A 52,932-nucleotide genomic window follows, 5' to 3' on the forward strand; every position below is an offset into this window, starting at 1 on the left:
CCCCCCCTCTTAAATGATACATCGAGAATACGTTACGAAATACAAAAATTGTTTGGAAAACAATATGTTTTGGCCCCTCTATAATAATTCCTGGCGACGCCCATGATCAGAGCAGACTGGTATTTATTTTCAATTGTGGCATTGCTTTCATTTCTCTTCGCAAGTTCCAAACATGAAGATTTTAACTCGCTTTCAATTTAATATGGCTGACTCCTGGATAAAGCCCATAAACCGCAATAGATCAATTGTGCAATTGCACTTGCTAACTGTACATGATTTGATAATACAATTCGTGGTCGGTACTGAAAAAAACCCCTAACTTTCCATGACTTCGTGATTGAAATACACATGATCAAAGCTGATTAACACTGCCCATTAATTTCTACGAACTAACATACTGTCTAAATAGTACATGTAGGTCTATGCTCTCCTTTAATGAGTATAAAAATACTACATAGGATTTAAGAACTCAAAAATAACACACGATCAAAATCACAAATAACCTTACATACATTATTCTGTGTTAGCATATGTAGGCCCTATCTACGCCAAATCAAAATTTCAAATTGAATTGAAATATACAACAGCATTTTTAAGCGTTATTATCATTATCAATTTTAATCGAAAAATTACATTACTAAAAGCAGCCAATTTACAAACGAAATCACACAACGTAATCAATACCAGGAGGCATATCACGTTAGATTCAGGTTAGATTGTCCTTTTTGCTGAAAAAAAAACCACCATGTTCATAATTTGAACTCTTTGATTGATCGTTTTCCCCTTGAGACCTGATCACCTTTTTGTTTATAATCTGATTCTTTTCATTTCGTGTAAAATCCCAGCAAAAAAAAAAGGATTGGTTTCTTAAACAGTTTCCTAGTTTTGAGTAAAATGATTTTTTGATTTTCTTCAGCCAGTCATAATCAACACGCGTTATGTTTTACCACTATCAGAAAAAAAAATGCAACATGACAATTCCAGTAGGCCTTGTTAGTAAAAACCTGCAGAGGCAACTATCTCAACACAAATGCATAATTGTTTGACGACCCAGACATGGCGATCGTTTGGCTTGTTTGAATGTTTGGAAAAGATAGAATGTAATGGATATGAACAAACCGTCGGTCGCACCACAAACCGGCGTATCTCGACTTTTTGCCAAAATGAGTTTTGTCATTAACGTTATTATTTCATCAATGTGCTCATTCTCAGAAGGTTTTATTCCGATATGAGTTCTAATTAACCAAGAACGCTAATTTGACTGTGCGGCAAATCTCAAAAAAAAAATATAAAAAGAAATGCTGCACCACGGAGTGGCGTATTGCGATACGCCGCTTTACACGCAAATTCCCATAGTGCTATGATGTCACCGTTTAGCGTTTCACGAAACCGACGTATCTCCGTATCGGGCATACGGCCACTATTACGCGCGTTGTATGACATACGATAATCACGATCTGTTTCTCGAAGTGGCGACTATCCTGGGAACTAAATTTCTTAAAAACTAAGCATCTCAGATGCACACGGATTGCAAACAATAAACTTTAATCTATAATTTACTAGCAAAAATGAAACAGTTTGAATTCTTGCACAGGGAGTGTATGGGATGAGCCTACAAAACTATTGACCAACTTTAAATCGGTTTTTCTCAAAACACACAAAAATGCAATACGTTGGTTTGTGGTGCAACCGACGAAACTTATGTGTAAATTCAAACATTGTGCTCCCCAAATTAATTTGAAGTAGTTTTTATTAGTGCCACGACACACCACGCTTTTACGTGACAATAATGTTTATGAATAAAAGTTGACATATTTTTGTTTTTAAGTAGAACAACTACTTCATGCCGAAAGGCTGCCAAAGTTTTATCACCGCACTATATTTGTCAGAATTCAAACATTTCCACAACAGTATTAAAAATTCAGCTCTACCTTGCTCAGCAACACAAATACAAGCTTTGATTCATTTCTAAACAAAAATGTAATAACTTTGCAAAACAAAGGGGTACAAACATACCATCAGACGAAAGTGTGTTGACACCAAAGCCATTTTGTCGTTACTTTGGTCTAATTTACCATGTGAGATCTAATATCATCAAGAAGGGTGCGGATTTCCTCTTCAGAAGGGCCTTTAATTGCTTGAACGACATTGTGAAGTGCATCCACCACTTTACTGAGCTGCCTACGCTGGTAGATGACGGCAGGGGCAATGACTTCCTCGAAATTTGGTGGGATCTCCACGACAGACAGATCAGCCACAGGAGATCTCACGCGATGGCGAAGCTCGGGATCTGCTGCCAAGTCGAACAAAAGGTGCGACGAACGTTCGATTCTAAAGGCACTAGGACGGTTGACGTCACTTGTACCAAATGCCTTCATCTCTGACCAGGCGGAATTCAGCTCTGTCAATGCGCGTTGATAATTTTGGGTTGCCTTGTTATCTTCTTTTGAAATGTCCTTGGCGCGTGTTTGTGCATGCCATTCAGCTACAAGCGGAATAAAGGATGCGGCTAAACCCCAGGCTCCCGTGGCTATAAGACCACCAGCTAACAGGGTAGAACCCGCCTTAAGAAGGGACGCTCCAAGTGACGTTCCACCAGAAAGGGGCGCTGTTGCTAATCCACCAACGATAAGACCAGCAGTTATTAGCCCTGCAGCCACCTAACATACCCAAAATAAACATGTCAGAATAGCTGAGGATGAAGTTTGGGTGCCTCCGATACAATACGAAAATAACATATTCATTAGAGAACTGAGTACACGAAAATAATCAGTCCAAATCTGAATGGATTAAGATCAAATACTACACAAAGAACTTGGCTTCTGTCTCATTTATAAGAATTGATGTTAAATGATTACCTTCGCAAGGTTTCTTCCTCTGTCAGCTTCCTTAACCTTGATTGCCAAACTCTCCAGGATTGATATTGTCTTTTCACGAGCACCAACGTACTCTCCTGCTGCCTTTTCAAAAGCATCCCATTTCTGAGAGAACTTTTTCTTTAGGCTTTCTACATAAATAAGAAAACCAAATCGAGTACACATTAGCCTAAAGATTCTGTCTAGTTAATTTTCCTTCTTTTCAAAAGATGTCTCACTCAACATTGATTTTATCATGATTTATGTCAAACGGACCGTTTTCGTGTAATTGAAATTAAATTAAAAGAAAACGTTTTTAGAAACATTTTTAAAGAATACAAGTTTTATGCATCGTCTTAGTAATACGATTCCAATGGTAATTTGTCTCTATGGGATTGCGTACCTTTTTTAAATCTTGCATCTTCAAGGATTTCTAGAGCCCTGCGGTAATCTTCTTCCGAAATCTTAATTTCACCAATCCCCAATTCTCTTCCAAGACGCTCCTGAATTTCTCCGCTGGAGTACTTCTCCCAGAACTTCGTCAGCCCCTCGACGCTTCTGAAACCGAGCAGAAGCTTCATACATCCTTCCACCACATCAGTGAGGATGGCGTCGCAATCGTTGAGTAACTGTACTATGTCCTCTGGCAGGCTGTTTTCTCTTATCTTTTTCTTAATTTTCTCACGAACATGTCTTCCCGAATTGCTCCAGCATTTAATTGGCAGTACTGTTAAATGAAGTACAATTTCAGAAATTTCAATGTTAACTTTGCTAACATGCCTTGAAATAATCCGCAATGTCTTTCCTCTAAGCTATTATGAATTCTAGAACTAGATTGAAAACTTCATTGACATTCAAAACCAGAGAACTATAAAACCAACAAAACTTACTCGTAATATTGGTGTTTTCTGAGTCTTTAACTAAAATGGTTTTGGAGATAAATGTAATCAGCCCTCACTACTGCCTTTTCTCCTTCCTTTTTCTGCTCCTCTGTGAGACCTATTTTTTTTTCAAGAAGATAAAGCATTTTGTCACATTATTGGAACATATACAGAAAAAGCCATAAAATAATCGCTCAGTGTGCTTTTTCCACAGTAACTCGATTGGTTTTGTTACCTCTACAGTAACACGGTTTGTATTGGTACCCTATGAAATAAAAGCTTATTGTTTTTTTTTATGACAGAAGGTCCCTTCAAGTTCACTGCGACTTAATCACTAAATGTAACGAAAGAGAATGGTTTGGCAAGAGGTTTTATGAACATAAAAGCAACTCAATTTAAAACAAAAACATGTTTAGCATAAAAAAGTGAAACTTTCTCTGAGCCTTAAAACCAATACCACGCAATTAGACTGGCATTTTACATTTTGTAAAAACAATGTGCCGAATTATCAACCTGAAATCCATTTAACGAAAAATGATGTAACCACCTTCTCTCTCACTAGCACATCCCACTCAAATGAAAGCTCGAGTAGCTCCCTTTAATTTGATTCCACATTCGATTTGTGATGCTTGTAGTTCTGAAGATTTTGTAAATTTTCCTATTCTCTGCTGTGTCCACTTTCTCATGGAATTACCTCTGTATTCAAATCAAAAGCTATGTAAGCCTAGGCTAAAAATGAACATGAACACTGCAGTAATTGGTTTTCTGTCAGGTGCGATACATAGCGTTGAATGTAGGCCTACATGTTGTGCTGTCTACTGTTTACACAATAGTGAAAGCACAACGAACATAAAATGTTATGCTATCGGAGCGACAATTATCAGTATTCAATCATCAAAAAGGATAATCATTAAGTTCATATACGTACCACTACCGCCAGAGGCCATTATTGGCGACCTCGTAAGTCTTGAACTGTATGAGAAGATTTTAGCTAACGGAAAGAATGATGCAAATTTGCGACGTATTTTGCTGTATGTGTGCCAAGGCTGTCCCCAACTCTCAACTCTCCCTGGAGGCAGTACGACGTGCAATAATGTATTTTTTTTCAGCTCGATACCACGTGACAAATTAGACTGTACCGGGAAAATCCATTCATACAATATTGGTCAAAGTTGATAGAGCAGATGCGAAAAATGCGCGGGTTATTTGATTCAAACTGTGTTTTTAGTGTTCCAAGATCATGGAGATCACAACAAAGTTCATCTAGTTGAATAGGTCAGCGGTTTATTTGCCATAATTTTTTTCCGGGCATTCGTTCGGATATAAAGGGCCACTGACAGACTCCTGTGAATAATTCTACAATATTATTAAAGGGGAATTCCTAGACCAAACAATGACATTGATATATGGAACGACCTCATGACGATTGCGAAACATGTCCTTCTGTATAAAATCTGATATATCTGTGTTTCAAACAGTGAATTAAACCGTTTGCATTATTATACTAACTACTAGCGGCGCCATGGTGGCACAACCTTAGGCGCAGATCCAGGGGGGGGGGGCTGCTTTGACACCAAAATATGAATAATAAAAAAAAATAATATGGCAATTATAGTAATAACAATTACCTATATGTCTTCCTGTCCGCAACACTCGGACACAGTGGCGTAGCCAGCGGGGGTATAAGTAATTGCACACGCTTGTGTGATAGTGAGCATGACTGTGGAATATCAGCCCCCGCCTCTCCCCAGCCCCCCTCCCCTCCCGCCTCTCCCCAGCCCACCTCCACGCTTTTCGATTTTACGGAGACTAGTTGCAAACTTTTCAGCGCTGATTTGCTGATAAAAAGAATCTGACGGGTTTGACCCCCCTGCAAACATCCCCTGATCCTCACCTTAGCCCATATGACTACACGTAACCTAACACAAATGGTGGTAGGCAAACTGTGCTTTTCGCTGCATCTTGTATGCACGCCTTTAAGTTTGCATTCCACTAAACTTGACTTTCTCGAAATTTTAAAACAGCAACTAAATGATTGTCCCGATAATTGCTGGATTGAACCTGTTTGTCATACTAAATCTCCTATGTAGGAATATCAACACGGAACGTAAGTGTTGTGCCGCAATCATCACTGCACAGGGAATTTACCTGTGTCATGCCTAATTGCCTATTGTATATGTAGCATATATCGATCACAATACTAAAGGGGTTATTCACTCTGAGTAATAGAATTACAAGTAGCATGTTGCCTGGCAGTCGCAGTACAATAGCTGTACACAAATAACGAATGCTTGTGAGACTAACTGCTTGATGTGATGGATGAACTGTTCCAGTCCACAAAGCGAAGCCAAGTGGCATGGAACATTTCATTTATAATCGAATTTTTTTTCCATTGCACGAAGGTGAAACATTCGTTATATATTGTATTCAACGTTTAAAAACAACAATCCTCGTCATCTGATTGGTCGGAGCCGTCAAAAGTGTGACCGTGCAATGGAAGTTTTAGTTACCCAGGAATGGAAATTCTAATATTTTTTTGGCCGTGCAGCGTCACTGTACGTGCGTTGGGACGAGTGAAACACGACCAACGTCCCATCAATCAAATGTTGATGATATGTTTAGGTGTTGTATAGATCTCTATAACAGCCAGTATATTCAAGTATCCGAACACAAGGTCAGCACACACGGCGTTTGAGATTTAAGATTTATCATCATATCTCCCTCATGCGTTACAGGTATCTTAGTGGGTATTCAGTGTTAATTTGGTTCAGTTAAAATGTATGAATGAACATTCGGTTTACTCAGGCCTATCACAGCGATACAAAACCGTTCCCCTCTGACTCGCCTGATTTCATGTTGAAGTCAAATAGACCTATCTTTAAGGACATACTCTGTCACTGTCAGTCATTACCAACCGCATACACACAAAGGTTCGCTAATGCATTTCCCAGCAAAACAAAGGCATTGCCGTCTAAGATGGCTGATACGCATAAGGTCTAATGTCGAGAATCTTGTAAATTAAGCAATGTTCAGAGCAAACAAACATATGGCAAATTAAAGTGTGTGGGGAAACGGTGCACTGCAAAAAAAGTAAAGTCCAAGTTCACAGCAGTGATATGACCACTGGTGTCAAATATGTACACCAATGGTCTTATGGTGTTTTAAACGCAAAAAATACAATCTCAATCAATTTTCATGGAGCACAAGCAACACATTCTGAAAAAAAAATATACCTGTTTTACTGAATAGAAAGTTCGTTCGTTTCAAGGGCATAACTACAAACAAAATCACCTGCACACTTTAATCAACTAAAAATGTATGTTAAACATGGAGAGAGGGCGCGCCACATAACTAGTGGTTACCACCACTGACAAAGCTTCAACCGGATGTTTCCTCACTACGGAACAAAAGGAACAACCGCGTTTTTCGAGAAACAACCGAAGAAATACAATATGTATTAAATTAAGATTTCTCCCAGTTATTTGTGATGATGTGTAATATTTATAGAAAATTTATTTTCATGCGAAACCGTCATTGATAAATAAAACCAAGACCAATACAAGTATATACCGCCGGTGTTAAATTTAACCTATAGTTTTTGTAGTGTTGAACCACCTTTACTTCAACCCAAGGATTTGATGTTGTAATACGAATCGAAATTACGATAGTATACTTTGAATAGAATGGCATCCGATAGGTTTATTCACGTCTTACGATGGGAATTGTAAGCGAAAATAATATTCCATTTCTGTCCACCTTTTTAACACCACTTTTTACAATCTAAGAAAGTATTTAAAACTAAAATTTTACACCTTTTTTACAATCCAAGAAAGTATTTTGAAAATATAATTTTACACCTGTTTTTACAATCCAAGAAAGTATTTAAAAAATATAATTGTCGCATCATTCTGTGTAAGTTAGCATTCTATCAGCTAACATTTTATTTGATTTCAAAGGTAAGCTTTCTCATTGATGTCCCCGTTTTTGGCGGACGATTGCGCTACACATCTAAAATAAGCTTATTAGTTGCGTTTTATTCAAGTTAAATTGAGTTGTTGTTTCGAAAGACTTCAATGCCTGCAATTGGTATTACTGAAATTTCCCAATGCTAACTAAGCGTTTACAATAGTGCAATTTCAGGTATTATATCCTAAGACCCAAATATAAGTAAATATCATGCGAACCAGACAAGGTAATCCCCGTATAGCCAGTACTAGCAAGCCAGCCAGCTAGCCAGCTAGCCGGCCAGCCAACCAGTCTCAAGCCGGCCACCTGGGGAGCCTGCCTGCCAGCTAGCAAGTCCGCCTAAAGCCGGCCAGCCAGCCAGCCAGTCAGCCAGCCAACCCAACTCCGACCGGCCAGCCGGCCAGCTAGCCGGAAAGCCAGCCGGGGAGCCAGCCAGTCAGCCGGCCAACCGGCTAGCCGGCCAGCTAGCCAGCTAGCCAGCCGGTCAGCCAGCCAGTCAGCCAACCAGCCCACCTCCAGCCGGCCAACCGGTCAGCCAGCCAGGTAGCCAGCCAGCGATGCATACAAAGAGGACAGTAGGCTGGCCTATATGTATAGCCTATTACATAAAAATCCATGGTCAGATTTGACCCGGAATCTTGGTTATGCTTGGCCTGGTTATTTTTCCAGGGTCCAAATGACACTTCTGCCAAGGCTGCAGGGTCAAAATATTTTGGACAAGTATCCACAAAAGTGTCGTTTTGACCCATCAAAGTGTCATTGTTTGACCATGTAGTGTTAGTACAAATAGAACCCGGATAATTCCGACTCAAACTGACCAGGTATTTTTCAAGTGAGGGACCAGTTCGATTTATAACAATCAGGTGATTTGAACTTTCGATGCATATAGGACCTGGGATTTGTGGTTTCTCAGAGTTTTGTTGAGCAATCTGAGGCGGTTCCAGGCCACTTCCTACTGAATTATTGGATTTTTTTTTAATTATAAGGATTTTGATTTCATTTGTTAAAAATAGTATTTCTTAATTACAAGTTTATATAATACTTCAAAGTGAGAACCATGTGTTTCGTCTGCATAGAGAGCCAGCTAGCAAACCAACCAGCCAACCAGCCAACCAGTCAAACCGCCAGACAGCCAACCGTTCAGACAGCAAGCCAGTCCGGATAAATCCGGTATCTATTTAGCCTAATATTTTTTTCGGGGTCAATATTACACTTTGGCCACGGCCACGGGGTCAAAATGAGCTGGAAAATGATCCACAGAAGTGTCATTTTGACCCAGAAAGTGTCAAATTTTTACCATGTACATGCATTAGTTAAAAAGAACCCGGAGGCATTCACTACGTACACTACACATTGCTACAATATCCTGACATAGATACGTCGTGTCCGATTAGTGAGCTCATACTCCGCCGGTTTAAATAAAGAACCTGCACTCGGCTGTCAGTCCCCGCCCACTGCAGAGGCCCATTCCCACTTGTTTCCCCGCCCACAATTTTCTCCAGGTTAGCCATCATCTGACTTTTGACGCGAAACACACTACCTCGCACGAAATGCTCTGAGGGGCATGCAAGGCTGTCGGCCTTTGCAAGAACGTCTTCTGCAACTGCTGGAATTTTTCCATTTTGTTTTAAGCACGACTTTCTCAACGTACACACATGACACAAAAGCGTCAGATTAAAAGCATAGAAAACACCCCACAAGTTACCATCGAAAAACACACGAGAAACTGTGTAAAGTTTCGCGCAAACTGCGCCCACCTTTGTCTGCAGTACGCCCTCTCGTACGGCATATCTGTAATAAATGTGAACATCGGAAGGTCCTTCACCAAAGAGATCATTGACAGAATCCACCTCTGCGTATATGCTTCTGGCTGCAGGAGCAACCACTTCGAAGACTCCCATTGCCCTGGTGACGTCTCTCCAAGTGTCAATCACCAATCTGGTTGCATCTTTAAGTTCTCTGCGTGATTTTCTCTCGTCGTAGATTATTTCATTGGCGCGCGTTTAGAATTTCTTGCAGTGATACGAGAAAACAAGAATCGCTATTATGACAGCAAAGTCACAAATAGTAGCAAGGATAGCGCTCACACCGACAACAGTGTGAGAGCCTACAAACTGTCCAAATGTGTTGGTTCCAATATAAACCGTGAAGATCACGAGCCATGCTACCACTCCAACTATACTTCCGAAAATCTGTTGGATAAAAGCAACACATTATTATGACATGGTGTGGACAGGTTTATACCACACTTAAAGAGGTTGTGGAATGCTCGAAGACATTTCCGTCATTTTTGGGGTATATGTAGCCTAAGGTGTGATGAAATAAAAACGACTATTGTTTCTGTCATGAAATGAGTACAAAGGGTACTTTTGAGAGCTCTTTTTTCAGGTCCTGTTTCGACCCGAACGTGCAATTTGTGTAAAAGTCGTCGTTGCGGGCAGCAAACAAAACACAGTAAATCGTGACGTAATAAACAGGACTCGTGTATGCTACTCTGCATCGGAAGTCCTGTTTATTACGTCACGATTCACTGTTTTTTATTTGCTGCCCGCAATGACGATTTTTACACAAAGTGCACGTTCGGGTCGAAACAGGTATGACAGAACTTGAAAAACAGCTCTCAAAAGTACCTTTTGTACTCATTTCATGACAGACACAATAGTCGTTTTTATTTCATCACACCTTAGGCTACATATACCCGGAAAATGACTGAAATGTCTTCGAGCATTCCACAACCTCTTTAAAAAGGTGTTAATTTACCATAAAGCTAAATTAAATTAGTAATACAGGAAGCTCCGACTAAACCGACATCTTACAACTCGTCAAATCGCTCAAGTCGGCCGTCTGAATGAAGTTTCGATTGTCCGTAATGCATCTTCATCGGTTTTTTTAATTTCTATATCGGCTTTTACGAGTCGCCATTTCGCTCAAGTCGTCGTGTTACTCCTGGTCCCCTTTCCATACAAAAAGCATTACAAAATTTGCTGTGTAAGCCGGCATTCAACGGATCATTGGCATCGACTTCCTGTGCTGCGGTTTGCAAAGTGTCGAGTGAAAAGTGGTTTCGCACGGCCCGTGATCGCTGCTTGCAACGGTGTCGAAAAGGGGTCTCCTACTGCATACCACTACGCGGCGCTATAGGAAGGATCATTGCTGCATATATCGCACATGCATCGTGAGCGTATTAATACCAGTACCCTCTCTACGCTGCACGCGATCTGTCTATTTTGGGGATCATCTTATGGTTGCATATGACCCCAATGGTAAATGCTCCCACTTCAGACATTGGGGAAACACTTACAACTCTCCAAGGTATTCGAGACACACAGCAAATTAAAGGTCATTTCATCATCTTTCACTTTCTTTTCAATTTTGGGGGGGGGGGGGGTCAACTGATGACCTTTAGGAGAAATTTCCATTCGAAGATGATCACCCCTGAAAACAGTCATGAAGCCCATCGCCATTGAAAAACGATGCCTACGCTCCATTGCAAAATAGTTAAGGGTCTCAATTTCATCCAAAATGAGCACGGTTTCCACCCATATTTTTCACAAACCCTAAAGTTAATGGCCCACAGCATGCTTAAAAACTGAAGATACTGGAGATTTGGAGGGCATGCAAATCGTGATTTGGCCGGTGTGGGCAATTTCGGACCGATTTACTGGTCTGCAAGACTGCAACCTTTATTGAATGGCTCGACTACTGCTGCAGTCAATACGTACGTGGTATATATCGGACCACGCACGCATTTAATTCGTTACTGTGCACGAACCAATGTGTCGTGGTCTCCACTATCAACACCCCAAACGTGATGATACAATTCGAGCATTAATTTGCAGGATTTAAATCAAGCATTAAGGAGATAACCCAGGGTAAATCGAAGCCAATTAGTGCAATAAACCATGTGTGCAAAAGACCATTCTTGTAAGTCGGCAAAAGGACGACTAGCATTTATAGGCATTCGCTTAAGTCGTCACAAATTCTCGGGTCCCGACAGTGCCGATTTAGCCGGAGTTTAGTAACAATTTAATAAAGCTGTATGGAATTTACCTGTCCAAGCGCACCATACGTGACGGCATTCATCACCTCACCATTACCCTATTACCTATAGTTGATTTCACAATCCTAATCACTGACCTCGATACTAACTGGGCTGTCTGCCGGTTGAGTAATACGCCTTAAAGAAACTCATCCGCCATCTTTGTTCCCCAAAACTAACTTTTCGGCATTTTGTTTTTCTTGTGTAACATTTCCCCCATTAATCAATTTTCATTTGGTTTTGACGTCTGATTAAAAAAAATAAAGCGTTCAGAAAATATAATTATTGTTTCTGTACAAGCTTAAATCTTTAGAATACAATCCAACACTACCATTAAAAGAACCATTAAACATAGTACCCTTAAAACAAAGATCGTTTTTACTGCGCGTTCGCGTGCGGCTAGGGTGATACGACATTTCAAAGCAAGCGATCTTCAATTCGTGGAAAAGTTCCACAAGTCCAGTTTAGAAGTCAGTGAGACTTAGGGCACGGTCACACTTCTGCGTATCCTAATTCCTTATGAGTTGCGCATTGACATATTTTCATACGCTGTCGTACGCACAGTACGCACCTCATATGCATCTCTATCGTTTTATGTACGCAGATATACGCATGGTACGGCCCAGTACGCAGGATTTATACGCAGCGCATCGGTCCCGCATCGGTCGAGTGCGTTACGAGTACGCTATGTGTTCGTGACGCACCTCGTCAGCATATGAGCCGCCTGTATTGGACGGATACATAGCGTACTTGCAGCGCAGATGCAACGCACGCTGAACGGCGAGCGGCGGAAATGCGGCGGGAATACACTCAGAAGTGCGTCAAGCATGCGGTCGGCATAATTCGGGTGCGTCCGGAATACGCTCGGCATGCGCACTGCAGATAAGTCAAAGTGATCAAAACATTCGCAGCCCGAAAAATAATGTTGTGCACTGCATACGCAACTCATACGCATCTCATACGCAATGGATGCGCTGAATTCGTTACTTGTACGCTAGATGTGCGCTGCACATAAGTCAAAGTGATCAAAACATTTCGACGTTAATTGAGCGTACGGCTGCATATTGAATTTTTTTGATAAGGAACTCATAAGGAATTAGGATACGCAAAGGTGTGACAGGGGCTTAAATATAACTGGTTTTCCCCTTGCGCCCGGATGATGGCCGTGGCCGCAAACGCGCTTTCCGCTAATCCCCCCACCGGTATGCATGTAGTCGTGCTTCAATGCGGGAACGCGCTGCGTTCGCCCAATAGATGGTAGCGGACTTAGGCCGCTGTGCAGCCATGCGTGTAAGCTGGGCATTGGCTTCCAGTCCGCAAGGGGGAGTTCACGCTGACCCATCTCAAAACTAACAAATCAAAACAAATGATCCAACAAATTCAAGCTAAAAACAAATAATACACAATTTTCACATCACCTTGAGTTTATGTGTCCGTCGATACTTAACGTAAAGGCCATAGGCCAGTACTCTCAGCGTAGTTTCAGTTGACTGTCTCTGGTGGATCACGTTTAGAGCAGCTTCCTCTAATTTTCCCAAATCTCCCGTCAGCTGCAGCAAGCGCCGTTCTACAGAATAACGTAAAATGGGAAATCTTCAAGTAATAAATTCCCGTCCACGTTACCTTAATTAATGGTGACAGTTATGCAACAAAATTTGTTTTTGCTGTGATTTTCAGACATGAATGAAATTGGGTTTAGTATTTTCGTTTCACTGAACTTCTTAAAGTATTGTGTTCATAGAGGCTGAAAAAAAATGCTGTTCTCGTAGTTTGGTTCCCTGACCCTACTTTGGACGAAACGGAGCAATTTATAGGCGTAAGGGAACTTTCAAGTCGAGGAATCAACCAGACTAGCTACAAACACCCGTTCACGGATATGTAATCGATTGTAAACAGCACGCCGACTAACTAGGAATGATTGATCGAAGATTACTTATCAGACTCACCAGCAATAACATTTGTCATTGTGGCCATCCCTTGAGTTAGTTTTCTTTCATGACGAAATCTCGTAGTTTGCTTGTTGGGTCATTGGCTTGGATGCTCGTTTGGACCAGTCCATCGGGTATCAAACTCAAATCTGCTTCAAGAATTTTGCTTCAGCTTTTGGATTGAAACGATATTTATACGCTGAGGTTACTCAGAGGTTTGAACTCAGTGTAACTGTAGAGTTTCGTTCACGCGCACTGCTGCGGTCAGTGTTTCGGTTTGCCAGTTGTAGAGTCTCATCTACGGAAGCGCAACTGGTTTTAACTGGTGTGATAAAAATTTGCTGCAAGGTACTTTACAATTTTACCAAGAGCTAATCTGTGAACTGTGCGATTGAGTATGATGTACAATTGCTGTCTACTGTGACCGTGGGTGTGAAATGCCTGGAATGAACTGAGGTGATGGAGCAGCGTCTACAGAGCGCAACAGCATCAGAGATGATGTCATGCATCCAAAAATAGTCAGCCTAAACTTGAAGCAGTTCTTCATTACTCACTGGGGCAGATATAGCAACGAATAACGCAGGCCCTGTAGTTAAGATTGCCTAGATGACCTCAATGGTATATCTTTAACCAGTCTAAATGTGTTGCTCACTTGCCATGGGGAAAACCTAGATTTATTGCGAAACACGGAAGCATTGTGAACCCACAGTACACGTCAACACAAAGAGTTTATTGTCAATCAGAGCTACACGATATAGCTGAATGCGTTCATCATTATGACCAAAACTCCATAATACACAAAACGGTGTTTGGAGATATAAAGCATCCCGTCATGTTCTAAAATTACCCTATACGCAAATTTCTGACGTCACCTCACTTTTGTTTGCGCTGCGAATTTGGAAAGTTCAAAAACACGTTTCAACTCCTGCGAATTTTGCAGCAAGTGTGTCCTGACGTCAGATCGGATATTCGCATTCATCTTCGCGTCGCGAAACATTCGATGCGAAATTGTCCGGAGTTAAAATACACTTATGCAACCACCATGCCAAGTCAGAATTCACAGTCAGTCTGTCAGTCTGTTAGTCTGTCAGACAGTCAGTCTTGGAGTTAGTCTTGGAGTAAGCAGTCAGCTGGTCGGTCGGTCGTTCGGTCGGAGGGTCGGTGGGTGGGTCTGTCGATGGGTTGTTGGGTGATGGGTGGGTTGGTCGGTCGGTCTGTCAAAAAGTCAGTGAACTGTTGTACAAAGCTGTACTGCCTCGTGACGCATTATCTGTACAGTAGCTAGCACAATAATTTAAGGGGGCCTTCGTCATAGAATTGCTAGCTGTGTCCGGATGCATCTGAAATGGACTCTTTTTGGAGCCTTTTATAATCATCCAGTCATAATCTAGTCTATGTAATAGACCATGGCGAAAGCCAAGACCTGTTATTTTTAAGCACATTCCTTGAATAATTATGCAAGACAACCGCATATTGACCTCTAGATTTTGACCAATCAGCGAGCGCTCTCTACGTTGGGTCTTTGGTCATTCACCAGTTGTCGCGTTATAGACTAGTCCAAGTATTACCCGTTATCCAGGGAGCCAAATCCTGTATAACGTCAGATATGTCTAAACATGCAGATATATGCAAGCCGCGCGCCAGCCAATCGGAGTCGACTTTAGTAAATCGTGACGTAATTTCATTCCTAAATCAGGACAAAATGGTTTGATCAGTCAAATCGAATGCAGTGTTTTGTAATACAACAACAGCCGGGCGCGATATCGCGTAACAATATACAGAGTGCGTAACATGTTTTTTTTTTATACATCGTCCATGACGTGAAACGGGTGAATGACAGAAAACCCGATATACAAAGCGCCCCTGATTGGTCAAAATCTAGGAGGTCAAGAGGCAGGGTCTTGATTAATTAATCAGCGAATCTGTTGACGCATAATCGACAAAAGGATTTAAAAAAAACCTAGATAAAGCGAAAAAAGGCTGCGTCACGTGCTCTGTATTAAGTTACGCGATTTGTGATCAGCTGTTGCTGTATTACAAAAATACTGCATTCGAATTAATCAATCAAATAACTGTTAGTCATGATTTGGGAATGAAATGACTTCACGATTTAGTAAAGTCGACTCCGATTGTCCGAGTCCAAAGATCGCATAATTTTGAATGACATATATCAGACATGAAACGGAGACTGTCTCAGTGGATAAGGGGTGATACTCAGACTTTTCATGATCCGCCGTCGGCACTGTTTTTTTCAGGGAACGCGAACATATAGCTCTGTGTCAGACTAATAGCGCGCGATCCGGACATAGGCTCTATGTAAATACTGCTTATTTAGTGAGTATCTTTTATTCAGTTAGCGGGAAGGTTCGACCATTTTATACATTGTATAAATTGCTACATACGCTGTATAAACGGTTACAGCCATATAGTCCGAAGGTTCAATAGTCCGAAGGTTCGATAGTCCAAAGGGCCCATTAGTCCGAAAACAGAACAAGGTTAATTAATCTGAAGGTCCGATAGTCCGAATATACGATAGGGTTCGAAAGTCCGAATCGACAATAAGGTTCAAAAGTCCGAAAAGAAGATAAGGTTCGATAGTCCGAATATACGGTAGGGTTCGATAGTCCGAATTGACAATAAGGTTCGATAGTCCGAATGGGCAATACGGTTCGTCAGTATGACACTTCGGACTATCGGACCTTACTTTTGATTCGGACTATCGGACCGTTTTGTCGATTCGGACTATCCGACCTTATTGTCGATTCGGACTATCGGACCTTATAGTATTTTCGGACTATCGAACCTTATAGTCAAATCGGAATAATAAACTTCGGACTGTTGAACCTTATTTTCGTTTCGGACTATTGAACCTTCGTACTGTTGAACCTTATTTTCCTTTCGGACTATTGAACCTTCGGACTGATTAACCTTGTTCTAAATTTGGACTTTCGAACCTTCGGATAAATGAACATTCGGACTGATGAACCTTCGGATTAATGAACCTTCGGACTATTGCATCAAATGTTCGGATTAACGAACCTTATTTCATTTTCGGACTAACGAACCCCCTCTTATGAGAATTCTGTGCATTCGGACTATCGAACCTTCGGACTAAAGAACCTATCGGACCTTTGGACTATCGGGCGGCCCCCGTATAAACGTTGTTGACACTATTGTAAGTTGTCTAGACAGGGACTGACGAAAGACTGAAGTCTGCGAGTGAGCATCAAAAAGTTTAATACTGATGTTGAAGCTAAATAATCAGTGTGTTTCATATTGCATGGAAATGGGTTCTTTGCGAATAATGTTTGGAGCAAACAAGGATAGGCGTGCGGACAACCCAGCCAGACGGAAAAGTGGGGTGATAGCATTGCGTTCCCATTATCCCTTTTTCTAAAGATTCTCTTCTGGGGTGATTTTTTTTTTTAATTGTAGCAATAGTAGGATAATGTGTTCTGAAAGGAACATCACCCCACAAATAGGGTATGGTTAGAACGTTAATAATGGTCTATAAACTGCCCCATGTGAAACTAAAAAAAAAAAACATTAACAACAATATATAGTCTTTGTGGCAGTATTCGTTTCTCTGGGTCCACCTGTATGTGGTGGCACTACCAAAATATCCAACGAACAAAATAAAATACATTTCAATTAGTCGGTACAAACTTTATTGCATGTATTATAAGACACATAAAATCAATGTTTGGATACAATGTTTTGAGACGAAAATGTCATGATAAACCTTTTGTATTTTGTATTGTTTTAAATGATTGATATCAGTCTACACATGTTTCGTTACAGTATGCACATACACCTGCATACGACTGCTGGAAACCGTTACAGACTTCAAACACTTCTGGTCGTGGGTGGATGATACAGAGCGACGCGACGGTGGCACAGTCTTAGCCTGGAAAGCTCTAGGCTCCATGAAGTCAGTCTTAGGAGGTCAAATGGAAGCAAAAGCTGAAGGTTTGATTCTTAATTAGTACAGTGGCTGTGAGGTCTGGACGTTTACCAAACATCTTTTGAAAAGGCTAGACTGGTTCTGCACCTAAATGATGAGAGTGTTAAAAATGGTTCACTGGTTAATGCACCTGACTAACCAGGACCTGTTTTGCGCACTACAAAAGATCAGTGACAAGATCAGGGCAAGGAGACTAAGATTTGCGGGCCACTGTCACAGGCATCGTTAGCTTGCTATCAGCAGCCTGGTGCTCTGGACTTCCTCCGTGGCAGACGATCTACAGGAGGATCAAATATCACATATGTGGGCAACGCTTGTCACGATACCGGCTTCCTTAAAGAAGAACTCTTGGCTAATATGGATAACAGGTAACAGTGGAGATCCATCATCCGGCAAATTTGGCCACATTTTAGTCAAATTTTAGTCAAATTGTTGGGGAAACTTCGTAAGTTTTAGTGATATTTTGAGAATTTTTACAAATTTCCAATGTTTTGCCCAAATTCCCAAGATCTTTTGAAAAACAAAAAACCAAAAACAGGCTCGCCACGTTACCAAGATTGTCTTATCACCGGTCTATAAAGCCATGCGACTTTGACATTGCAAAACACCTGACACTACACCTAATTCATAGGGTTAAAGTGCACAATGGAATCGAACTGAAACCTAACAGGTGGACTTCAAGTACCTTTTTTTTGCTGTGAGTCGTACGACCCAGGTTGGTACAGACGTACACTGCAAAAAAAGCACCACTATCAAGATAATTCTTGTTGGTGTGCGTCAACGGTTTAATAATTAAACAAGGCGAACACCACAATATTAGAGTATGTCCTGGTAAGTGTTTGTCAATATTCAAATTTAGTTTCACATATGGCAACCAAAATCAATGTCGAATAATTTATGGCCTTAAGAAAATCATGAATGTAAGGTACTCAATCTAAAAAGAGTCAGAGCAATGTATTCTTGAGTTACGAGCGTTTAAACAAAATTTACAAAATTGTATACTTCTATTGATTTAGTCCATGTGAACAGTTTGTAAAAGAACAGCGGTCTGTGATAATATTTCTTAAGCGGAAAACTTATCGAAAGATTATGGTTGTTTATCTCAACGTCAACGTCGTTTGTTACAGATAAATTTAGTGATGTCCCTGAAATTATTAGGTTAGGCAACCGTTCGACCAGTTTCAGTCCAATTTTCGGGCACCAATTCTTTGTCGAGGGGGGACCCAAGTATCATGATGTTTTTAGTGTTGATATGATTTTTCATGATATAAATTTGAAGCTGATCAATAGCGAGGTTTAGCAAGACTACTTGATGGTATCTGGGGGAAATGAGCACATATCCAAGATATAATCCATTTTTGGATCTTTCACTTTGTCCCCATAATTATCCAGTCACTAAAAATTCGTACTACGAGGCTGCATATCATGTGTGCAAAGCCTTTGGACGATTCGTCACTTCGTGGTGCACCCGAATATGCTTTAGAAAATTTTATTTAAGTAAGAGTAGTTGAGTACTAGTTTGATAATTAAAAAAGTAACACACAACTATATTGTACGACGGCTATTTAAGATGCAGTAAGGCACCCTTTCCCCAAACAAAGTTAGGTGGCAACCCTTCCAAATATCTCCTTTATGACTATAATGGTCTGTCTGCCAAGTTTGATGCTTTCGACCAGTCAGTTACGAAATTGTAAAAAGTTGGATCTAAACCACTAGACTATGACATACGTGTTCTACCAAGGAAATATTGACCAGCAGTGCACTGGTACATTGGAACAAAACTAACTGCCACGTGTACAAATAAGCACCATATGTTCCAGCCGCGGCATGCGTCGGACACAAGCATTATGAGGCGGGGTCGTCAAAGGTTCAACGTAGAGCTTCTACCATATATATATGATATCTAGCAAGTACCATTGCCCTGCCGCATGCTGTTTATGTTTGGCAAGTCTCCAAAAAACCTTGCCTTTGCAAATTGTAGCTGCTATCATGCCCTTATTAGGGAATAATGCTATTGATAGTCAAATTACGCAAAACTGTTGTCAGACAGCGAACGGAATCGCTCCATCAAACGCGAGGAGGAGGGGCCTGTGATGCATTTTTGTTGAGGCTCTGGGTCTTGGCGAAAAAATATCACGCCACTAGTTTACGATTACAGTTTATAAGAGCTCGCAAAGCCAGTAGCGCGTCACATTCGAGATTTACCCCCGACGGAAGCCGCTACCTTTCATGGATGCATGGGCATCGCAAAACCCGCCGGGTGGTTTTAAGTTGCAAAGGACAGGAGAGACATAGAAGTTTGTTTTGGGATCAAGTCAACGCTGGTTGAGACCAGTCACTGAAGGATTCGGGATTCGTTTGGGAAGGGCTGACATCCTGCTAATACAAGTACGTACATAAAACACATGACATTCTTAATGCCGTATAACAAATGTTACTCTTATTACTAGTTTCAAACTTCCACCTACTAAGTGTAAACCCATGTCTACATGTAAACCCATGTCTATCGGTTTAGATCTGAGACTATCGAGACTTCATAGCTACACTTTTGCATATGTAACAAGGCTAATTTTGAACCGCCGAGTTATTCGGAGAATATATCCTTGTATTTAACCAGAACCATTGAAATACATGTACAACTGCAAATTCGAAGATGTTAATTGTGTATTCATAAATACCTCAGACAGTTTAGCCATTCCCATTGGTCGAGAGCCCGTCACGTGGCCGGTATTAAACGGATGATAAAGACATGGCTAGCTGGTCTTAAACACTTTTCCAGTGTCACAATAAAATGTGGACTCCTAAAAATCCAGTGCCTCTTATCGTTTCATTGGTTGAACGTTCACAATCCTCACGTAGGCATGCCCAACACAACCAGCGAGTCAGAATTTTATAGTTCTAAATTCAAAACGCAACGCGCCAGGTGCGTTCTGCGCGACATCGCATAGAACATGATACGCGCGCGTCAATCTCCATAAAAGGGTTGTTTTCATCTTACTCGCCAGCTGAACACTCCATTATTTTGCAGGAGGGATGATTCAAAAAGCATAGAGTGAATTTGTTGAACAAAATCGGGATGTTTTGAACGAATTGTATGATTTTTTTTTTACCGAAAAGGTATTTATGAATGGGAATAAATATGTACTCCGTCGGTATTTATCACTCTGTTTAATACCACTTAGAGTCTGGTGCTGATAATTACCCTCCTTCCGGCTCGGGTAATTATCAGCACCCAGACTCTAAGTGGTATTAAACAGAGTGATAAAAACCTCCGGAGCACACATTCATTCCCTTATTAATATATGGAACAGTCACTATCTATTTATAGAGAAAGTATCAGTATATTCTTAGAATGTATAACACATTGTTTTGGGAAAGGCTGCCTTTTCTAGGATTTGTTTGAAGGCGCGTAGTCAGGGATTTGTTTGCCCGTTTCAAAATGTAATAATCGTCCAGTTTTTGAAATTCATTTTTCGCCGTCCTGATTTGACTTCTATCGGCAACCCAATGTTTCTTTTTGTCAATAATATAATAACAGAGGTTGTCCCAAAATTCATATTTCTAGTTGTAACAGTGAAGAAGAGTGTCGAGTAACCAGGCATGTCATCAGATTTTCTTGTAACGTTTGATTGATGGCGTTTGAATATTGACTGAAACAATATCAAGAGTTTTAGGTCAAAATCGAAGAATACATCGTTCGTACATGTCGACAGAACAATTTAGAATAAGGCAAAATGAATGCATTTTCTATATCCGATTTAAAAAATGTTTGCTCATAAAACTGTTCCCCTTCTTAAGTTTTGAGCCTCACTTTTTATGGTAAACAAAACTGTTTTTGATATAATTTGAGTACGTATTCCTGCGATCGACATTTTAAGTAAGGCAGTTTGGTTGAGGTCTAGTGCCATTACTCCCGATAAAAAAGACCCTTAGGCAATGATGTTTAGACGGCTTGTAAACTGTCGGTGACAAAAGAACTCAAGCGAAGTTAGATAAATTGTGTGGGAAAAGATTTCCACGAAAATGTGTATTTTCGTTATTGTATTGCCCTGTGAAAAAAATCGATTATCTTGAAATATTCAACGTGAAAGTGACACACGCACGATCGAAACCTGCTTAAAGGAGAAACATCACTACATTTTTCCCCCGAAACGAATTTCTTGCTGTTATAACATTTTCAGGGCTTGCTTATGACAATAATATTGGCTGAAAGTATATTCTATTACTAAAATTCCGCATGGTTTCCGAGGAAGCAGTCAGGTTCCCACCGCAAACTAGGCCTACTCTAAGCATACATTAAAATAGTGCAAGCTTATGGTCACCTTTTGTCCTGACTTCCCTACCCTGTCACCCCCTCAACAAACTCGCCCCCTGATCAACACTCGCCCGTCACTATTTTTTTTCCAGTTAAAAGAAAATATTCATGTAGCTTATTTGTTTCATGTCCATGAAATACCATTAGAAAGACAACCGTATCGCGGAACGTTTTTTTAGAAAAAAAAAACGGCTTTGGTACATGGAAACAGTGTGCGTTGCGCCGCTTACGGCGATGAAATTCGTTTTGTGTGTACTGCAGTAATGTGCAAGGAATGTTCGTTAAAATAATTTATATGACAGCAACTCCATAGCAACAATATTCACAGACTGGGGCCAGAGGCTATTATAAAACCGCAAATATACATCGGAAACTATTAATTCAGGACAGTATCGCGACCGTGGTCCCGTTTTCACGGGGTGGGATGGGGATATAGGCGCCTCGTTTTCTAGAGATTTAGTCTTATAAGCAAAAGTTTGGTCATATGAAATATGTTTTAGCCTTCGAATTCCAAACGGGGAACAAGAAGGATTAACAGAACTTGAGTGGGGGACGAGCCCCCCCCCTTCTTACTTACCCCGTTTATGGACAATTGTAGTTAAATAGTTTTGATAAATATATAGCTCTCACGTTATATTTTTGCCGGCAGTTGCTAAAGGTAGCCACTGAATGTCATATAAAATTCGTAAATACCATGTCAATCAAGTTGGAGTTGGAGTCAAATTTAAAGCACTGACCCTGACCTTTTTTAATTTCTAAATTTTAGCTTTGAAGTACCTTTTGTTGTTAATTATAAAATTATCCCCAAGGTGACTTGCTATTTTTCCTTATTTTCATTTTTTTTTATTTGTATTCAAAACAATCTTGGTAGTTTCAAAAAAATATAACTATAAATAAGCGGAACTCACGGTAAAACAAAATGATAGGCCCGATTAGTATGTTGCTTTCTAGTTCAAAATCTCGTGCCAGGTTTTAAAAAGTAAACACTATTTTATTGCGAAATAACGCAATAGTATATGCATCCCAACAATCCAACAATCCTAACAACCCACCACTGACTAATGACCCCTTAAAAACACGTTTAAGCTTTAAGAACAAATGGAGACTTAAAAGTACAGTTCTTTAAAAAAAGTTTCAAAATTCTTTCAGTTCTTTAGCAAGCTTAAACAAACACTTTTCTAATTCACATCAGTATACGGTTTTAGTGATTGTTCATGCAAGACATCCTTTTATCAATTGAAATTGAATGGACCGGTGATGTAATTGTGGGAAGGGGTTAATATTTCGGGGAAAACATATTAAAGTTGGAAAATTATTCTTATGTAATTATCATTCGTTTAAAAGTATTAGTTTCCTTCAGCGTGATGGAATATTGAGCGTATTATTGATGCATCCCCCAACCCAGACAACCATTTCTCATTATATCAGTGCAATTTCCCTTGCATTATAACGCACCATTAAACTCAAGTGATTATTAACATTCTAAAGTTGGTTTTATTCAAGTACATTGGTAAAATTGCTTGAAATTTTTATGCAGTACTTGTAGTTGCGAGAGAATCACTCAGTTCTCTTCTGTCAGCACGCGTTCGTGCTTTGTGGCCATTTGAGTGGGTTGCGTTTAAACAAATAAAATAAATAAACAATCAGAACCCCACACGATTCAATACGGGGGGGCTGGGGTGTGAAAAGATAATAATCCGCTTAAAACGTGTTGCCCCATTCCCCACCTCCCGGACAAAAATGCCAAAGAAATGTATATTAAGTCACAGTTTTCTGACTAGATCAAACATAGGTCTCCTTGTTTTCAGCACCCTGCCCCCTTTCACGACCAAGACAAGAGCAAAATGGATACAAACGCAATGACGGACAAGAACTTCAAGAATATTTCATCAAAATGGGAAAATAAAGGCCAAACTGAAAACCCGGGGTGAAGTTTGTACACGTCGGTATTGCGTTATTTCGCAAAACTATTGCGTTATTTTGCAATACATTTATTACATTATTTTGCAATACTATTGCATTATACTATTGCGTTATTTCGCAAAACTATTGCGTTATTTCGGAAAACTATGGCGTTATTTCGCAAACCTATTGCGTTATTTCGTAATATTCTTTTCCCTTTTAAAACCTGGCACGAACGGGCTTCCGTAGAGTACCGGTTTTAGTAAATTATTTAAATGAATACATTTATTTTAGAAGATAGACAACATGTTCTACACAACTCATAAAAAGTCCATTCCCTGAAGCACTCCAAGTGAAATTGAACAATCACGAAATGACAAGGAGGCACCGTGGGACGTTTTTTCAATGACTTCTTCGAGCCTCGAAGAATTTGAAAATTATTATGACACTATAATACAGCTTTTGCCAGAAAGAGGGCACTCTAGGTGAAAAGAAGGCGTGTGGAATTGGTTTTGGTGTAGACCGATATGTGGGGTGGACTGATTTCGTGTTAGCAGAACACTGAATGTAACTGTTCGCCGGATATGATTGTGTGTCAAGTGGGTAGAGTCTCGGGGTATAAATAATGGGTTCATTTTAAGGGAAAAATTATGAAATAGTTACCAGTGGAGAAACTGTGGGGTACAGGACGGCCAAGCCCGTCACAGCCACCTGCCTCCCACCCCTACCCCAACTCAGAGTTTGGCAACTTTTGGGGAGGCTTTTATTATTAACAAATGTATTCAGAGCAACACCCTCCCAAAACTACAATGCCCCAAAGAGCAACAATTATCCAATGCAGTATGCAGTAATACATAACTCCTAGTTTCACGTCATTACATATGGTTGTTGTCATGAAGTTTATACAATTATTCGTTGATAAAAGTATAAACTAATATAAAATGATCAAGGTGTGATCATGTATCATTGGGCTCTCCCATCAATTGTAATTTCCGGTCTGATGACGTTATCAATTTTCAGCTTGGCAATTTTCCCACTAAAATGTTGGTTATGTGTAACATGAGTAAAACTTATATGATGCTTTTTCAATAAAAGAACAGATCCGCATATAGAGGACGCCCTTTAGGTAATGACATCATTAATCGTCCCCATATTTTGTCGCATGGGCCTACCTCTCAAAGCTTTGTTAAAAAGTCATGGTCACTTATTATTGCACTTCGGGTAACCCCGGAAGAAAGGTCAAGCTGTAAAGTCTACGAATCCGCAAAATGTGTCCCATTGTGTTGAAACAGGTTTTACATTCATGCTTTCTTCAAGTTTCCACTACATTTTTAATGTGATGATGTCATGAGTAAGCCACAAATCTCAGCAGCAGGTTTCATATTTATAGCATAAAACGGTTGAAAGCATTTTTTCTTTTTATTTAGAAGCTATTGTTTGTCTCAAATTCTGACCTTACGTACATATTCATTGATGGTTTATAATTAATTTAAATTAAGTATATTCAGGCCTGACGACGTCATCATTCTTAAACCTCCAAATAGTTATATTTTGTATTTTCAAAATCGATATTTGCAATTGAGTAGAATTAAAAAAGAAAGAAATGGTATTTAAATAAAAAATACGCGCTTTTCTACGGCGCACTTCTAGGTTGTGACGTCATTATGCCATTCTTTGTGGTTTGCATTTCAAAACATGACTCGGCAACTTTTGAATTGAAATCGAGATCCTAGAATATTGGGTTTTTTTTTTACTAAACAATATTGCACAGAGCTAAAACTTCAGGTTAGTTGTTCCTTTATATTTTGAGCACTTTTGTTGCTTCCAACGAAAAAATGCAGAAATAACATTCTCTTCATTTAAACATTCTCTCAACCAGTCTAATTACAGTACAATGCTTCAGTATTCAAGTTATATTCATTCCTTATTGCACTTCCGATGAAACAAGAAGTAAAGCTGAAACGTCTTCGTGCTCAAAAATTACCCAAAAAATGTTTCCCATGGGAATTTCAACGACACAAAAATCGCAAATAATACGGTACAAATTTCTTTGCAAAAGTTACCATTTGAAGTATTTGTTTCAACTTAATCTTAAAATCACTTGGAGTTTGATATCTGTGAGGTCATTACGATGTTGACTTATTACACATCTTCTGACAAGATTTCATATTCATACTTAGTTTCATCTCCATCCTTTTACTTATTCCGGAGACGTGGGCTGTCTTTTGAGTATTTTTTTTTTTTACATTTGACATTCCACTAAGCCCTTAAAAAAACAGGTACGAAGCATTTAAACAATGTATGTTAAGCCATCATGGTAAAAATGGGGGGAAAATGGATATTTCTTAAAGGTTTTGTTTTTGTGAGGGCGCTCTTTAATGGATTGACACGTCTCTGAAAATCTGCTACAAAAATTTAAACAAAACCGCCTTTTTATCAACTTCCTGAGCTGCGGACTCCTGTTACATCTTGTTCTCCCAGTTTGCTCTGCAGTCAAGGTAACTTCTGTGCTGCTTCCTAGTCCGACATGCCGCCCAAAAAGGACAAAAAACGTATTGTTTCTATCGACATGACTGACTCGAATGACGCACCTGAAATGCAATTGAGTGATGGCGACACACCAGCATCTATTTCCGACAGTATACTTCTTGTACTTCGTCAAGAACTGCACGATATGAAAAGTGGTATTCAAGAGAAACTGGACGTAGTCATCACAAACCAGCAGTCTCTCCTGTCGAGAATCACCAAAATGGAAGACAAACATCATGAACTAGAGAAATCCGTCACCTTTACTTCTCAAACGGTAGAGGAGATTCAGGCTGAAAATAAGTCTCTTTCTTCGAACCTCACCAACGTAACTACCAAGATACAACTAGCTGATCGTAAAATTGCCCAACTGGAGGAGGCTACGTTGAGCTTGGAACGGTACTCAAGAAGTTACAATCTTAGATTCGGAGGCATTCCAGAACTTGTTGATGAGTCCCCATCATACCCCTATGAGAAAATAAAGCAGATCCTGGTGGAAAAATGCAATCTCGAACCAGAGATTGAAAATGCACATCGTTCCGGCCGGATTCCGAAGTCATCTTCAGACAAACCTCGTCACATCCTGGCAAAGTTCATTTATCGCCCTGAACGTCAAGCAGTACTCCTTCGAGGAAAAAAGGATCTTGCAGAGTGTGGAATCTTCATGGTCCAGGACCTCCCAGCAGCTGATGCAGCAAAAAAGAGAAGCCTGAAAGATGTCATGAGAAAGGCATTCCAAGAAGGCAAGAAACCGATCTTCCGTAATGGTCAACTCTATATCAATGGCCACAAATACATCGCCAAGTCATAAATTCCCAGCCAGTCTGTACCGTGGCCCATATTTACTTACTTACCTAATTATCAATCCATACGTGTTTTATGTATTGTCTTGTACTTGTCGTCCATACAGATCTGTTTTTCAAATGTACTACAAGCCAGCAACAATTTGATTCGTCTTTTGATCAATAACCTTTAATTTCCCAATTAATGAAGATGATATTGATTTAAATAATCCATTTCATGTATCCCATCCTTCTCTCTATCATTCCATCGAGCAAATCTCTCGGGAAATCAACCAGAGCTTTGTTTCAGTTTTACATATTAATATAAGGAGTTTACAAAAAAACTTTGAAAATCTTAAAGTTCTTTTGAAGTCATTAAATCATAAATTTTCCATTATTGCTCTGTCTGAAACGTGGTTAAAAACTAATCCTCATAGTTATTATATCTTACCTGGCTACGAACTTATTGTAAACAACAGAAAAGGTACTAAAGCTGGAGGTGGAGTTGCTCTTTATGTTTCTTCTGATTTGAATTTTATTGTAAGAGAAGACCTCAAGTTCTCGAATGAATCACTTGAATCGCTTTTTATTGAAGTGGTTGTTCCCAAAGCTAAAAACATTATATCAGGGGTGGTATATAAAGCACCTTCCGTTGATCACGGTGAATTTATGAACACTTTTCAAAATGTTTGTTCACGTGTAGCTCTTCAAAACAAATTGTGTATTATTTCAGGTGATTTTAATATTAATTTATTAAACTATACCAACCCTTGCTCCCAATCTTTCATCAATCTAATAACATCGCATTCTCTTCTCCCGTTAATTAATAAGCCAACTCGCATTACTGATACATCTGCTACACTCATAGATAACATGTTTTCAAATATTTTACCTTCACCCGAATCTGGTATAATTGTAACCGATATTTCAGATCACCTGCCAATCTTTATGTTCATTCAGTCCTCAGACACGTCTGGCCCAAATAGCAGAAATGCATATCCCTCATTTACACGTTACTTCTCCGACAGCAACTTCAATCAATTTAACGATGACTTGTTTGCCACTGATTGGGATGAAGTATTTAATTGTAATAATCCAGAGGTTGCATTTACTTCATTTATGGATTCCTTTAATTATTTGTTTGAAAAAAATTTTCCTTTAATCCAAACAATCAACGAAAGAAATTCAACCGTAGCTCAAGTTCACCTTGGATCACTTCTTCACTAATTAAATCAATTAACAAAAAAACCAAATTGTATCATAAATATTTGTCCAATCCAACGATCCTAAGAAAAACTAAATACACTAGATATAAAAATTATCTAATTAGCCTATTACGTACATCTAAAAAAATGTATTATGCTCGTCAGTTTGAACAGGAAAAGAATAATTTACGTAATACTTGGCAAGTAATTAATTCTGTTCTAAATAACAAAAAATCTTCCAAAACCATTAATAGCATTATGTCAGATGGTAAATCGATCAATGACCCTGCTGAAATTGCCAATTGCTTTAACGATTATTTTATCAACATTGGCCCAAATCTCGCTAGTAATATACAGGACACGCAATCGTCTGTTAGTTTTAAAGATTACTTAACAAATGCTAACGCCAGTTCTTTATTTCTTACACCAACAACTGAATATGAAATAATTGACATTGTTAACAATTTGCAAAATAAAAAAAGCTCGGGACACGACCTTGTTAGCACATTTATATTAAAACGTTGTATTACTGCAATATGTAAACCACTTGCCCATATTATTAATTCTTCTTTTTTAACTGGTATTGTTCCCTCTCAACTAAAAATTGCCAAAGTCATTCCAGTTTTTAAAAAAGGTGATCCTACTTGCGTCAATAACTACAGACCTATTTCTTTACTGTCATGCTTTTCAAAGATTTTTGAAAAATGTACTTATGTCCGCACTATAACATTCCTAGATAAGTTTAACATTTTAACTCATTCACAATTTGGATTTCGCAAAAAACATTCAACCACCCATGCTTTACTTGAATTTATAAATAAAGTGTCTAATGCCATTGATGACTCCAAACACACTCTAGGGATATTCCTTGACCTCTCTAAGGCGTTCGATACCATTGACCACGAAATCTTATTATATAAACTTTCCTTCTATGGCATTCGAGGAACTTCCCTAGAGTGGTTTAGGAGTTATCTCTCAAACCGAACCCAATATGTGTATATTAATGGCTTTAATTCAAACTCTAGTTGTCTTACACACGGAGTACCCCAAGGCTCAATTTTAGGACCTTTGCTTTTTATAATATATATCAATGATTTTACAAAGTCTTCTAACTTGCTCTCCTTTATACTGTTTGCTGATGACTCTAATTTATTCTTTTCCCATAGCAACCTCAATTACCTCACCGACACTGTTAACGCCGAACTTAAATCTGTTTCGAATTGGTTCAGACTCAATAAATTATCTTTAAATATTTCCAAAACTAGCTACATGTTGTTCAGTAACTCCGTCAGTGAACTACCCTGTAATATTATGATTGATGATTCTGTAATTATCAAAACTGATTGTTGTAAATTTTTGGGTTTGTTAATTGACTCAGGGCTTACATGGAAAAATCATGTTGATCATTTATGTAAAATCATTGCAAGGAACGTAGGTGTAATTAACAAACTCAAGCATTTTTTACCATTAAATGTTTTGGAATCTCTTTATAATACCCTAATTGTCTCTCATCTTAACTATGGTTTACTTGCTTGGGGTAGTAGTTCTGCTACAAATCTAAACAGACTACTCCTATTACAAAAAAGAGCCTTGCGTGTAATTAATTTTGCCGACTACTATGAACACACTGATCCCCTTTTTGTAAAACATACAACTTTAAAACTTAATGATATGTATAACGTTCAGCTTGGGTCTTTAATGTATCAATCTTTTCACAATACCTTACCATCTTCCATTAATAGTATTTTTAGCCAGAAAAGTGAAATTCATTCTCATTGGACTCGCTAAGCCTCTAATTTTTATATTCCATTTAGTCGCACCTCTCTTGCTCAAAATACGGTTAAATACAAGGGACCCAAGCTCTGGAATTCGTTCTCTAAACAACTGCAAGCTTCTACCAATCTCTCCACTTTTAAACGACTATTTAAATCAATCTTAATTCAAACTTATCATTAATTCATGCCAGTAGATATAATATGTACATTTAGTTACATGTAGATTGTAGAATATCCATGATTGTATTGCTCTTTGCTGACCTGACTAGTTTAAATGATCTGTATTGTATTGTTTGTTTGTCTGTTGTTTACGTCTCAATGTGTATTGTGTTTAGGTATGTTGCTTTTCTACGTACATGTAATTACTTTAAATACAGCATGCTCATTGAGCCTCGTGTGACTGACCATTCAATATTGTTCAATGTAAGTTAATTCCCTTCTCTTGGATTGGGCTCAATGAGCATGCCTGTCTGGGGCCCATGCTTAAAAGCTCTGCTTCTCAATGGGCCCCTCTGCAGTGTCCTTAAAATATCACTTTTGTTGTATTATTTGTAATTCTTTTCTGTTATGTAATTATTTCATGTCATTTATTGATTTGATACTGTGGAAAAATAAATGAACCTTGAAAAAAGGAACCTTTCAGTTTTCATATGAAGCTTACTTCACTCATAACCTGCACTCGCTTTCACATATTTTTCTACAAACTGTGAGGATTCGGCTCTTTCGCGTTGGTTGGTTGGTCATGGAAGCAGACTTCGATCCCTTGTCTCAACCCCTGTGTTTCGTGGAGGACAGCAAAATGCCGTAGCGTTTGTTTTTAATTGTTTTCCCTATCTATTTTAGAAATTTCTTTATATTAAAATTTTCATTTTCTCAGAAAATCCCTCTGGACATTTAAAGTTTTGAAATTTCCTGAAGATAATGAAATTTCTTTAAAAATTGTTTTCTTAACGCAATGGGAACCAGGCTTTATCGCCGTGCTGGACCGGACCGAACACGGTCAAAAAGACAGAAAGCATTTTTAGATGTCGAAAACATATACAAGTGCCTATTTCGAAACGGCAGATGTTTTATGTTGAACACAAAAAAAAGTTCTATTTGTTAAGAAGTATGTTCGATTTGTAAAAAGTTATTCGGTTTTGTGAAATGCATTCGGGTGGTAAAAGTACACGTTCGATTTTTCAAAATACGTTCTGTTTTAAAATGCATTTATTTGTAATGATGCACTTTCAATTCGTAAAAATACATTTCGTTTACCAAAACACAAGTTCAATCTTGAAAAATACATATTTGATTTTCAAAACTACATCCCGTTGTTCAAAATATATGTTCCAATATATTTGACTGTCATTCTGCTTCGTACCGTTTTGAAATCAGATATGTTGATCAATTTATGATTTCTTGGTTCATGAACTAAAGGGATGCTGACAAGTGTTTCATCTTGTCAGCCATAATTTGATCCGTCATCAGTGTTGAGTAACATATCTAACACTGATGATAGATTCTCATTTTTTTAAAGCCCATTCAGCTTGGAAAGCTTTACTTCCTCTCTCCAATTAAGTTGGTTTGGTTTACACCTTCAGGATTTATTTTGGTTGTTTGTTCGTTTGTTTGCTTTGCTTTTGTGGTTGCGCTTGTTATCATTTTATTTTGATAAGTTCTTTTTGTTTGTTGGTGAAGCGTGACACGCAGAATAAAAGTTGCATAGAGACCCCCTTCCCCCTAACTTTCACACAAACAAATAATTTGAATTGAAGTGGCAATGAATTAATGAAGTCTTGTAACATTTTACCTGCGATAAGTTCCTGCAAACCAGAGGGTGGAGTCTTTTTATTAGCCGAGTGCGAATGTTGACTCTTCTACTCTTGAAAAGGGATGTGCAAAATTATGATAAAACACATCTTAAAAAAATAATATTTCTGGTTTTCAGATCCATACGCATTTAATTCCTGAATGCGTATATTAATAAAGTATCAAACGATAATTAAAATAGGTGGTAGTTACACATAATGACAAAAATTGTTTTCTTTCTCCATGTTTGAAACACGGATCCTTAGCATCATGTTGCACCAATTATGAAATACTAAATTTTGAAAACTAAATAAAAGTAGGTGTACGCAACAATTTTGTGATCCTCCAATAGACGAATTGAGCAATGAGATAATTATTCAAAGGGAGAATTTGTGAGCAGGCGAGTTGGTCCGAGAGCAAGTTGGTGATAATTTGAAGATCCTCCAATTGACGAGTTGGCGATAATTTGATGATCCTCCAATTGACGAATTGAGCAATGAGATAATTATTGAATGGGAGATTTTGTGAGGGGTGAGTTTGTCGGGGAGCAAGTTGGCTAGAGGCGACATTGCTAGGGGGCAAGTTGACGAGGAGATTGAGTTGGTAAGGGTGAGAAGATAGGAGAGGGGGGAGTTAGCAGTTGGAGTGAATGTGCACTATGCAGTGAATAAACCACGTAATGAAAATGTATCTCGTTACTGGTCTTCTTCTTATCGGGTCCACGTCACAAAGCTAAATTCGGTTCAGCCAACGCCGAACACATTTCTCTGCGTCTTCATTGTACAATGCAAGGTCGGCAGCTGTGCAAGGGTGTTGTAGAAGAAGGCATCTCAAAAGGTGCTGAGCCTCCATATTTTCAAGAAATTCAAGTATTTGAAACTTATGGTTACCTACCTTACGGGTTATTAATAACTATTAGGTACAGTTAACATATATGTGAAATGTTTCATTGTTTTGCTAGATTGGTTGAGTATCATCGTCTGACGTCTGACCTCAATCACAAAAATGCAGCGAGACAGACTTGGTCAGCGGGGTGGAGCTAGGATCACGGCTGAGGAGTACAACCACTCACTCAGCAAACTCGTCAGCACGAAGAGGAGGGTTAAGCCAAGTCGTAAAGCGGCATTCATGGCCGCATTTCCAGTCAAAGCCTCGCCAAGACTCCATCCTGATGAAGAGGGAGCATCCGTCCTGCCACTGAAAGAGGCGTCAATAACTGACTCTGGACACAGCACAACTCCGAACACAAACGAAACAACCAGCAATCCTGAAGTGAATAGGTATAACGAGGAAATTTCTCTCGACATCTCAATGGACCAAATTTTCACGAAATATATCAGGCCTGTGGGATTGTAGTTTTCTTATTTTTTTGTCGTACCAACAGTTGTGGTTTTCTGCTTGATATAGAGCATAAACCAAACAAACATTCTTAACTGCAATGTTCATCAATCCATTATTACAAAAAGGTATTCGCATCTTCATTTAAAATATGATTGGTTTACCAGTTCCAAACAGTTTCAATCCGTGTATAAAACCAACTGCAAGTTTAACTGCACCCAAAACAAACAAAAACACATGGGTACTCGGATAATTTTGTTCAGAATTCTTGTGAATTAATCATTATTCCTCCAACCCCATCCAAGTCATGTCGTACATGAATAAACGACCTTTGTAATTGGAGCCCTGGGAGGTGAATATCTAACATTGTTTCCTTTTACACAAATCGTGGAAGGAAACATGGAATACACACTAAAACAAAAGTTTGCTAAAAATACTTATTGTCTGAGTTTGGTTCCAGGAGGTTTTTATTGCATTTTTAACTTGCAGGCCCGTTGGAGTGAGACATAAATTGCAAATTTTTGTCCAAGGTCTCCTCCTACCAAAGACAATATGCCTGCAGCTGGATCCAGAGACATCCGTATCAGCTCTAAAGGCACACATTCAAGCTGAGAGTGGCATCCAGCCCCAAGAACAACGCCTTTACATCGGGAGAAACTTTCAGGTGCTGCTCCTATTATTACACTGACAAGAAATATTAATCCATGTCACATTTTAACTTCATTTTATCTGAGTGTACAACGCCAATTCTAGTTTAATTGCTACGTTTTAAATTGCATTCCTCTAGCTGTAAACTTCAGAACGAAGGCGAGATACAAATGTAATGTATTTTCATAGAGTGTCTTTTTGCACCTAACGTTTTATACTTAATAATTGTAACAGGTTTTTTGTAAAATATAACAAGTATTGGTAAACGTCTTGCAAGAACTTGTAAAAGACCCCTCCTCCCTGCAAAAAAAACTACGATTTGGAAATAATCATGTCAATCAAACGGGTAAGCAGTTTGCCACGTTTTTTTTCTCCAGAAATGTCAAAAAATATCATTAAAATTATAATTCGTTTGCAGCTTTGTGACCTACTCTCCATTCGCGACCATGGGATACAACAAGACCAGAACATCAAACTTCGTGTTGGCGGCTTGTTAGGCGGTGGACCATTAGGTAACTATATTGGGGCACTAAAATCAGTTTAATTAAAAACAATTGTTGTCAAAGTTGTTGCTTCATCTCATCCAGAACATTTTCATACAGTGCCTTTTCCCCCGAATATTTTATACTAAGTAATAAAACATGAGTTGGTAACATAAAAACAGTTAAATTGAGTGTTTAATTAACCCAAATTAGTTTTTTTTTTAAATGGAGGGGGAAATGTCTCCCCAATTTCAGCATCATCTTTTTGCAAAATTCATGTTGCAATATGCTGGGACAATTTTTAAAATGCCGACCTTGGAGTGTTAAATAGTGTACTTAAATTTATCTGCCCCCAAGAAAGGATTATGAGCATTAATATAATGAGTACCAGACTCATTTTACATGTGTATTTGCTGAAAGTCTCATTAATGTTTTGATCAGTCAATACGACGAGCTTCTGAACTTGTTTAACTTCGCCGCTGAGTTTATTGTGGTTAACATTCGTTTTGATGCTCTAGAGCCGCCCTGAGATGATTGATGCAAACTGTGTTATATGACTATGCATTACAGAGAAATACTTCTCCACGTTATCACGCAAGCTTGGAAAAGACTGGAAGCTGGTAGCCAGACAATTGGATTTCGAGGAAGGAGAAATCTACGCCTTCCAAGAAAACGACAGGGGAAACTTACACGAACAAATCTTCCAGATGTTAGATGCTTGGTGGAAGAAGCAGGACATCCCCGCAGACGCCCCTGAGAAGCTGAGAGACGCTCTGAAAGATGTGGGCCGTGCTGACTTGGCATCACAAGTACAAGGTATACAAGCTTATCGAAAAAGGTCAATGTGCTCTGTCTTGGTCAAGTTTTAGCTTTGTTAGGCCTACTGAGGTTTATACCTCTTTCGTGATTGCAATTTCAACTCAAGGACGCTCAATTCTCTGGATTATTACAGTTGTGCATAACATCTCTTCATAATGTTGCATCTGCTGACAAACAGAACACACACGAAGTGTAAGGTGCCCATGCCATGAATTCGTACTGGAAAAACAAAATCCAATCAGCTTACTCATGAGTCCAATTACCCTGAATATTATTGGTACTATCATCTACTTCCTGGTCATTTCCTACCCAAAGGGCACGCACCGAACTATGGACTACCCCGGTTTCCCGGAACCAATGCAGCTGATGAGTCTTGTGTACAACCAAATGACCATTTCCAAATGACCAAACAATCCTTAACACCCAAGTATCAACAAACTATATTAGTCCAAAAAACTTACAATAAATTTTCAACAAAACCCTGATTGGAAAATGACCAATACGAAAGCATTCAAACCCATGTACACACATATACGGGTATTGTCAATCTATAAGAAAAAGCGTCTCTGAATGGGATCAACCACCATTTTTCTTATCTCTGTTAGATGCCTGGTGGAAGAAGCAGGATAACCCCGCAGACACAACTGAGAAGATGAGTGACGCTCTGACAGATGTGGAACGTGCTGACTTGGCACCGCAAGAACAAGGTTAGAGCTAATTACCAAAAAAACGGCAATGTGCTCTTTCTTGATCATGTTTAGTTACTATACATCACTGTTTCACTGTTAAAGTCAATCTCAAGTAATAAATTAACTGATAACCTATCAAAAGCTTTGTTAATAGACTACTTATAGGTCATACCTCTTATGTGAAACAAAACTCACGAAACTGGGTTATCTGGATAATGACTGCTGTGCAGAAATTCTCTTCATTAAGTTGCAACTGCTGAGAGAATGTTAAGGGTCAATGCCATGAATTTTTACCGAGGAACATATTTTGTGTAACATTCTACTGTTCCTAAATATATTAAAATATTTGACATTCCTTTTGGGGTCAAACTTGGATTTTTTTCCTGTGAAGTCGTTTTTGAAAAGCTTGCACATTGGCTTACTTTTATTTACTTAAACAACAACGAATCACCAAAAAGGCGAGAAAAGAAAAACAAAGGAAGACAATGCATGGCGTTTGGTGCTGTAACAGCTGTAACATTGAGGTTTCTGCCGGAAATAACATCACAGTTTGCTCATGAATACATACATTTACATGAGACCCCCCCCCCCCAAAAAAAGTCACCATTAAATTGGATACAAATGAGCCTTTTCAAGTATTGCATTTAAACATTTATACATGAGGCCTACCCTCCGACGCAGAAAGCCCATTTGCTAACACGCTTACAGTAAAGGGGTCCCTCCGGGGACCCAGATATTTAGCGCCTTGGTTTGAGGCTACACAACGCTGTATCTATATGTACACAATCTCGACATGTCCGTAGACTATAAATAAGGAGGTCATTGACAGGAAACAGATGTTGTATACATAGTCTGTGGTCAAGTCGTGCACTGGGTACCCACAAGTGACCTTGTTTTGTGCACGTGTATATGGGCAGCCCAGGTTGTCAGGCTCAGATATGCCTGACCCGGGGTCACACACTCAAGGTGACTGCATATATCCGTAGAGGATGTCTCTGGCTAGGATTAGATGGAAGAATTAGTTTGAATTTTTTTTATTAAGGTAATTAACCAAATTGGGTCTCCAAAAGAGCTAGTTTCTGCGTCGGAGGGCGAATTATAACGCATACCGTAAGTTACAACCGTTTGCTTTTCGTAGGCCAATGTGCCTACCAGGATTTTTTTTTTAGTGGCCGATTTGGTGCGTTGCCAAATTAGTTAACCGGAAAAGGCGCTAAAGTTGTAAGCGCATTTGTCCGATTCTGAAGTAATGTTCATGACGTAAATTTGCCTACGATTTCAATCACATGGAGTTTTCGCATTTTTGTAACGTCACTGATGTAAGGGTTTTTTTGTCTTTTTCGCTGTGATTCTTGCTTACGGTCTGTGGTGATGATGAAGGCTGTCATCAGCATGTGCTTGGCAGCGCCAAGAAATAGAGCAGGTGTTTAAAAACCTACAGATCAACGTCTTTATATATATACTGACAGTTTACTTGATTGTTACCCCAAAATGATTTTTTTCCTGCACAGGCACTGCAAAACCTCGTTTTGATGTTGAACAGTGTGCAAGAGAATTGGCAGCACATTACCGAGGGACGATGAAAGTGACGACACATCCTAAAGAGAAGCACATGGCTAGAGAGATAGATGACATCTGCATCAACCTGCAGCTACTGCAAGAGACGAATGTACCATCTCCTGTCTCCTCATCGGAGGCAAAGATGCAAGCAGAAACTGGCAGACAAGAGGAGAATTACAAAGCTTCAAAAAGAGGTACTCCTGTTCCACCCAGTTCACAACCTGATAGGGACAAAGGGTTTCATGTTCAGAAAATGTCCCTTGACTCATATAAAGACATGCTCGTGCTTAAATCAAATCGATTATTAATCAGAGCTGAGGCTGGTTACGGCAAAACCACACTCCTTAAAAGGATTGCATACGATTGGGCAGATCTTAAAACCAAGGGCGATGATCAAACTCAAAACCAACAACCTGAGCACACATCAGTTCTGGAAAGGTACGAGCTTGTCTTTGTGATCGATGTTAATCGAATGGGCAAGAATTTCGACATTGTTGACGCCATTTTCTCTCAGATACTCACAGACAGCAGACTGAAGAAAAAAGACTTAGAACAATACATCCATGAGAATCAAGAGCGCGTATTGATTTTGTTTGATGGCGCTGATGAGGTTTCTTTGCAAAGAGTAAAGGATGCACAGTGCGAGAAAGTATTAGACTTGAACGGTGTATTATCTTTCAAGTTACTCAAGTCGTGCAAGGTCATAGTTACGAGCCGACAGAAGACTGCGAATGAGCTGCTGGATATGCATGCACACTACACAAAAATTAATATGATGGGCTTTGATGAGAACGACAGGCGAAAATACGTTACGAAATACTTGGCAAATTTTGAACCTGATAATCAAAACAACTTCCTTGAAAAGGTTAATGGATGCGAAACGCTTCGTAGTTTAGCCGAAATACCGTTATTTCTGTGGTTGATGTGCCACACATGGGCAGAAAAAAGGAAACTGCCAGATCAAATAACAAGCCTTTTTCGGGATAACATTCAGCTGCTTATCCAGCATAAGGCCAGTAAGGAAACAGATGAGCATGTTTCTGATGCTGAGAAACATGTTTCACAACTCGGTCAGATAGCTCTTGAAGGTTTGTTAGATTCAAATGGGGAAAAGCTTCATTTCATGGAAGATGAGATCGATTCAAAGGATCTTGAGATTTTGGACAAGGGATCTGATGTTGGCTTGTTGACAAAAAGAAAAGATGTTCAAGGTCTCAATACGGTTGCTCACTTTTCGTTTCTGCACAAAACTTTCCAAGAATATAGTGCGGCGGCATATCTGGCAGATTTGTTCAGGACTGACAGAGAAGCCTTTGACCAATACCTGTCTGGTATATTTCTTGGAGATGTGGAAAGCTTGGAATACGTCCTGCGATTCTGCTGTGGACTGAACCCAGATGCGGCCGAGGTGATTCTGAGGCGAATGACAGATCTCTTGAAGCAAAATGACTTGAACAAGCCATTGCATAGAATTTCGATGTTGCTCCTATTTGAAGCTCAGTCAGAATCTATCGTTAAAGAATTTCTTGAGACTGTGAAGATTGAGTTTCCATATAAACTCCAAGGTGAGGTGCTCGTTGCTGCGAATTATCTCTTTCAAGTCGGGTCCAATCATACAATTCTGCACAAAGTAGACAAACACGAAATAAATGCTACGTGTCGAGGTTTAGCTGACTTGAAACTTTTAGAGGATGTGATGACTCATATACAATGTCAGCCATCGCTGAACATTGTACTTTATGATATCGGCTGGGATAAGTTTGTTAATAACGCCTCGGTGATATTGAAATATCTTATTTCTCTAGAAGTACATAATTGCGATTGGAACCTTGGAAAACTTTTCCAAGTGTTATCAAAAACCAACACGCAAAGAGTTGAAATTGGTGGAATGAATTTGCATGATACATTATCTGAACAAAACATAAAACAAGTACCATCTCTGAAAGAATGTAGTCTTGTCGAGTGTGGTCTGACAAACAGTGATATTCAGCCACTTTTCTCTCTTCTTTCATCAGCAGGCAGCATACAGAAAATTCATTTGAGAGAAAACAATTTGCACGGTTTGCAGGCAGTCAAGATCAAGTGTGTCTCGTCCCTTGAATGTATTGAGCTATATGAAAGCAATCTGACAACCGGCGATATTGAGCCACTTTTCTCTCTTCTTTCATCAGCAGGCAGTATAAAGAAAATTCATCTGAGAGGAAACAATTTGCACGGTTTGCAGCCTGTCACGATTGCTAGATTCCCTTCTCTTGAAGAATTGCAACTGCTTGAAAGTAGTCTGACAAATAGTGATATCGAAGCACTTTTTTGTCTTCTTTCATCATTAGGCAGCATTAAGAACTTCGGTCTGCAAGGTAACAATTTGCACGGATTGCATCCTGTCACGATTGCTAGTGTCCCTTCTCTTGAAGAATTGCTCCTGTTTGAAAGTAGTCTCACAAAAAGTGATATTGAGCCACTTTTCTCTCTTCTGTCATCAGCAGGTAGCATAAAGAAATGTGTTCTGCTTCGAAACAATTTGCACGGTCTGCAGCCTGTCACGATCGCTAGTGTCCCTTCCCTTGAGGAACTGCAACTGCTTGAAAGTAGTCTGACAAACAATGACATCGAGCCTCTTTTCTCTCTTTTTTCATTAGCAGGCAGCATCAAGACAGTTTATCTGAAAGGAAACAATTTGCACGGTTTGCATCCTGTCACGATCGCTAGTGTCCCATCCCTTGAAGAATTGCACCTTTATGAAAGTAGTCTTACAAACAGTGACATCGAGCCTCTTTTCTCTTTTCTTTCATTAGCAGGCAGCATAAGGACAGTTGTTCTGCGAGGAAACAATTTGCACGGTTTGCAGCCTGTCACAATCGCTAGTGTTCCGTCCCTTGAAAAATTGGAACTATATGGAAGTAGTCTGACAAACAGTGACATCGAGCCTCTTTTCTCTCTTCTTTCATCAGCAGGCAGAATAAAGACAGTTTATCTGCAAGGAAACAATTTGCACGGTTTGCAGCCTGTCACAATCGCTAGTGTCCCATCCCTGGAAGAATTGCAACTTCTTGAAAGTAGTCTGACAAACAGTGACATCGAGCCTCTTTTCTCTCTTCTTTCATTAGCAGGCAGCATAAAGAGAGTGTATCTGCGAGGAAACAATTTGCACGGTTTGCAGCCTGTTACGATCGCTAGTGTCCCATCCCTTGAAGAATTGCTCCTATATGAAAGTAGTCTGACAAGCAGTGACATCGAGCCTCTTTTCTCTCTTCTTTCATCAGCAGGCAGAATAAAGAGAATGTATCTGCAAGGAAACAATTTGCACGGCTTGCAGCCTGTCTCGATTGCTAGTGTCCCATCCCTGGTAGAATTGCAACTACTTGAAAGTAGTCTGACAAACAGTGACATCGAGCCTCTTTTCTCTCTTCTTTCATTAGCAGGCAGCATAAGGACAGTTGCTCTGCGAGGAAACAATTTGCACGGTTTGCAGCCTGTCACGATCGCTAGTGTCCCATTCCTTGTAGAATTGCAACTACTTGAAAGTAGTCTGACAAAGAGTGACATTGAGCCACTTTTCTCTCTTCTTTCATTAGCAGGCAGCATAAAGAGAATTGTTCTGCGAGGAAACAATTTGCACGGTTTGCAGCCTGTCACAATCGCTAGTGTCCCATTCCTTGAAGAATTGCAACTACTTGAAAGTAGTCTGACAAACAGTGACATCGAGCCTCTTTTCTCTCTTCTTTCATTAGCAGGCAGCATCAAGAAAGTTGTTCTGCGAGGAAACAATTTGCACGGTTTGCAGCCTGTCATATTCGCTAGTGTCCCATCCCTTGAAGAATTGCAACTACTTGAAAGTAGTCTGACAAAGAGTGACATCGAGCCTCTTTTCTCTCTCCTTTCATTAGCAGGCAGCATAAAGAAAGTTGTTCTGCTAGGAAACAATTTGCACGGTTTGCAGCCTGTCACGATCACTAGTGTCCCATCCCTTGAAGAATTGCATCTATATGAAAGTAGTCTGACAAACAGTGACATCGAGCCTCTTTTCTCTTTTATTTCATCAGCAGGCAGAATAAAGAGAGTTTATCTGCGAGGAAACAATTTGCACGGTTTGCAGCCTGTCACGATCGCTAGTGTCCCATCCCTTGAAGAATTGCATCTATATAAAAGTAGTCTGACAAACAGTGACATCGAGCCTCTTTTCTCTCTTCTTTCATCAGCAGGCAGAATAAAGAGAGTTTATCTGCAAGGAAGCAATTTGCACGGTTTGCAGCCTGTCACAATCGCTAGTGTCCCATCCCTTGAAGAATTGCAACTACTTGAAAGTAGTCTGACAAACAGTGACATCCAGCCTCTTTTCTCTCTTCTTTCATCAGCAGGCAGCATAAGGACAGTTGCTCTGCGAGGAAACAATTTGCATGGTTTGCAGCCTGTCACTATCGCTAGTGTTCCGTCCCTTGAAAAATTGGAACTATATGGAAGTAGTCTGACAAACAGTGACATCGAGCCTCTTTTCTCTCTTCTTTCATCAGCAGGCAGAATAAAGACAGTTTATCTGCAAGGAAACAATTTGCACGGTTTGCAGCCTGTCACAATCGCTATTGTCCCATCCCTGGAAGAATTGCAACTTCTTGAAAGTAGTCTGACAAACAGTGACATCGAGCCTCTTTTCTCTCTTCTTTCATCAGCAGGCAGCATAAAGAGAGTGTATCTGCGAGGAAACAATTTGCACGGTTTGCAGCCTGTCACGATCGCTAGTGTCCCATCCCTGGTAGAATTGCAACTACTTGAAAGTAGTCTGACAAACAGTGACATCGAGCCTCTTTTCTCTCTTCTTTCATCAGCAGGCAGCATAAAGAGAGTGTATCTGCAAGGAAACAATTTGCACGGTTTGCAGCCTGTCACGATCGCTAGTGTCCCATCCCTTGAAGAATTGCTCCTATATGAAAGTAGTCTGACAAGCAGTGACATCGAGCCTCTTTTCTCTCTTCTTTCATCAGCAGGCAGAATAAAGAGAGTGTATCTGCAAGGAAACAACTTGCACGGTTTGCAGCCTGTCACAATCGCTAGTGTCCCATCTCTGGTAGAATTGCAACTACTTGAAAGTAGTCTGACAAACAGTGACATCGAGCCTCTTTTCTCTCTTCTTTCATTAGCAGGCAGCATAAAGAGAGTGTATCTGCGAGGAAACAATTTGCACGGTTTGCAGCCTGTCACTATCGCTAGTGTCCCATCCCTTGAAGAATTGCTCCTATATGAAAGTAGTCTGACAAGCAGTGACATCGAGCCTCTTTTCTCTCTGCTTTCATCAGCAGGCAGAATAAAGAGAGTGTATCTGCAAGGAAACAATTTGCACGGTTTGCAGCAGCCTGTCACAATCGCTAGTGTCCCATCCCTGGTAGAATTGCTACTACTTGAAAGTAGTCTGACAAACAGTGACATCGAGCCTCTTTTCTCTCTTCTTTCATCAGCAGGCAGCATAAAGAAGGTTGTTCTGCTAGGAAACAATTTGCACGGTTTGCAGCCTGTCACGATCACTAGTGTCCCATCTCTTGAAGAATTGCAACTACTTGAAAGTAGTCTGACAAACAGTGACATCGAGCCTCTTTTCTCTCTTCTTTCATTAACAGGCAGCATAAAGAGAGTTTATCTGCGAGGAAACAATTTGCACTGTTTGCAGCCTGTCATAATCGCTAGTGTCCCATCCCTTGAAGAATTGCAACTACTTGAAAGTAGTCTGACAAACAGTGACATCGAGCCTCTTTTTTCTCTTCTTTCATCAGCAGGCAGAATAAAGAGAGTGTATCTGCGAGGAAACAATTTGCACGGTTTGCAGCCTGTCACGATCGCGAATGTCCCATCCCTGGAAGAATTGCATCTATATAAAAGTAGTCTGACAAACAGTGACATCGAGCCTCTTTTCTCTCTTCTTTCATCAGCAGGCAGCATAAAGACAGTTTATCTGCAAGAAAACAATTTGCACGGTTTGCAGCCTGTCACGATCGCTAGTGTCCCATCCCTTGAAGAATTGCAACTACTTGAAAGTAGTCTGACAAACAGTGACATCGAGCCTCTTTTTTCTCTTCTTTCATCAGCAGGCAGAATAAAGAGAGTGTATCTGCAAGGAAACAATTTGCACGGTTTGCAGCCTGTCACGATCGCTAGTGTCCCATCCCTTGAAGAATTGCAACTACTTGAAAGTAGTCTGACGAACAGTGACATCGAGCCTCTTTTCTCTCTTCTTTCATCCGCAGGAAAAATAAAGAGAGTTTATCTGCAAGAAAACAATTTGCACGGTTTGCAGCCTGTCACGATCGCTAGTGTCCCATCCCTTGACGAATTGCATCTATATAAAAGTAGTCTGACAAACAGTGACATCGAGCCTCTTTTCTCTATTCTTTCATTAGCAGGCAGCATAAAAAAAGTTGTTCTGCAAGGAAACAATTTGCACTGTTTGCAGCCTGTCATAATCGCTAGTGTCCCATCCCTTGAAGAATTGCAACTACTTGAAAGTAGTCTGACAAACAGTGACATCGAGCCTCTTTTTTCTCTTCTTTCATCAGCAGGCAGAATAAAGAGAGTGTATCTGCGAGGAAACAATTTGCACGGTTTGCAGCCTGTCACAATCGCTAGTGTCCCATCCCTTGAAGAATTGCAACTACTTGAAAGTAGTCTGACAAACAGTGACATCGAGCCTCTTTTTTCTCTTCTTTCATCAGCAGGCAGAATAAAGAGAGTGTATCTGCAAGGAAACAATTTGCACGGTTTGCAGCCTGTCACGATCGCTAGTGTCCCATCCCTGGAAGAATTGCATCTATATAAAAGTAGTCTGACAAACAGTGACATCGAGCCTCTTTTCTCTCTTCTTTCATCAGCAGGCAGAATAAAGAGAGTTTATCTGCAAGGAAGCAATTTGCACGGTTTGCAGCCTGTCACACTCGCGAATGTCCCATCCCTTGAAGAATTGCAACTACTTGAAAGTAGTCTGTCAAGCAGTGACATCGAGCCTCTTTTCTCTCTTCTTTCATCAGCAGGCAGAATAAAGAGAGTTGTTCTGCAAGGAAACAATTTGCACGGTTTGCAGCCTGTCACAATAGCTAGTGTCCCATCCCTGGAAGAATTGCAACTACTTGAAAGTAGTCTGACAAACAGTGACATCGAGCCTCTTTTCTCTCTTCTTTCATTAGCAGGCAGCATCAAGAAAGTTGTTCTGCGAGGAAACAATTTGCACGGTTTGCAGCCTGTCATATTCGCTAGTGTCCCATCCCTTGAAGAATTGCAACTTCTTGAAAGTAGTCTGACAAACAGTGACATCGAGCCTCTTTTCTCTCTTCTTTCATTAGCAGGCAGCATAAAGAAAGTTGTTCTGCAAGGAAACAATTTGCACTGTTTGCAGCCTGTCACAACCGCTAGTGTCCCATCCCTGGAAGAATTGCAACTACTTGAAAGTAGTCTGACAAACAGTGACATCGAGCCTCTTTTCTCTCTTCTTTCATCAGCAGGCAGCATAAAAAGAGTTTATTTGCGAGGAAACAATTTGCACGGTTTGCAGCCTGTCATAATCGCTAGTGTCCCATCCCTTGAAGAATTGCAACTACTTGAAAGTAGTCTGACAAACAGTGACATCGAGCCTCTTTTCTCTCTTCTTTCATCAGCAGGCAGAATAAAGAGAGTTTATCTTCGAGGAAACAATTTGCACGGTTTGCAGCCTGTCACAACCGCTAGTGTCCCATCCCTGGAAGAATTGAAACTACTTGAAAGTAGTCTGACAAACAGTGACATCGAGCCTCTTTTCTCTCTTCTTTCATCAGCAGGCAGAATAAAGAGAGTATATCTGCGAGGAAACAATTTGCACGGTTTGCAGCCTGTCACTATCGCTAGTGTCCCATCCCTTGAAGAATTGCAACTTCTTGAAAGTAGTCTGACAAACAGTGACATCGAGCCTCTTTTCTCTCTTCTTTCATTAGCAGGCAGCATAAAGAAAGTTGTTCTGCAAGGAAACAATTTGCACTGTTTGCAGCCTGTCACAACCGCTAGTGTCCCATCCCTGGAAGAATTGCAACTACTTGAAAGTAGTCTGACAAACAGTGACATCGAGCCTCTTTTCTCTCTTCTTTCATCAGCAGGCAGAATAAAGAGAGTTTATCTGCAAGGAAGCAATTTGCACGGTTTGCAGCCTGTCACAATCGCGAATGTCCCATCCCTTGAAGTATTGCAACTACTTGAAAGTAGTCTGACAAACAGTGACATCGAGCCTCTTTTCTCTCTTCTTTTATCAGCAGGCAGCATAAAAAGAGTTTATTTGCGAGGAAACAATTTGCACGGTTTGCAGCCTGTCACGATCGCGAATGTCCCATCCCTTGAAGAATTGCAACTACTTGAAAGTAGTCTGACAAACAGTGACATCGAGCCTCTTTTCACTCTTCTTTCATCAGCAGGCAGAATAAAGAGAGTTTATCTGCGAGGAAACAATTTGAACGGTTTGCAGCCTGTCACGATCGCTAGTGTCCCATCCCTTGAAGAATTGCATCTATATGAAAGTAGTCTGACAAACAGTGACATCGAGCCTCTTTTCTCTCTTCTTTCATCAGCAGGCAGAATAAAGAGAGTTGTTCTGCAAGGAAACAATTTGCACGGTTTGCAGCCTGTCACAATCGCTAGTGTCCCATCCCTGGAAGAATTGCAACTACTTGAAAGTAGTCTGACAAACAGTGACATTGAGCCTCTTTTCTCTCTTCTTTCATTAGCAGGCAGCATCAAGAAAGTTTATCTGCGAGGAAACAATTTGCACGGTTTGCAGTCTGTCACGATCTCTAGTGTCCCATCCCTTGAAGAATTGCATCTATATTAAAGTAGTCTGAAAAACAGTGACATCGAGCCTATTTTCTCTCTCCTTTCATCAGCAGGCAGAATAAAGAGAGTTTATCTGCAAGGAAACAATTTGCAGGGTTTGCAGCCTGTCATAATCGCTAGTGTCCCATCCCTTGACGAATTGCATCTATATGAAAATAGTCTGACAAACAGTGACATCGAGCCACTTTTCTATCTTCTTTCATCAGCAGGCAGAATAAAAACAGTTGTTTTGCGAGGAAACAATTTGCACGGTTTGCAGCCTGTCACAATCGCTAGTGTCTCATGCCTGGAAGAATTGCAACTACTTGAAAGTAGTCTGACAAACAGTGACATCGAGCCACTTTTCTCTCTTCTTTCATTAGCAGGCAGCATAAAGACAGTTGCTCTGCGAGGAAACAATTTGCACGGTTTGCAGCCTGTCACGATCGCTAGTATCCCCTCCCTCAAAGAACTCATTCTACGTGACAGTGGTTTGACAAACAGTGATATTGAATCTTTTTTCTCTCTTATTTCATCAGCAGGCAGCATACAGAAGGTACTTCTGAAGGGAAACAATTTGCACGGTTTGCAGCCTGTCACGATCGCTAGTGTCCCTTCCCTTAAACATATTAAGCTGTATGAAAGTGGTCTGACAAAAAGTGACATTGAGCCACTTTTCTCTCTTCTTTCATCAGCAGGCGGCATAGAGGCAGTGTTTCTGAATGGCATCAATTTGCACGGTTTATCACATGTCCCCATTGATCACTTCCCCTTCCTTCACTTCGTAAATTTATCTGAGTGTTGTCTGCAGAACAGCGATATCGGGGCAATCATCCATTTACTGACTTCTCTTGGTCGTGTGACTAGAGTCAAGTTAAGAGGCAACAATTTGCATGGTAACGTTGCGGAGGCATTGGCTGCAGTTCCCTCGTTGGAAACGGTTACTGTCGGTACTCAGTGGCTACTGATATCAAACATTCAACATCAAACAAACAAAAAACGTCGCCAAAAAAAGAGATGTATGATAATGTAATTCACAGCTCGAAGATATTGCGCTGTTTATCATGTTTTCCCCACATATGAAATCAGTTAACATCTTTTTGATGGCAATAGGTGCCCGAGGCTTTTCAATGCAAGATATATTTCAACTGTCTCTTAAGGTTTAGTGGATCCATGTTTGGCTAGAGGGAAGGTGTTGCTGAAAAGAAAGATGTTTACGGGCAGTTTTTCCCCGTTTTTTCCCGTTTGTTGCTGCACAAGTAGGTTTTGTTTAAACGATCTATCCTCTTAGTGAAGAGTTAATGTACAGTGTCCAATTTGTTTTTAATTACAAATCGCATCCCCATTCACTTCGTTCGAAAGTGGACTTAAAATATTCACCAGCTGTGTAAATGCACGTGAAGATATGTGAAATAAATCAGAGAGCCTTGATTCATGATAAAAATCACTACAAGGTAGACCCAGGTTAAGTGACATTAAACAGCTGTCAGATTGAAACTCCATCATAACTGGTTGTTTAACTGTAGGGTTTGACAAGGACTTCGTACTTTTTAGAATGCATGATTCACATTGTCAAGGAGGACGGTTCAACAATGATATTAACAAGATGCAAGGTCAAACGTTCACAAAGCGAAGGTACATGGTTCATATTGAGAAGAAGTAAGGTGCAACGTTGACATCAAGCATGATCAATTGTACATTGACAAGATCGAACGTGAATATTAACAAGTTGGAACATTCACATTAAGAAGGAACTACTTCCACAATGCGATATTAAACTACGTGCAATGTGCATATTGCGAAGGTACAACGTCAATATTAAGAAGTTACAAGGTTCATATTATAAAGGGCAATATTAAAATGTCGTTCCAGGGCCACCGTAATCATTTGCTGAATTGTATTGTGCTTAATGTGCAGTAGCACCTGGAATAAGGTCTTCCTTAACAACAATTGTGCCCTTTTATGTTAAAAAAATTCCTACATTTTACTGCATAATCATTTATCAGGTGTTCGTTTTTATTTGTATGTAATTATATGTATGAAAGAGCTGTTTTAATCCATAGAACAAAATACTGCTTTGTGGAAAATGAATATCAAACATTTGTAGCTGCATGTTTAGAACAGAAAAGACCTGTCGGATTTCAGGATTTACACAAAGACATCGAATAACGCTCATTTGCAAATCAAGTTTTGTTGTCTATGACTGTCATGTTTTCTGAATAAAGTAGATATATTAAAGTGAATATCTTACGTTAAATGTTCAAATTGTCTATAGGCGATATTTGTGAGTGAATGGGAGCACTCATACGACGCTATTTTGAGGGGGATTTCAGGATTTACACAAAGACATCGAATGACGCTGATTTGCAAATCATGTTTTGTTGTCTATGACTGTCATGTTTTCTGGATAAACTAGTCATAGTTTATAAACAAGTCATAACTAGTCATATTAAAGTGAATGTCTTAAGTTAAATGCTCAAATATTCTATAGGCGATATTTTTAGTAAATGAGAGCACTGATACGATGCCAATAAAAGAACTGTAATTTCTTGTTAACTAAAGCAAAGATATATATGTGACTATTGCTTCAACACGAACGTTTATAAATGCAAAACTATAACTTTGAAAAAATCTAACCAAACTGGATGTATAACACACAGTCTGCCATTCACTCGAGTATGGCTCACCGAGATTTTTTATTTAAGTTTATTATTCAGTGTAGTTATGCTTTCAGTAACAGAAATACAAGAACAAGAGTATTTACAGCCGAAATAGGCCACAAATCAGGTAGGAATATAAAAGAAGTTATCGTCATATTGAAGGATGCTTTATATTTTACATTATTTGCTCCCTACATTGACGATAATCATAAATTATCTGGAAATTATATGTCATGTAGGTATTCTTATTTCTAAAAGCTGGAAAACCAAGTACGATTAAAAAAATTTCAAATTATATCTGGTGGTTTATCGATTTGATTAAGTTCCGCTGAAAAGTTTAATAAGAGAGGAGCAGATGTTGACATTTGCAAAAGACGTGGCTCATTGACAACCTTTCAGAACTGCGACGAAATTTAAATGTTTTTAAGAAACAACTTGTTTATTTTTATATAAAATATCGTTATATAAGAGATCTATTCCAAATTAATAATTGTTGTGGGCGAAGGCAGTAAAATGTTTGAGCAACCAAACTACAATGTTTTTGTCAATATACTGTTACTGATGTATACATTATAATACTAAGTATAACAGCTGTATCATGGACGAATTATTTCTGAATAAAACAGTCGACGCACAGAATTGTGTAACGATGTTTAGTATAATTTGATAATTAAATACAATTCTGCTTGGGAAACAAAATTGTATCGAGGATTGTGCAAAGCTACCCCGAATTCTATATTTCCGTATATTCCCAACCCATCCGCATTACTGGCCCTCCAAAGTTCTTTGAAAGACATATGACGTCGCCTGGAAAGGACACCCCACCCTCTGGATACAGAATAGCTTTATTTTTTAAAGAGTGGGCTAATAATCACTACTTGTTGTACTCCAATGCTCCATGTGCATCAATGCAGGGGCGGATCTAACATTTTCCAAAGGGTATGACTGGGGTTTCGATGTCCGAAACATTTCAAAGGGGGGGGGGAGTTGTAATCGGTGCCTAAAGGGGAATGGAATAAAACGTCCAATAGTGGTAACATACACTCAGATCAATTCACATTTAGGATATCCCAATCATGTTAGTATTGAACACGGCTCAATTGTGAGTGTGTGTGTGTGTGGGGGGGGGATTAACCACTCCATCAATACACCCCACACCCCCTCCCATCGATGAGGTCTATCCCTTGCATGCTGAATTGCATGAAGTTTCAGCCTACCAATAAGTAATAGCGCCCTCTTTCAGAATCCCATCTCCTCCATAAGAATAGTTACCGCCCTGTCTGCATGTAGACCACACTGAAGCATTTTTTAAAATTAATAAGTGAACTTTTTTTTCTTTATATCCATCCCCACCTGTCCCCTCCTCTCGTCCAATGTAACTGTCAGCCAATGAAATCAATTTTCTTTTGGTGCTTTGTAATACTTCGTTGTCCAAAAACCTTTTTTTCTGCAGGCGCGGTTCCAGAGTCAATATTTTTTAGGGGGGGGGGGCTAGTAGGGTGAATCCAGTTTTTTTTTTTTTTCAGGGAGGCGTGCTGAAATGTAGACCCGTTATTTTCTCCGGACACTTAGGCCCTTGAAAATCAATAGGGGGAGGGGTTCGTGCCATATTTTTAATATTGAGGGCTGATAAAATCCTACAATCAGGCACACTGTATTAACCAACAGTGTACAAATGTACCCTTCTCACGAATATTTATTTAGGGGGAGACCATTCGCATGTACGTCACATTCTAATATTTTGCTAAATGCATTTTTGGAGGGAATTTCTTTTGGGGGGGGGAGGCTAGCCCCGCATACAACCGCCACTAATTTTCTGATGAATGAACATTTTATGTACCCAGACTCAAATTCAGTAAACGCCCTCTTGTGATATGGATCTTGGGGCCCTCGTCAAGCCGGAGTCGTTACAAGAATCCTTTAAAGTCAACTCCACGATTTTTTTTTTTCAAATGCCTGGCAATGACATGTTTGTGAAGATGAGATCATAAAAGCTAAAATCGCAATGGAATCTCGAAATTCAAAAACACGTTTGTTGCATTCAGTCGTTATAACAAATTATTGAGCAAATGTAGAAGACTCAGTCTGATATTTCATAGTCTTGTTTCAAAACTGGATTTGTACTCCCCCCCCCCTATTTCAGCCGGTCCCTGGCAGCGAGATCAAACTAACGGCGGTAGAGGTCGCATTATCGCGATGAATCAAGTTCAGTCCGATCGGAGGACAAAATTGTTACGTCATAATATTACCTATCCAGCATTTTGGTATTATGATAATAAGCAAACTGGATAATGGAGAGTAGTTTGTATTGTAGGAAGAATTTCAAGCAGCGTAAAATTAAAAGCCGTTACATGAGTTACAACTGGCCATGTTCACTATCGTTCCCATTGCACCTACAGTTGCAATATAAAGATACATAACTATACTGTGTTGAAATATCTATATTTTTCCATACCTTATGCAATCTATAGACAGATGGTATCATCCCCCTCCTCACCCACTATTTGATTTTACGGAGGCTAAGTGTCCCGAGAAAAAAAACTTAGTATACACTTCAGCACGGATGTGCAAGTGCCTTTTTCATGAAATTATTACCCCCCCCCGAATCAAATGCCCTTGTTACGCCCTTTCCTATCAAACGTACACACTGAAAGCATATTGACGAGCTTAAAATTGTCTCTTCTCTTGTAATGCATAATAACCCGTTATTTACACAAATATCCCCCCGCGCATTAACAAGATTGTGAATCTTCTCGAGATGGAAAACTATCCCTCGAAAGCACAAACACCCCTCTAACAATAATAAAGTCGTGCCCCTCTCGAGATGGGAAATCGGCAATCACAAACAACAGTGCTCCTCTCACGAGGGAATGGGCGTTGCCAGGATTTCTTCTAGAGAGGGAAAAGCACATCCCCCTATAAAAAAATGCCTGTTCTTTTGAGCATATTCTCGATGTATCATTTTCGAGGATTGGCAGGGACATTTGCCCCTCCCCCCATTTAAATTACAGCAATATGACTTCGCTTCTCTTTTCCTTTTTTTCTCTCCTTTTTTTGTTTTTCGGGGAGGGGTGCAAACGCCCTTTTTGTGTATGACTGACAGACTGACTGATTGACCGACTGCCTGCAGACTGTCTGTTTGTCTGTTTGTATGTCTGACTGTCTGACTGTCTGACTGACTGACCATATGGAATCGTTTGTCTCATTCCTTCTTTTGGGGGCTATTGATTTATACAGCGCTCACCATGGATACGCACCTTTAGCCAATCAAGAGTGACATTCAGTAAGCGCATCACGCGTGCGTTCAAGGCAACGTAAGACCATGTCGTTGGATTTGGCATGTAAACAGACGAAAATGCGCGACGAAACCCCCCATTTTTTTTACACAAATGTGAAACACCCATGTATTCCGAGACAATTTACTTCTAAAATGAGACCCATACAGTCTTTGGGGTAAAGCCTGCGAGCTAATTGACATCAAAGAAGTGACATAAATAAATGTGAGTGTATCCCGACCTTTCATTATTTTCAGCAACGTTACGCCATGCATCCGCTGTGTGTGTGTCGTCAGATGGTCTCTTCCCGTCTACTCTCGGGTGAATTGCATTACCTCTGCTCCAGCAAGCATACTTTGACCTATCCTAAGCCTAACAAATCAGGCACTATGCTTATAAAATACTTTTCAAAGCTTTCATATTGTGGAGCATGCAAGTCTATTTCAAAGATACCTCATGTGAAAATGGTTTGGCAGTTAATTGTCTTAAAATAAATCCTTCAAAGAAATGAAACAGTCTATATGACCAAATACGGTAATGGGATGTCCCCGAAACGGGACAAACAAAACGGATCGGTATGGAGTGTCGAAGTGAATACGTCACGCGCACAAAATGTGTGTGAAAGACATTTGCACGTGATTCAGCCTGTGAACCATATTAATATATAGAATAAAAAGACGTGAACCAACACGCACGCGTACTTCACTCGTTTGCACTACAC

At 39.8% G+C, this 52,932-nt stretch overlaps 1 protein-coding gene across 1 annotated transcript; it reads left to right on the forward strand.

Moving 5' to 3' along the window:
• The first annotated feature begins 32,934 nt into the window (after window positions 1-32,934).
• Window positions 32,935-52,536, forward strand: LOC119725562. Its single transcript, XM_038197060.1, has 7 exons — window positions 32,935-33,209; window positions 33,757-33,931; window positions 34,334-34,427; window positions 34,968-35,213; window positions 35,822-35,923; window positions 37,417-39,030; window positions 52,469-52,536. Exons 1-7 carry the CDS (start codon window positions 32,935-32,937, stop codon window positions 52,534-52,536), a joined length of 2,574 nt encoding a protein of 857 aa, XP_038052988.1.
• The last annotated feature ends 396 nt before the right edge of the window (window positions 52,537-52,932 follow it).

This window comes from Patiria miniata, unplaced genomic scaffold (assembly GCF_015706575.1).
Source record: "Patiria miniata isolate m_02_andy unplaced genomic scaffold, ASM1570657v1 HiC_scaffold_1, whole genome shotgun sequence".
Classification (NCBI taxonomy): Eukaryota; Metazoa; Echinodermata; class Asteroidea; order Valvatida; family Asterinidae; genus Patiria; species Patiria miniata.

What these genes read in the sequence shown, in the direction of transcription:
- LOC119725562 (XM_038197060.1), top strand. Translation starts at nt 32,935, where the DNA reads ATGCAGCGAGACAGACTTGGTCAGCGGGGTGGAGCTAGGATCACGGCT. An exon ending in CTTGGCACCGCAAGAACAAG is followed by an intron (nt 35,924 to 37,416) that starts GTTAGAGCTAAT and finishes TTTCCTGCACAG; the next exon opens with GCACTGCAAAACCTCGTTTT. An exon ending in GTTTCCATATAAACTCCAAG is followed by an intron (nt 39,031 to 52,468) that starts GTGAGGTGCTCG and finishes CATTATTTTCAG; the next exon opens with CAACGTTACGCCATGCATCC.